The following is a 60,948-nucleotide window of genomic DNA, read 5'->3' as shown; positions in this document are numbered from 1 at the left end:
AGTTGCGTATTTTTTGGGCTGATTTTCTTTACTCCAAAATCTTATATCAATATCTCCAGTTTACTGAGTTCACCAAACTTTGGGACATATAATTTTCTCCTTCAGCCACAAGGCTTTCCTCATTTGCCTTATTATCAAATATTTGCTGATGACAACGGAGGAATTGGCAATACTGTGATAGATGAATGACTGTGAGGCTGTATCAGCAAATCCCTTGAGCACTGCATTGCGCAAGAGTGTGTTTTATTGCGTAAGAATTAGGATTTTCACATGTAAGAAGAAGAATGTGATATTTCTTCTTTCAAAAATTACATAGTCTTGCTTGAAGCCACTACAGACCAGGTAGGAGTGGGGGGTGGGGGTGGGGGGGATGCAGCAGACAGAGGGCTGCTGTTGGAGCTCCTGCTGTGCTGTACATACTGAATATCATACATGAGGTGTTACATGTTCCTGTCAGATAGATAGATAGAACAGTATTATTAGATACTAAATTTGGCTTCTACGTTATCCCTTGTAATATCAGAATGTTTCAGCAATTTGAATATGACTTCAAATATGACTTATGATTGTGTTTTTCTTTAGTTCACATGTATTAAGGAGGAATGGGGAACTTGTTTGTTTATTACCAGCGGCATGACAGTTACTGTATGATGAGCCAGTTTCATATCCGGGGCTGCTCACTGTACAGGCACGCTATTTACTCAGTAACCATAACTCCCTGTTAGACAAGACTACAGCATTTGTTAATATACAGTATAAACCTTCTTGTGAGCTGCAGACATTCTCAATATTGTAGTTTTAAAATCTTTCAATACTACTTCAAATTACAAGTAGAATTATGGTGATCATCGACTCATATTTATGGTTATTTAAAAAGTGATTTGGTCATATTCTTAAAGGAGTTGGCGGTGATCAGTCAGCTGAATGAATGACTGTTTTGAACAGTGGACAGTTTGGGGAACAGCTTGTCAAGCAGCTGCACCCTTCCTCAAAACGCGGGAGCACCGTCAAACCTGACGAACTTTACTCCGCTGGACATTTATTGCCCTACCTTTGAAACTTGAGTTGAGATAATATTTAACAGGGAAGCCAGCGTGTCGCATAACTTTAGTTTTTCTCCGCGCGTGCAGACGGCTGGATCGATGGAGTTGTGATTTGGACGCATATTGGTTGGAACACTCTCTCGTCAGCGCAGACACAATGGTTGGTAGTGGTTTGTTAATACTCACACATCGATGTTATTCTGAAGTAGGAGCGAGCTTTTTTTTGTTGTTTTTTTTTGAGCTGGTTTCATGACTTTTATCCGTTTACTTCATCCTCCTGAACAGGTTTCCATCGCCAAGGTGGTCCTCGGAGTCTTCGGGGTAGCAGTCGTCGTCATTTTGATAGCGGTGCCCACGGCCATATTTTTGAATGGTGAGTCTTTGCTATTAAATGATTCCCATGTTGATATTAATACATCATCTGTGGTCTGACGCACCGTTAAACGCATCCGAAAGGCATTACGCACGCGTCATTACGCACGACCCTTTTGGACAGTTCTGAAATGGCACGATGTGTGAAGCAACTCAACTCTGACTATCTCCAAGAGTAAAACTTCTTGTCATCATCATCATCACCATCATCATCGTCATCATTATCATCACATTTATAGAGTAAATCAGTGTGGTTTATGTCACAAAGTGCTGATTATAGTTTGTCTGATACAACACACGCATTTAAATAGCTTCCACACTCATTTAATATGTACAATGATAATTCCCATAAATACTCCAAGCACGCACTGACGTAAGCATTATTCCACTGGTCATTATCAGTGAGCTTTTGCAGCGTGTCTCCTTCTTTTATGGCGATGATATTGATGTATGTACATGATATCATATCTGTAACTTGTGACCTTCAGCTCCCTGCCAGGTACTGTACTAACAGTCTGACATGTGTTGCAGAGGATCAGGATGCAAACAACAATCAGAAAACCTTCACCCTGGAAGATGTCTTCAACAGTACTATGAAACCACAGTCCTACAACTTGAGGTGGATCTCAGGTGGGTTAGGGTTAGGGTAATTAAACTTGTAAAAATGAGTGATAGTGGGTGGAGATGGGACATGATGATATGGATTAAAGCACGGTGTGTACTGGCATCTAAACTGTAAAACTGACTTTAGGATGGTTTATTATCCATCAGCTATAATAACTTACTTTGTCACTTAGTCACTGATTCACTTAGATAAATGTGTGTTCATACACGTGTTGGGAACAGGGAGTCATTTATTACATGTGCAGTTATATACTTCACAATAAATGTTCAAGTCATGCTTAAGTTATGTATTATTAATCCAATACTTGTGATGATTAAATGCAAGAAATAATACAGGATGTATCATATGAAGCTGTTTGTTTTTTAAGTGCCAGTCAGATCTATAGTGTAATTGCACTAAAGAGTCACAATCAGATTCTTATGGAAGGTCAGGAAAACTTTTTTTTTCAAGTTATTATTTTATGTGCACAATGAATGTTTTAATACGGCGTTTGCACAAGATCCATAACTTCTGAGCACACATGTTTTTTTATGCACAAATATGATGCATTCATGAGCAGCCAAATGTTATTAAATCTTTCAGGACTTAAAGGGGCTCTACAGACTCATAACAACATGAATAATAGGGCTTTCTTCCTCACTTGACTTATGTTTGAGCACGTCAACTAACACCTGTTAAATGTTAACTTCACATCTTTCAACAACAGCAACAAAACTAAAACGCAATACATCTGTCTGCTAGTTTGATCGAAAGGGCGTCACATTTCTATGAGAACATGTACTGCTCTGATTTAAGAGAGACTGCCCCATGACCTTTTCCGTCGTGCTTGATTCCAGCTAATTTGGTGACATATAAAGATACATTTGGGGACAGGTGGAAGAAAGCAAAGCAGGGAAAAGCAAATAGGTGGAGTATGCCTTTAAGCATTAAGCAATGATCATGTCTTAATGGTGAGCACAGGAATTCATGCATTAAATCATCATGGCCGCTGCATTAATCTGTATTACTCAAGTATGTCTTTTCCACCTTTTGTTTTGAAATGTTTGGTTCTGTTTAGGTCATGTAGGGATTTGCATCATTTGTTTCCTTTCCCTCCACAGATAATGAGTATCTGCATAAGTCTCAGGGTGCGGTCTATCTTCACAATGTGGTCTCAGGGCAGCAATTGGAGTTCTTGAGCAGAGACCACTTTGTAAGTTGTACTCCTTGTGTGCATCTGCGCGCCAACATAAACCGCATGGTATCAGCCATCTAAAACAAATGCAGTGTTGTCTGTGATGTTGTGAGGAGTTGTCTGTGAAACTCTAGTGTTTGGTTTTTTTTGCAGGCGGAAAAAGATGCTTATGATTACCAGCTGTCTGCTGACCACAATTACGTTGCATTCATGAGCAACTATTCCAAGGTAATCTCATCTTTAATTCATATAGAATATCAAATCTGATTGATCTTAAAAGCTGAGCGATCACACAGCCTGTTTTGTTTTGGTCCCATTAGCTGTGGAGGCATTCATTTACTGCTACGTATTCACTCTATGACCGCACAAATAAGTAAGTACCTTAAGTATAGATGTCATGCATAATTATTTTCTTACTTCTTTTTACATCTACAAAAAGTTTTGGGATGCCAGTGGAAGGATAAATACATGCATTTACCATCATGTAAGCCACTCTAGATGTAAGCATCTACTAAATCTGGATCTAAGTTATGTATGCAAAGTAGATACAATTTTTAAAAGAATAAAATACTAGAGCAGCAGTTTAGAGAATATTTGAAAGAGTGCAGCTGCAGCTGGAAAAGTAAAGCTCACTACAGATCCATAAATCTCTCAAGCATTTTTTTTCCTCACTTCATTTCAGCGTATTTCTGACAAGCTCTGGCATTCCACATGGAGTCCAGTACTTTGCTTGGGCCCCTGAAGGAAACAAACTGGTAAGCTTGGACAGACAAATTGTTCATATGTACATAACTTTAAGTGACAGTCCTGCTTTGAAGAAGGTGATTGATTATCCAACGCCACCTTTCCTAAACACTTGTGTAAGTTAGAAAAGCAGGGAAAAGGGTTCGAAATAGGTTTCAGAAAACAAACTGTATGCTCTATGTTTTGATCTAATGTATTTGTGTTGTATTTATAGGCCTATGTTTGGGGAAATAATGTGTATGTAAAGACCAGTCCTGAGACACCGCCACAGCAAGTCACTACCAGTGGCGAGGAGAATAAGATTTTTAACGGGGTGCCGGATTGGGTGTATGAGGGTAAGTGGCACATGACATACAGAATCAAAATCAAACTATAAATCAACTATGAACACAAGCAGCAAATACAGTAATATATACAACTATCGACATAAAGACATGGAGAATGGGATAAAGACGTATACTAACATCACATTTACCTTCATACTGTACTTTAGTGCTATTTTAGCTACTTGTACTCTACTTGTGTATTTCCTTTATACTTTGATACAAGTGTGATGTGAAAAGTTGAAGCCTCCAGTGCACAAACATCTTGTGTCATCCATTCTGGAATTTTTAATAAGAACGAAGGATAAGGATTTTAAAGTTATAATTATCCTCTTTTATAAAAATGCTTGTATGTCTTAATACATGTCTGGAGGTGATCTTTAAGCATTCCCTCCACTACTGATGATTACAGCAGGAACAACAGGAATTTAGAACATCTGAAACCCGAGGGGCGACTCAAAAAAAAAGAGTGTAGTTTCATCAAAATATATTCTTTTAAGTTAGAGGGTTGAATAATTATCCAATAGAGGACTGATGAAATTCTTTTGCTGCAGTGAAAACATGACAATAAATCTTACTGCTGCAGTGTTGTCATACAAGCAACCAGTGAAGTACACTAACGCAGCTTCACTCTCTCACCCTCCCAGAGGAGATGTTCTCTTCCACTCAGGGTTTTTGGTGGTCACCTGGAGGGAAGTACGTGGCTTATGCTGAGTTCAACGACACAGAGGTGCCCCATATAGAGTACACCTGGTATGGAGATAAACAGTACCCCAGCACTGTTTCCATTCCATATCCAAAGGTGGGATAACCAACCAGAGCTCCCCCCCCCCCCTACATTTCCACTCACTAAGAATCACTATCTGATGTATCTTTCTTTTCTCGTGCAGTCAGGTGCTATCAACCCTGTTGTGAAGCTGTTTGTTGTGGACACTGACAACACGACCAACATTGCTGAAGTTCTTGTTCCGGCACCATTCAGAAACATGTATGGAACAGTTTCTACTATGTGGTTAAATACGTGGCATGTGTTCATACATCCTGATATCAGCCAAGACAATCAGATGATCATGTTTTGGGTTTTTTTTGCCCACAGTGAACACTACTTGGCCACTGTTACCTGGGTGACCGATACACGTCTGGCTGTCCAGTGGCTGAAGAGACTACAAAACCACCTCATCCTTCAGATCTACAACTTTGATGGAACCAATTGGGTTCCTGGTGAGGTAAAACAGGACAAATACGTTACCTGAAAAAATTAGGCCGGTTTAACGGAGAAACAACGAAGAAACAATGCATGACGGTTATTCAACTTTACCTTTCACACTAATCATTTCAACAGTAATAAAACTTTTTACAGCCTGGGAAAAAGACACAGGTTTTATAGACCTGTATCTTTATTCTGACTTAATTGCCCTCATGTCAGGTAACGTGACAGCTGCCCTTCAGTGCCAGGCTAAATTTAGCTACATGTAAACAATTTTAAAAAGAACAGGTTCACATTTTTCCAAGTCTGTAATCACATGTTTACATGCACATTGACAGAGTTATTATTCTCTGTGAGTGTTCCTCTTTTTCACACTGGCTAGAAGACTTCCCTTTTTTTCATACTAGTGTGTCAGCATGCCAACAGCAGCCTTGCCATTTTCCACATTTCTCAAGTTGGCAAAAAGGTTTTAAAACTTATTACAGCTTTAAACACCATTTCTCTATCTTGCTCTTTACAGCTACTGGAGGTTAAAAGCGCCACCGGTTGGATTGGACGGGTATGTCTCTTATGCTGTTAAGCAACTACAGTATGAGCTGATCGACTAACATGTGTATCAAAGTCTGATATCTTATGCCTCGCTGCTGTAGACTTACATTGTGAGAAAACACATCAGTGAGTCACACTACTGCACTGGGTGATATGTTGCTTCATAATCATGAACAATCAACACACACACACACACACACACACACACACACACACACACTGGTTTATTTTGGCGCAATCTCACCCATACCACCATGCTGCTAGAAATACGCCAAGATCAACCAATGTGTATTAATCCACCGCTGAAAATAGTCCTCAACAAATATACTATTTCCTTCTGTTTGTGTAAAATTAGCTAAAAACTATAATGCCCAGTTGTTTTAGGAGAAATGACTTTTATATAATTGTTTCAAAAGATTCATATCTTCAGCAGGAATCAATTGGTTTAGGGCTGGGAGCCACAGACACAATAGAGAAGTTTGAAATTGTTGAGAAACGGACTCACACATCAATGGTTTTGGCTTTTTTTGACAAGAAAAACATAGAATCAGCCTAATCACTTAAAGACATATTTAACACTATACTATTATACTTGTTCCTTACAGTTCTCTCCATCAGACCCAGTTTTTGACACAGACAATACAAGCTATTACCTGCTGATGAGTGACAGTAATAAGTTCAAGCACATCCATCATGTGGTTAAGGTACGTAGAACAATAAGCTCGGTATTAATTACACCTGGCTAGTTCAGCAGCCAAATCTGAGCCAACAGCAACATTTTGTAGGTTTTCTATAAGCTGTTTTCACCCACGTATACTCTGTTCTGACTCATTCATGCAGTCCATCGCTTCACCGATCACCAGTGGAAAATGGGAAGTCATTGACATTCTGAAAGTCACTCCTGATAGTGTGTAAGTCGGATTTGTCTGTTGCATTTACTGCAGTAGAGTTGCACATAAGTCCTCTCTTAAAGTTCTACATTGTATGACTGCACTCCATCCTATACACACACACACACACACACGCACACACACGCACACACACACACACACACACACGCACACACACACACATACATTTCTATCTGGAGGTTATGACAGTGTTTCAGAGACTGACGTATCTCTCACTACTAATTCATTCCATTTAATTCCACAGATATTATTCGAGTAACGAAGATGGCGGCAGGCCAGGAGGAAGGAATGTTTACAAGTAAGGACTTTACTTTACTGTTTAATACTATTTTTATGATAGCAAAGCATTTCTTCAGATTTACAGTACTTGCGTATCTTGTGTGTCAGGTGGACCAAAGCGACCAAAGCGATCAAGTGTCTAACCTGTGCACTGTATGGAGAGGAGTGTCAGTACAACTCTGCTTACTTCAGCCACGATGCATCCTTCTACCGTATGAGTTGCAGTGGTGAGTTACACTTTATACTTTGTCACTTTCCCTTTTTCTTTTGCTCTATGTATTTCAAATAATATTATTGTAATTTTACACAAAAGGTCCCGGCACTCCTCGCTACACTCTCATGAATAACAAGAACGACAATGGTAAGTTGCAAATTTTGTAACTGAAGTCGAAATAATTATAATGAGAAGGCAATATTTATACTCATGAGCTTTCTCTATTTTTTTCACATTTCTGTAGTGGTGAAGGTCTTTGAGGACAATCATGAGTTTAATAACCTGATAGCTGACATCCACATGCCAACCATGGAGCGTGGCACCATCAAAGTAGCTGGATACAGTAAGTCAATTCAGCAACAACTAATTCATTCAATATTTATTTATTTGTTCTTTTACTCATGTACTTCATTTCAAATTTGAGGTATTTATGACTTCTTTGAGTATTTCTACTTAATGGTATTTTTTATTGTATTGATTATTGAGTTTGGTATACTTTAAAAAGGCCAGACTTGGGCCTTGCATTGAACTATTTTAGGTTCTAAATGTTGTGATATGAGAGTACAGCTATATATTATACTTACCACTGACCACATAAAAAACAATTTAATATTAAATAAATGCTGTTTTTTTCTACTCCACTATAGTTCTGAGGAGAATGCTGAACTACATTTTTAACCATACTTACATACAATATTTCACATAACAAATGTAACATGATAAGCTTATAAAATACAATACTATATATTTTTTTTAAAACTGAGAATAATTAATAGATGCTGTGTTTTTTTACTGATGTTCATATTTTTAACAGATCTCTGGTACCAGATGTTTTTGCCTCCTGGCTTTGATAGATCCAAGAAGTACCCCTTACTAATAGATGTGTAAGTTTATCAAAAAAAAAAAAAAAAAAGCATTCAAACACGAAACATGAAAGCTTTTCAAAAGGAGAGTTCATAAACTGATTTTGGTCCGATCCTCCAGTTACGCCGGTCCCTGCAGTCAGAAAGCAGACTTCATCTACAGGGTGAGCTGGGCCTCCTATCTGGCCAGCACCGAGAAAATCATTGTTGCCAGCTTCGACGGGAGAGGAAGCGGTTTCCAAGGCGACGCAATAATGCATGAAATCTACAAACGTCTGGGAACCTATGAGGTGGAAGATCAGATAACGGCGGCCAGGTAAGGAGAGCGAGGAGCGGTTTAGACAAGTCAGTGCATCTCTCGCTCAAACAAACAGCCTCACTCTTTCCCAGGAAAGCTTGGTAGAACTGGATTTCACTTGTGTCTCTGGTTGAAATGTTCCCAGATGGAGATGTCACAAGCAATGATCTCAAGGTCCAGTTTAGATCCTGCCCTCGTCTAATAGATCCTTTTTTTCATATGTTAGGGAATTCATCAAAATGGGCTTCATTGACAAAGACAGAGTTGCTATTTGGGGTTGGGTAAGTAGTCTAAACACTTTATTAACACACATTTATCAAAGTAAGATAAAAAAGACAAGAAAATCTGCATTAATTAATGGTCTATATTTCACAGTCTTATGGTGGATATGTGACATCGATGGTCTTGGGATCTGGCAGTGGAGTTTTTAAATGTGGAATGGCAGTTGCTCCTGTCTCCAAGTGGGACTATTATGGTATTTTTTGTATTTTTTAAATTCATAACACTTTCCAGAGTTGGCACAGTCACTGTAATGACACGCACTATCTGCAATGATCTGTTTTTTCCAGATTCCATCTATACAGAGCGCTACATGACTCAGCCTAAAGAAAATCCTGTATTCTACGCTGTAAGTTTCACACACACACACACTCATGCTCAGACTAAACTAATTTCTTGTCTATGATGGTTATAAGTATCTCTATTATTGCCTGTGCTCACCAACAAACACTAATGTGATTGCGTACAGAACACAACAGTGACGGCCAGGGCAAAGAATTTCCATGCTGTGCAGTATCTTCTGGTTCATGGAACAGCTGATGGTGAGTTTTGTTTTTCTTATCACAATACCAATCAGGTGTTTTCTACCTAACTGTCCACAACATAAAACAAAAGTACATATTTTAGCCAGAAGTCCAAATTCCCTTCCATTATAGCAGTGATTCCCAAATTGGATGACTTAACAATAGACCACAGTTCTACAAGATTTGCTTATTTCACTTTTTACAGTAATTGCACATGCTCATGACAAATAAGAAGCAATAACATTAAAATAACATCATTTTTACGCAATTTGATTATGCACTTATATACAGCTAAGATGCTGGTTGTCATAGTAACATAACATTTCTGAGTTTTCCAGATGGACAATAGTGTGGAATAGTGGAAATATTTAAAAGAAGATATTCTGATTAGAGTGCCAATGCAATTTCATAAATAAGAACTTAATATAAGTGAAGTAAAAAATACAAAAATATAGAACTGGCAACCTGGGTCCAGTCACCTGGAAGAAAATGTATGAAGGGGTCCTCTACTTTTAAAAGTTATTTATGGTAAAGAAGACCAGTAATAGATAGTGTATGTAATGCAGTGTATGGGTTTTGTCATCACCATGAGGTTGTAAGGCAGCAAGTGGAGACTTCATTGGTCTCGGCCAAGAAAATAGTTCCCACATGGAACCATAAAACCAGAGATTGTCATTTTTATATTTTGGGGTTTTGTATGGAGAATATCTTAATGAGCTATAAAGTCTTAATGGGTGAGTTTTAGGCAGATTTTTTTTTACCTTTGGACAGAGCCAGTCCAGCCAGTTCCCCCTGCTTCTAGCTCTTATATGCTAAGCTAAGATAAACTAACCTGCTGACAAAGACAGCAAATAAAGAATTTACCCAAAATATCAATCTATTGCTTTATAATGTAACATAGATACTCATGGTGGCAAGAGAGTGATATGTAATCATTTGGTGACCTCTTGACCATCGGGTTAAACCTCTTCAGCAGTACAACAGTTTTGAAAAGCGATTGTTGGACTTGACGTGATGTTTCCTAATAGAACCACCCTCAGTCATAAATAACCACTTTCCACTCAATATATCTCATTTATTGTAATACACAGAAACCTTTACCTTCATTTTATTTGTTGTGTTTTTCTAGACAACGTTCATTTCCAGCAGGCGGCCGAGATCTCTGAAGCTCTGGTGGAGGAGCAGGTGGACTTTGAAGCCATGGTGAGTAATATGGGAAGTCCAAAAGTGGAATCACTGCATCATTGTGATTTCTGAAGAATCTGTCTGTCAAATAGTTATTAAAAAATGTGTATAAATAAATACTCATAATCATGTTTGTCATCTTGTTTCAGTGGTACACGGACAAGGATCATGGGCTTGGTGGTTCGGCCTATCAACACGTCTACACCCACATGACTCACTTCCTACAGAGGTGTTTTGCATGAAGTTAACTGGATCACCAAGATCTAATTTCATTGCCTCATGAATAAAGAATCATTTTTGTGATAAGGATTTATAATTGTAAATGCAAGCTTGATTATTAGTACTTTATTCATTTTCAAATGTACTCCTTTATGAACAGAAACTTGAAGTGGTCTATATTTAAATCTTTCTGTGTTGCTGTTGCTTTAATGGAAGTGAAATTTCTCTTTGGAAGAGCTTTATGTTTATATTTTCTTGCATATATTTAGTCAGATGAAACAGCTCCTCTGGCAGTTATAACCAAAGTTTGTTTCACTTATTTAACTTCTAAAGAGGCCATTGCTGGACTTGGGATACAGATTTATGTGAAGGTGGAACAGTGACGCTGTACTTGTACTGAGTTTAACGGTATTGTACGCACTGAAATAAAATGCACCACAGTAATTTTATACAGTTTACCTAATTCATGAGTGTTGACTGTTAAATGTAATTATTGTTTTTTAAAATAATAAAATTGTTGAGAACTTTGCATGTGCGTCATCTGCTTTTTAAAATGGAAATAAAGCTGCAGCAGCAATAATAAGAGACCCAAGTGAAAACATATAATTATAATAGAATAGAGCCTGATATTCAGCATGTGTAATAAAATAACCAAACATACGGAAACTGAAATTACAGGTAAGATATAAAACACTCACCTCAATACTACACAGTGATGATAAACCAAGAGTCTTCAGGCTTCAGCTGCTTGATAATGAGCTCATTATTAGAATCAGGTGTGTTAGAGTGGGACTTGATTGATTGACATGTGAGAAGATCACTTATCTGGACCTGAGATAAAAATGACAAGATTGGTCAGAAGTTATTGAATACAGTTGAATCTTGGTTTGGTTTGTAGCCAAAGTAGCAGCATGGCTGTAGAGAAAGACTGAATGTGTACAGACATTTCCCCGAAGATATATCCTAATGACCTGACTAATGAAGATCCCCTGATGTTTCATCTAACACCACTATGAGATTCACATTTATGGTTTTGAGTGAAATGATTCCTCAACTATTGGATTCATTGACTTGAAATTTGGTACAGACATTCATGTTACCCTCAGGCTGAGCTTTGGTGATCCCCTGACTTTTCAACAGTGTCAGTTGTACTTTGCATTAAGGCTAAAAAGCAAATGTAAAGTAGAGTGCCACTTACTTTGATCAAGCTCAAAGCATCGCTGTGCCTAAATGCAGTTTCACAGAGCTTAATAAGCTCTTTGTCTTGTTTTCAGGTTATCTTGATTTAAAGCTGTTAAACAGTCACAGGTTTATTTAATTAAAGGTTTAACGAGTCCACTCTTTAAGGAGGAGAAGATATAATCATTGACTAAGGAGGTGTTTATTCTGAATACTAGGCTCAAGTGTACTGAATTATTGCTCATGAAAGTCATGAGCAAGAGTTATATCAGACAAAGAAGAAAGTGATGGAAAATAATATATTTATATATTGTATATTTAAGTAACGTTTGAAGTACTTGAGTATTTCCATTTCAGGCTACTTTATATTTCTAATGTACTAAATTTCAGAGGGAAAAATAATACTTTTTAACCCACTACATTTATTTGACACCAACTTCTTCAAGATTAACTTTTTACATTCAAAATATACAATGAGTTATTAGAACTATAAGATATAAGATATTCCTTTATTAGTCCCACAATGGGGAAATTTGCCTTATTACAGCAGAAAGTGGAATAAAAATAAAATAGAAGAGCAGCTATAAAAAAAAAGAATAAAGAACAATAAATAATAAGTACAAAAAGCAGTAAGAACAATAATAGTAAAACATATATAATAAAATAAGAGTAATATTGGTATTGAGTGGTAATATACCAGATATGATATTGTTATTGCAAAGATTAAAGTGAAAACAATAATGTATATTGCACAGTTGAATTGAAATTGGTATTATACATGAAATACTAATATTGCACAGCATTGGATATAAAAAGGAGAAAAAAGATATGAGATAGTATGTAACCAATAGTATATAAAGCAGTAGAGACTAGCTCCACCACCAACAACTACAACTACAACTGTAAAATGCTGCATCCATATTCATCTAATAACATACCAAGTGTCTTAACTTTAATACTTTTAACACATTTTTGTTGCAATATTTAGTTATTTATAATACTTATAATACTTTTTCCACATTGTGGTATTGGCACTTTTACTTAATTATAAGTAATATTCCTCCACTAGTCATTCATTTAGCTAAAATGAAATGTAAGAAGTTATCTCAGGATGATTAAGTACTAAATAAAATTCATATCCGAATAAATAAAATATCTGAGAAATACTCTGGTGTTTTTCCCGACACGTACAATATATAGGACTAAATTGATTGATACTGAATGTCAGTGAATTATATATCACCTGCATTCATAGAACATCAATTTTTATTGAACAATGGCCCTTGTAAACCAGAGATAACTGCCACTGATGCAAAAAGCAGTCAATGTTTCCCATCTTCTAAATTTGATCAGAAAGGATCCACAAATACTGACTCATCTTCCCTTCATGAACACACACACATCACTTCCCATCATGATGACACAGTAGCACATTAAAGCATCTTCTCTACTTTCTGTTTGACAGGATGAGCTGCGATTGTTTGATCTTAACACCTAAGTACCAGCTGGCATCACGCATGAATAGCATCTTTCCTTTCTGGACAAATGCTCGGCTTGTTGATTCGGCCAATGCGAAGGGGCCCATGTCTAATGGGTTGAGAATAACAGGTGGTCCTGGCAGAGTGATGAAATTGGCCCACCTGAGCAGACCCATCCTCCTCCACCTTTAACAGTATATAAGACCATGAAGCAAGAGAGGGTGGTTAGATACAGACGCCAGGAACAAGCAGAGGAACTTACAGCACTGCTTCTGTGAAAGGAAGAAAGAAGAAAGGGTGAGTTGTGTTTTGTTGCAAAGGTGAAACCACTTCTCTTCAGCTTTCTGATCCAACACGTGAACTCTCTCTTTGTTTCTATGTGTGTGCTGATCTGTGGTATAGGTTATAACCATGAAAAGCATCTACTCCCTCGCTGGCATCCTTTTGGTCCTCGGCTTTGTCCAGAGCAGCTGGCAGGTTCCTCTGCAGGAGGCTGATGACAGCTCAAGGTACATTCAAAAGATAAACTACATGTAAACTTACTGAGGTTACTTTTTTGTTTAAATTCAGTTTAAGGAACAACAAGTTTTGCCACTTTTTAGTACTTTAGGACTTGGATTAAAATGCAATATTTGGCATACAGAAATTGCAAATTCTCTCACACAATATCTGCTAATTAACAAGACTGGGAGAGTGGAAACTTTATGATGAATCTGGTTATATTATAGTTCAAATGAATGTATAAATGGGTTGTTTTAAATGGAAGCAATCACAAAATGGCCTAAAGTGTCAGCGCAGTTTGATATTAGATCTTTCAAAGAAATATATGACAATTAACAGAATCTGTTTCTCCAAAAAAAAACAAATCATGTCAAACTGCAGGCAGAAGTAGCCAAATAATGGGATCATTATTCTAACTGAAATGTAATTACTTCAAAGACATTAGACATTGAATTTGGTGAAATCTAAGTACATTTATTTAAACTGTATTGTTGTTGGTGAAATTTGAAAAAACAAAACAAGCCCACAATTTACAAAAATGCTAAATTATGAACCCAATTTCGACACAATTAACTAAATAAATCAGTAACAATAAAGTATTTTTAAAAATCTAAGGGATATTTAAAAAGTATAAATGTGGTGCTGTGCTGTGGGAAGTCCTCATGTAACATACTTTACAACATTTGAAAATCAAAATCCATGTGATGTTCAGAAAGTGCTCTCCCTCCTGTAGTTTTGAGGCAGATGACACATTAGCGGACGAGCCGGGGGAGCTGCCAAACATGAAGAGACATTCAGAGGGAACGTTCTCAAACGACTACAGCAAATACCTGGAGGACAGGAAGGCGCAGGACTTTGTTAGGTGGCTGATGAACAACAAGAGGAGCGGGTCAGTGTGCAATTCATGCCAAAGTTACCATGACAATCATAGAAGATGTGTGTTGTTAAAAGACTTATTTGACAATTTTTCTTGAACAATGAAACACAAGCTACAGATGTTGGAATCATTGTTTAAAGGGCTAAACAGCAGTAGTAGAAGATTCTCCTGCTTTTTTAGCTAAATTTCCTTAAAAGTATTGAATGTTCAAGTATTCATTCTGCAGAAAAATGGCCTCTCTGAATGATATACTGTTATATTTGACATCTTTATACACATTTTTATTCCAGTGGTTCCCAACAATATTAATCTGAAGGGTTGTGAGATGATTAATAGTATAAGAAATTACTTCAGCTACATAAAATTGTATATATTTTAACTTTTCTCTAATCTTTAAGACATCATTTTGGTGGGACTGTTAACAACTCATAAAAACTCACATCTGTCACAAGCCAAATAACATCTGTCACAAGCCAAATAACTGGTTTAATCTTTAACAATGCGTTGTATTTTCTAACCTGGTTACATGTTTTTTTTATGTAATAGACTAAAAGTAGGTAGTAGCTATAGCTGTTGTAATTGTATTGGAGTTGAAGTACAATATTTCCTACTTAAATCTATGACTATACCTAAGTTAAGTAAAGTACCTTACACATTCTGCTTAAGTATGCTGCTGAACAGTGACGTGGCCCTTTTATCAATTTTTTATTTCAGACTCAAAAGTAATGGCTTTTTTTAAAGTTTCAAATGATTACATACTATTTACTGTATTGCAGCTATTCTGGCTGAGTATTGCTGTTTGTTTTTAGTGTTGCAGAAAAGCGCCACGCAGATGGGACCTTCACCAGCGACGTGAGCTCCTACCTCAAGGACCAGGCAATCAAAGACTTTGTCGCCAGGCTCAAGTCTGGACAAGTCAGAAGAGAGTAGGCTGCCCCTCCTCCTTCCTGCTTCTACTCCTACAGTACCAAAAAAAAAAAATCCACCATGACGAGAGAGACAGAGACATCTTGAGTCAGACAGAAAGAGCTAATCAACTTCTTGTTGTGCCACTTCACCATTTTCCTTTCTTTGCTTTTTTTTCTTCTTGTTGTTCTTTGTGGTTGTGCTAAAATAAATCACCTGAACTTTTTCACTGAGTTGATTGATATGTTCCTATATTGTGTGATGATTGTGTGAATGATTACTTCTTACACAAAACCAGACAATGACCCAATCATGAACTGATCACAGTATCACAATGTCTTCAAATATCAATCATTAAATGATTAAAAAAAAACTACTAATGATGATTTTCAGATGGAAATAATGTTTTTTTTTGATCACACATAAGAATGCAAATGGCAGGTTTCCACATCGGAGGGTTGCTGACCCTTAATGGGCAGTGTTTACATTGTGCGCCTGTGTACACACTCAGATCTGAAATGGACAGGCGGGGTGGGGCGTTCAGCAGGAGGCATGTAGATGGAAGCTTCACCAGTGATGTGAACAAGGTCCTGGACACCATGGCTGCCAAGGAATATTTACTTTGGGTCATGACTTCCAAACCATCAGGGGAGAGGTAAAACTGAGTCACGTGGTTGAGGTTTCACAATCTAAAAACACTAATCTGATTATTGCTAGAGGTCTGTTTTTACTTGTCAGAGGTGATCGTGATTTTCTCTCTTTTGCAGTAAGAAAAGGCAAGTGGACCAATGAGACGTACTCTTCAAGGAATCCCTGTGTGTGCTGCACAGAAAGCCATATACAAGAGGAACATAAAGCCATACTGCTTTGCATGTTGTAATGTCAACGCTATATTTAAATTTTTAAGTCTTTTTTACTTCACGATGTGATGCGATGATACAAAAAAAATTACTACTCTTCCATAGGTTTTATGGTGCACCAGAGAGAAGAGATGAAATTGAGGGCATATTTTTTCTACAAATTTAAATTATTTTCTATATTTTTAAGGTGAAAACACAAAGAACACAAAAAAAGTTCAATCTCAGGTAGGCCTACAGAAAACACATGTAATGTATATGGTTTTCATTGCATATTATTAATCCGCTCTGCAAAAATAAAGATTTTCATGGTGTGTTTGTGGCATCAGTCTCATGTGTAAATACAAGAGTTCAGACTTGATGTGTTGGTGTGAGATAGTGGTATTTAAAGACTCAACAGAGATTACTTTTTAATATCTGATTTTGCTTTGTGCAACATTTTTCACATATGCAGTACTACTATAAGTCACCTGGAAACAGTAAGATAGTTTTTTCCTTTAAATATCAAGAATGAGATTCTGACATCAAAGCAGCACCTAGAGAGGACAGGAATGGAGGCAGCACTCTTCAGAGTGTCATCTTGAGATGCTCCAATTAGTCTTAAATTTAGAATATCATTAAAACCTCTGACACATCTTACACATTTCCATCTAAAATTAAAAATTCAATATTAAATGTGCAACAATCACAGATAGAGTTCAGAAAAACAGTATTCTTGTCAAAAACAAGTGCAGATTTTGACTCAAATGTTGCCACATCTGGATTAGTGCACAGAGATTACATCACCTTTTCCCAACAGTCTTGCCCACCTCAGATCATTAATTACTGAGAAGAGCATAAACAAACAAAAAACCAGAAAATCTCTCATGTGAAATAACTGAGTCTGTTGATTGAGGACCCTGTTGCTCAGAGTAAGATTGAGGAAAACATGTTATAAACAGTTACAAACAAGCTGTCTAGTTTTAGAGAGATTTATGAGAGAAGAGTATATAATACAGTACTGCAAGCATAAGGGCCCCATTATCAGTGATTAGGAGATTTCAGCTGCATCTCACTGTCTTGATTCAGCATGGAGCAAGGATTACAAACACAAGGAGCAGCTTCAAAACTGAATTACTTCAGCACACTGTTGTGGAAACCATGATTTTTGGGAAAGAAATACAAATAATAAAAGTATTCTTCATTACATTGACAAAGACAAAAAATCCAGGGAATGAGCCTTTAGCTTTTTATGGAATATTTGGGTGCAGGAGTGAAATTATATATTAATATTAAACTAAAAAACATACAAGACAGTTTTTCATTTGTTCTAAGTTCCACAATCCAACTTATCACATGCCTGAAGGAATGCAACACACTTTACATATTCCTCCGACTATTCTTGACTTGTAATAATACTTCATACTGTGAACTCTGCAGTTGTTTTACACAAGGATGGTAGTCTCTCTGGGAGCATCAGAGCCCCGGCATCACAGGCCAGAGATACAGGCACCTCCTGTACCTCCTGCCATATGGAGGCAGGAGAAACTTCAGCCTGAGGGTGGAGGGTGCTCTCTGCTCTCTATCTCCCATGAGGCCAAAGGCTTAGAGCTCCTGAGGTCAAAGGTGGAGACAAGGAGGCATAACTGCACAGTACAGACACTCTATTTGGAGAGTACTCTAGGGAAATACAGGATAGTACAATACTAGAAAAAATATAGTGTGTATACAGTAGCACAGTTAGAATGACCTATGTCAGAAAACATCTAATAGGCCTATCTTGAGGTGCTGCTCACTAGCTGACCTCTGACCTCCCTGTGAACCCGTGCCAAGCATGGAGATCAATAAGAAAGCACATCATTTCATCAGAGTTGGTTTAATAACTTTATTTATGCTCTCACGCACTCGTTCTCTCATTCTCATGAAACAAATTTAACAACAGATTTGAACTGAACTTTTTATACAGGTGACTTAAATTATTCAACAGAAAGTGTACAGCTATCACTACCAAATTTAAGGCAGAATTCCACACAGAAGTGGTCAAAATATTTGATATTGATATAATTTTGACCCATTATTAGTTTCTCTATTTCAACTAAGAACCATCAATTAGACAATGGGAAAAGAACATCTACAACAAAACCCTGCCTTCAACACTGACGTCATGTTAGTAATATATTAGTAACATTTTACATGAATAAAATATACTATGTATTATACATTGTTAAGACTCTTTACCGCTTATTACATGTTGCCCTTCCCAGAAAAAAGGTATTATTGCATCTCTAGAAGTAACCATGGTCCTGCAGTGAGACAGTCAAGCATGTCTCATTATGGCGCAGGAGGTTTTTTTTAATTTTTTTTAAAAACAATTAGCTTCAGATGCTAACACATTGAGGGTCATTTGGAGAGGAGATCACATGTCCATGGATGACACTTACTGACAAAATGACAAAGAGTATGCATGTGGAAAACATAGAGTTGTCTGTACAGTCACCCTAAAGTTTAGCATTTGCAAATTTAATGAGATTTTAAAAAGCCAAGGCCAAGTAGCTAGAGATAATGAAAGTTCCCGAACTATGCTGCCATGCTAGCTTGAAAATTTCCAAAAGCTGTCCCCAAAATAATACTGGTCTCAAAGGCATAGTTAAATATTTTGGGAAATATGATTATTCACTTTGCTTTCTGTACGCTAAGCTAAGCTAAGAAGCTACAGACTCTAGCTTCATATTTAACATACTAACATTAAAGTGGTATCAATCTTCTCTACTAACTCTGGCACAAAAGGGAAACAGCATATTTCCCAAAATGTAAAATCATTCTTTGAACCTACTGAGGAATGCTTTACTGGAGGACTTATTTGTGAAAGAGCGATGGAGAAAAACAATTCAGTGATATGAGCTGTCACTGTCACAAAAACATTTAGATATACAGAATATAGAAAATGTTTAATACTTTCAAAAAATTTACTAGATTCGCTATATAGCCAACTCATTTAGATACCAGTGAAATAGATTATATTATTGGCAAATATCTACTTTGTCTTAAGTTTTCTATTGTGAGGTGCATCAAGTCAATAGCGGCATTAAATGCTGCGCACAAAATCCACATATTTGTGGTTTGCTGTGGCAGGTTTTTAAAAGGACAACTTGCAGTTGTTGTTATTGGAAAAATATAAAAACATACAAAATACAAATAAAGTAGATTTAAAAATTATTTAAAATTTTCACTTCAATTGGCCCATTAACAAGTGTCATATAATTCTGGCTTCCTTCTGCTGCTGGTATCACCAAACATTGACATACATAGAAAAAGAACACAAATGTGCATCGGTTCCTTGTGTTAATACTGTTTCTAACAAATGTTTCTTTGTTTTACACAACTTGCACACAGACTTACATGACAAAAACACAGTGTAGCACAGTACAAAGGTGGTTGAGTGTGGCACGGCATCATTTTTTTGTTTTGTTTTGTTGTTGTTTTTTTATCTACTGATCGACAGCACAGTGGCACCGTCCGCCAGTATGTGTCATCACAAACTTGTCTCCCTGTCCAAACTCTTCTCATGCCTCCGCCGCTTGTGACGCTTTTCGCTGCCACTGGAACAACTGCAATGAAAAAGTAGTATATTACAAAAGGAAACAGGATAATATATTGAATTTATCTCAATCATCTATACGGGAACTAGAACACACAAGTACAGGATGCAAACGCATTGCCAGCTGGCTCACTAGGATTTGTACTGGCTATCAATCAAACAATCCAAATCACATAGCATGCAAATATCTTATAAAGCTTTACAACAGTCTGCTCTGAGATTGAGATATAATGTAATGGCAACCAGTGAGTGATACAGTCTTAATCTTTTTACAACGTTGACAGCATGCAAAGGTTGCATTAAATCATATTAACTTGAAGTAACATGCACACTCAGGCCATGCTATTTACAATCCACCAGCATCCATTTATTACACATTTAATTGATTGATTCATCTCTTATTTGCATAACATGACTTGCAGCACACGCCAACACTGTTTTCGTCATGGCATGCAACAATTAACAGTTGGCAGCAGTAAACAGAAGAAATACATGCTGACAGGGAATGGGAACAACTTACCTTTGGGATATCAGCTTCTGAGAGGTTAGGAAGGGGAGCTTGGGGGTGGAATGGATGGAGAGAGGCAAGCAGGACATACTGTGTTAGTCTACTCTGTGGGAAATCTGAGAGGGCAGGGCTGCTCTTAGATAAACCCTTTCATCTAAACATACTAGCCGCTCAGTTTCCTGGAAAAATATAAAGTAAATGTTCCATAACATTTTAATAATAAACACCTACCACTGCTTGCCTTAACACCCAAACACACCATAATCCTTGAAGTAGATGTTTTTTAACCCAGCAGAAACACACTTAGGATTTGAAATCAGTCAATCTCTGTGTTGTTTTTGGTATTTAAGCACCGTGATGCATCAGTGATACTCGTCTGTATGTCTGAGAGTGATGTGGATAAGGAGGCTGACCTTTTAGCGCTTGGTTCCTTCTTAGTGCTTTCAGAAGGACTGACACTCTTCCACACATTCCCGAAAGATCCTTTGGACATCTCATCAGTGATGTTGACTGTGGCTGGGTCACTCCTTCAAACACATCACAAAGAGGAACAGAAATGTGTATTGTGAATCTACTGTAACAAATACACATGAAGTGTTCCTGCCGAGTAACTCAACTTGTCCCGGGAGTGGTAGTTGCCCCTAATAAGCCTTTTGTAAAATTATCAGTGGTGCAAAATCTTGAATCTTGCAATTTCTTAATTTTGAAATGTTAGAAAACAGTGGAACATACAAGGTCTCCTGTTGTTGAACTTGGAATATGAGTTAAATAGATTGATGTTGTCTCAACAAAAATGAATTAATGAGTCATAAAAAAATCAGTGCAGGAGATTTTTGGTACATTTTTAAACCCCTTTCTCCAGATCATTTCTGTACATGGATGAAATATGATTAAGTATGACTGGCTTTTTCAGTCATATGAGGACTAGGGCTGCTGTGAGCTGCTGAGAAAGAAGGAGGTCACAGAGGGAAATTCATTTTTTCACATTAGTTTCTCTCTCATCATCTTTTTCACTCACTGTTTCTCTTTGGTTGAGTCTCTCTTGCTGTGTGTGTCTGATAAAACAGTGCAGCAGATTTTACATGTTTTTCCTAAATGTTACACACTGGTCAGTTAGCAGATCAGGTGCTGCAGCTATTTGTATAATTTCCTGCTTCCATGTTGTACACCTCTAAACAGAAACATCTTAAAATCAATACTTTTCAGGGCTACTCCAGGTAAAATATCCCATCCAGAGTCTGACAAAAATGGCTTTTTGCAGGAAGTTGGGGAGAATATGATTAAAGATCAAATGAATTACTTGAAGTGTCCCTCCAATGGCACTTGTACAATGCCTTCTTCCTCTGCAATAATACTGTGTTCCTCCTGGAGAAAGAGACAAAAGAGAAAATATTAAAACACTGTGAAGTAGGAGCTTTACTGCTGCAGTGTCAAGAATTACAAGTGATCAAAAGTAACTTTTGGTCATCCAAGCTGAAGTTGCGGTCTATTACTGCACCTCTTCTTCTGCATCCTCCAGTTTCTTCTTCTTCCACTCTGGCATCAGGTCATCCAGCCAGCTCAGCTCTCTCTTGGAGAAGATGAGGTCCAGCAGTTTACGAATGAACACCAGGGCCAAGACCTGGAACAGCAGAGACAAACAGCTATGAACCAACAGTATGCAGAAGGCTAAACAGATTTAGAGGTCCACCTGTGCACACATTCATATTACCATCATAGGGAAGACAATGGCAGCTTTGGAGGTCTTGATGACCCACAGCAGAATCAAGCAGCTGAGCTGGACGATAGTGAAGAGGTGCACCTTCCTCAGTGGGACGTGGCGAAGATAGATGAAGTCGGGCTGATGTTTGGCCGGCATGCAGAACAGCCTCAGACGGTCAAAGAACTGCAAACATACAAGCATACTTTTGGTTCTGCATCTTTTCTGACTTTGTAATAAAGTAACTGCCATCAGTGTCCAAGCTCACCTGAATGCCTCTGAGTGAGGAAGCCCCCATGTACAGAAACACTCCGTACAGCACAGGCATGGGGATAAACTGGAGATAGACAGATAAATAATCAGGATCAAGGCAGAAACTACTTGTGAATTATTCTTACACGGTTGTTCTAAGATGTTTATCCCCTGACCTTTAGCACAGAAGTCATGAAGACCGAGCAGCCCATCAGGGTGAAGATCATGAAGCCAGTGAAGCGCTGCTCTCTGATGCCCAGGAACTTGGGTTGCTCTCCGGGGGCTGAGCACTCCGACTCCAGCTTCAGGCTGTTCACATGGGAGATGGAGAGCACGGTGGCGGCCACGAACCATGGCAGACCCATCACAGAGCACACGCCCAGCATCACCCCCACCACAAACAGGTCCAGATGGTAGCCACAGCCTTTCTGCATGAGTCAGGCAAAGTACATTGGAGTTTAGATACAGTAAGACAATGATTTTACACATTGTTATTAGAAAGATATGTCAGTTACAGTTAATTTGGTTGTTTTTGTGACTGGGCTCTTAAAATACCTTCAGTTTGTGCTCCTTCCTGTTAATAATAACGGCTGTGATCTGCTGGTCCATAAAGATGAGGATGGTGCACAGCAGAGCAGGGAGGACTGTGATGATAGTGGTCCACCAGGGATTAGGCCCCACAGGGTTTATAAGCCAGCCACGATCATCTCTGGTTGGCTGGGAAGAGCAGAGAGAAATGTGGAAATTAGGTTTGAAAAAAAAAAAAAACAGGGACAGAAAAAATGTCAAATACATATTTAATCAATATCAAATGTGAATGACTAATTTCTCATTGCATATTTATTGTATGTGTCTTTCCATTTTAATATGTTGGTAATACTGTTTATTAACATTATCCACATCTTCAATCCGAAAAGCAAAAGTCGTTTTTTAGTTACTTAAAGCTGCTTTCTAATTTGTGGTTCCATCAAATTAAAAGATTCAACTTAACTTCAGAATTAGTCTTTCATTAGTTTTAACTGATTGTGTCTACCATTTCTTTTGACCTGTTCCTCAGAGGTGAAGTACAAAATGCAGGCAAATACAATATAAAGTGACTGATATGCTTAATTTATTTGTGTATAATTTATTCTCAAAGAACTGTAAGAGAAGCAAAATGAGTGTCACTGTCCCACCAACGTGTCTAACTTGCTGGACACTACAAAGTGAATATGTGTAATGAAATAAATGCATCTTAACTTTTCAACTACAATTGTTCCTTCACTGAAAATTCTTCCTATTTGGTGTTTAATCATTTACACTTTTTTAGAGCCGCAGGTGTTCTTATGAACTTACTTTGAACTTGCTGGGGACTTGTAATTTAGGTGAAGGGATCCCCAGGGCGTAATCTACCAAAACCATGGTGAGGATGGTGATGAAGACGGCAAAGTCACTGATGATGGCTCGCACCTGGAGGGAACAAAGACATATACAATCTTAACACATGACCCACATACAGTATATTAATATAATATTGCACCACAGCCAGACTATAGAGTAGTACAGTGCAGTAATCACCACCACAAGGAGGCGCCAGTCTACTATAGATTTGTGTGTCAGCATCACGCCACACATTATGCTCATGAGTGTCATCTCAATGATAAATCATAGAAATTTCACACATAGAGCGACCACACAGACTGCACATTTTCACTGTAACATTTTAAACAACCAATAGATGGCAGCATGATCTAAAATGACACAAACAGGAAAAGCTGTGGCAAGCAGTGTCATTTCAGTCCCACAGCAATATGAGAAGTAAATGGACTGTAAAATGAATGAAGCCGATTCAGTTTTGCAGCGACTATACATCTGAACACAGTTTCAAAAGGAACACTCAGAGAGCTGCAATTCAAGAGGAACAATAGATAGAAAGATTTTAGGTACCTTGGTAGGGAAGTAACGGCTAGTTTTGAACTCCTTGAGGAAGGCCGACATGAAGACGGTGGAGAAGAAAAGGACCACGCACCAGAAGAGGACGTCTGGGATGTAAGGGCCGTGGGGACCACAGGCACTGCCCTCAAACTCCCCATGCAACATCTCGCACTCCTACTGGCACCAGAGGACACAGTGATGATGTTGATGATGATGGTGATGATGATGGGGATGATAATCAAGATGATGAGCACAAAGGGGATGAGGATAATGATGCCGATAAAAGTGATTATAGTGACAGTGAAGATGATGGCGATGATGTATGTGGGTGTCATTGATAAATTAGTGAAGTCTGAACACGAACAATGTGGTACTATTTTTAAATCACATAATTTCTTCAGCACATTCTGCTTTAAATACATCTACAGTTAAAGAAATTAGTGTCTGCACACACTTCCTGTGTTCTCATGTGACTCTGCCTTCCCAAATGTTTGCTGCTTTACGTCTAACAAGCCTGTGTAGGAGTTTTCGAGCATGCCGCCACCGCCATGACTGATTTAAGTCTGACAGCGAGAGAATCCACTCTTCACCCTGCATCTCCATGCTTATTCTGCATGGCTAAATCCTGTGAAATCCTGCCCACATGTTCTTAATCCCCGCCTAGACTTATTATGCGTCTTGATCGAGCAAAGTGTGGGCTAAGTGAGACACAACACAGCGCCAGAGAGTGGAAAAATAGCCCTAACTTTCTAGGTATTTCAGTTTTTGTGTTAAGTTTGATTTCTGGGGAGGTAACTGTGATTACATGTGCTATTTCTGTCTTCTGCTTCGTGTTTTAGCCTTCCTCCTCTCTTCTCGATTCATGATGACAGTTTATTTCTTAACAGCTTACAGATCCAGATCTTCTTTGGATTATTTATCCATTGTTAAAAATCTATTTGAACCCAAGAAAGTATGTTTCATCTACAAATCTCTAAGTCACAGCTTATTTTCTTACATACACTACATACAGTATGTATGGCTGTTTTTCTGTATGTATCTGCAAATGTCAAGGGTTCCTTACCTTGACCTCTAGCATGGTCCAGTTGACCTGGGATGCCGTGATGTTTCTCTCCTCCCAGAGCTGCAGGGTCTCATTGCTGGGGTGACTGGGCTCCACACATGCACAACTATGGAAGGGAGCACACATAAACACATACATTTTATGTTTATATGTTATGTTTGTGTTCAAATCCCATGAAAAGACCCAAACCACTTTTAAAGTGATCTTCTAACAAGTATTGTGTGTGTAGTGAAGTTATTCGTGTCAGACTAGTTCCATTGTTGTCCAAAAACTATTAAAAACACATCAATGAGTCACACTGTTGTTCTGGGTGATAAGTTCCTTCATTACCATGAACACACACACTGCAGTGTATTTAGACTGTATCCTACACACACACTGTACTGCTGCCAGAAATACTCACTAGAGCAACAAATGTGTATTAATGGTTTAGATTTATGTCTTCAGTAGGAATCAGTGGACTTGGGGGTGAGCCATGGTCCGAAAGCACAGAATGATTTTGGGATTTCATGGGATTTATGGACAATAATAAAAAATCAAAAATGTATCAACTAACAACATTATTATATTCTTCTGCCATCAACATGAAACGACTTTGTCTGCTGGCATTTTACAAAACTAAATGTCAGCATCCCCTGCTGTCCACTATACCAGAATAGAAATCCACAGAAGGAGCTCTTGGCTTGACAGCTTATGCATGACGCTCCTGACATACACTTACATGGGATTATTCACCATAAAGCAAAACCCATTTATTTAAAAAAAACTGGACAGTGTGTCCACTATACCACTCCACCATCTGCCATTTAGTGACGCAGCATACTCTTAAGCACATGCGTGCAAATGTGCTATGTTGAGTACCCTAGACATGCAACACAAGCTGCAATGCAATGACATCAGCCCTACTAATAAAATAAAAACACTCTGCTTGGAATAGTACTTTGTGTCTGATATGGTTTTTCTACAAGAAAAGTTGAATTACTGTGCACTAGAGTGTGTATGGCAAATCTCTGAAAAGTTCATTCTGTACAGAGAAGCTCAAACATCCAGGTGAAGTCCAGGTTAGAGTGGTAGGAGACAAAACATCTTTTAGAGGGCCCCAAACAAACGTGATACTCACCTTCAATTCCATACTGTCAATAAGTCTGTTTGATTTTACTTTAAGTCAATGTAGGGCTAGAAAAGTACTGTTTTCAATGTTGAATAATTTAGTTATTCTTCTAATGAACTGATTAAATATTAAGTCTATAAAATGTGAGAAAACTGAGAAAAATGCCCCACGGTCCAAGCTGATGCCTTAATTAGAGGCCAAAAATACTGACTTTTTGTCCCTGATATGGGTCAAGCTCCAAAAACAATGAGTCCTACATTTCCCACAATGCAACTCGATAGCAAATTTTGTTCAAGCCTCCCTGCCAGACTCCATGCCCCCAGATTGTAATGCAATCTCAACCGCGAACTGAGATAATCCTGATGACATCGTAAGAGTTATCCACACTAAGCGGGTTACATTTGTAAACACATCTTTTCCTGTCTGTTTCAGCTTTATGTCCAGACTAAAAAGGAGTTTCTCTCCCCCCAAAAAACTGAGCTTTTCCAAAACAGCCTCCAGCGTATAAATCTTAAAAAGCTGGATTGGTGATTTAATTGTGTATGAGGGAAAAGTGACAGTAAAGAAAAGCTTTTTGTCACTCTAACTTTCTCTGTGATCGATTGTTTGAAATGTCAGCGTAGCCAAACTCAATGCAGCTGTAGTCATTAAGCTGGATTGATGCTGATATTGTCGCAAATATGATTGAATGATTTATTATCAAAAGCCACAGCTCAGCTGCCTGGGAATCATTATAACATACTCGTTTATTTGTCTGACAACAGAAACAGATAAATATATAAATGACAAAAACTGAACTTGATGTGTAAAATTGATGAAGTGCTCCTTTACAATTCACTCATTTCTTCAGCCAACAAGCCTAAAATCCCAAAATATTTCACTTGAAATAATATTAAGCCGCAACTGGGTTTCTAATAAAGCACTTACGAATACTGTGTGAGCTTCTGAAGGTCGTTGTTTTTATTGATGGGGTAGTGCACCCCTAGGTGCATCAGCTTCTCCAGGGCCTCATAAATGAAGATGATGCAAATAAGGGATGCGAAGGCTTCTTCAGTGAAGCGCGTGATGTAACAGACGAGCGAGCTGGCATCCGTGGCCACCAGCAGTAGACATAAGAAGGCTGTCCACAGGCCAATACAGGCCCTCAAGGAGAGGTAGGAGAGGCCGTAGTCCCTGAGAGAACGAGAACACACACACACACATACAGGAGGATGTGGTGCGTGATTAGATATGGCATCGCTACAGCACAAAGCACGCACATCCAACATCAACAAAGAAATATTCTAGCAGAAGGAAAGCAAAAATGTGTGCATTAAAAAACAACAAAATAAGAAAAAACCTACTTGCAGAACTTGAAGAGGATCTTCTCAAAGACAAGAACAGGCCCTGTGCTGCCCAAGATTGTCAGAGGTTGACCAGCAAAAAGAGAGTAGGCTATTCCAGTCATGGACGCTCCAAACAAGGACTCAATAGCACTCTGAAAACAGGAAATAACACTCTGATTCCATTGCTTAAAAGCTAAACAGTCACACATGCTACTTCTAGAGCATTTAAATTGATTTGATCTGATTTGCTCTAAACATAAATCCCTCATTTCAGACAAGAACAACAAGAATAAATGTTTTAGCAAATGTAGTCATGCTGCACTTAGTCACACAGCTGCTTTGAGCTAAATGCTAGAATGGCAACATGATCACAATGACAATGCTAACACACAGGTATGGATTTTACCATGTCCACCATTTTATAGGCAACAGACACAAAGTACAGCTGAGGTAGGTATTGGTGGGTAAGTCACAAACCAAACAAATATTTGACCTGATGATGGCGCTAGATGAAAAGTTAAGAGATCACTAAAGTCATTACAACACATCCTGGGGGCTACATTAGTATCTGTTCCAGATTTCATGGAAATCTATACAATAGTTGATGAGATATTTCAGTCTGGACTAAAGTGATGTACTGAAAGACAAATCAATAATGCCATCCCTAAAGCCACACTGTCAACATGACTACGTACACAGCACAAGCTTATTGTACTGTGTTTTTCCTCTATGTGAGATCTAGGAAAATAAGTGGAGCAACAGCAGAAAAGTAGACTGTGTTTCAAGGTGCCTTTGAGTACAATGTGGCAACTGTTTGAATTTGATTCATGATGCTGAGTCTTCCCTGGACATATGCAAATTTAACATCTGATCTTGGTTGTTTTTTTTAACTATTTCAAAAACCCATTCCATTGAAAATAATGTCCTTGGCCGTACAATAACTTAAGACCAAACTTTTAGGAGTGAGTATTTAATTTCCTTCTATTATATAATGTTGCTTCTTACCACACGTCCCTCTGTGGCCTCACCCAGGAGTCCTCCGAAGGTGATGACGGGTGACATACAGGCGCAGTAGAGGAAAAGGAAGGAGGCCAGACACTGCAGACTGAGGGCATCTGCGTAGTCGGACAGGTAGTGAGGAGCCTTTCGCTTAATGTCCATGACGAAACCGCCAAAAAACCTGTGGCAAAAAAAAGGATTTCATGAGAGGAAAGCATGCAAGCAAACATGTACGGAACCACATATCAATCAGCAATCAATCAATCCACTTTGTCTTTTTTTTTGTCTATTTTTTTCTTTTTCTCTTTCATTGTTGTGGTTACTGTTTGTTTTTGTGTGTCGATACATTTAAATTAAAAAAAAGAAAGAAAGAAAGAAATGTGAGATTTGACTTTTTACCAGACTTGTGAATATGCCTAATTAGCATCTCACGGAAGATATTAAACATGAACATTTTTCATGGACATCTTGGGATTACTGAGATTTGGGCAATTATTTAAAAATAATGTAGATGTATTTTGGGAAGGGATTTTTGCAGCATTTTTTATGTATGTTTGAATTGTAATGTCATATATTACAGTATAACCTACATTATGTTGTGTTACTGCATTGATTCATGACCTGCAGTATGGTGGTAGTTCTCTCCACTGCTGCAAATGTTTGAGCACTTAACTACAGTGAGTACTAGCTCCTCTAATTCTAGTGTATTTACAGTATTACTCATATGAACCACAGGACTAAAATATTGAAAAAGGGCAAACTGTCCCTACGCTGAGGTTACATCTTTGCTGTGTATGTTTATATCAGTGTAAGTGTGTGTGTGTGTGTGTGTGTGTGTGTATGTAAGACTCAGCCACAGCGAGCACTCTCTCCCGCTGCAGCAAACCGGGACCGTGGTGAACTAGCTGGAAGTGGTTGCTAGGGCAACGGTAGGCGGGACATTATGCTTATTTTCAGTCTGAGCGGTAGGCAGCGATGCCATGTCCCAGGAGGTGGAGGTGGTGGTGGAGGGGAGATGGAGTCAGTGTGATAGCTGAAACTGGGCTTCCGGCCAATTTTTTAGCTGGGGTAAGAGACTGTACCGCAGCATACCAAAGCTAAGCAGCAGCACATTATTCATTCCTCTGCTATTAAACCACCAAACACTCATTTCATTGTCTCAAGCTGACCATCAGGTGATTTAAAGGTGATGACAACATTTTTTAAAAATCTTTAACCCTTCTCTATATATCAACATGTGCCTCGAAGTCTCTATTAAGTCTCTATATGCTAGATATAATGAAGGGAAAAATGTGCTTGATGTTATTTGTGCCATCATCATGAGAATTCAACAGCATTTTTTCAGCAACAGTCATTCAATGTATTTCTGCAATTATCTCTCTATATTCATATTTATATTTATATATCTCTCTCTCTATTTTCAGTGGTGGAGTCTGCCTTTTCTATGCTGTATTCACAGGCAATGACACAGTATGTAATCTAGCCTTATTCTTTGCAATGTTATCTCATTCAGTGGTGATTTTAGACCCTTTTTAGGGGTCCTCTCTTTAGAAATCTGTGATTGTTTATTCTGAACTATTATTATTATACATTATAGTAGACCACTCTACTATGTATTATTTTTTCTTGTTGTAATTTACATTATCCAGTGAAATGTGTAATTTAGCAGGGGGTTTGAACACTTTCACGGGGCATTGAATGTCATATTCTCATTAGGATCTGAGCCCTAAAGGTCTGATCCTACCCTATCACCCCTGATCTCATTGATGTTCATGTGGCTTTTATATTGACGTACATGAGTTTTTGTCACTGAGGTTCATGCTGGCAGCAATTGTTCATCTAAAATGCATCTACAAAACAATTCATGGTCAGTTTAAAACATGTTTTAACAGTGTATCAGTTTTAAATATTGCAGAGAGCAATGCAACAAGATGAGCTGCTTTAGTGAGCTGTTGAACCAACAGCTTGGTGAACCTCTCAGCAAGGTCACCGACTTTACTATGTGTCCTGCTGTTGTGTGGAAAACTACTCCGGCCCACATGAAATCAGACTGCTGTTACACTTATTACCAACAAATGCTTGTTTGGCTGCACTGTAAACTTCTTGTCTTTCTTATAAAGTAGCTGCTCAAGGAGTGTGTACGCTCACTGTTACCAAGGTAACCATGGGTGTCACTAAATCAACCAGAGGTGAAATCTTATATATTCCAACTTTTTTTTTTACACTTTTGCCTTTTCAATGCCACAACACATTGCTCTAAGACTTCATTTATATCTTTGTACATGGCCTATTTTTTGATACTAAACATATTGCTCACACACTACATAGCTGCTCAATGATTGACACTTACCAGACACAAATGAGTCAGCAATAATCACAGTCACTGTCTTGTAATAAATGCCTCTTGACTTTATGCATCTGTATGCAACAGTTCACTGTTTTGCTGTCAAGCTCTAGGACTTTTTAATTATCTGATTATTTAGTTGGCACAAAATATTATCCTCATCATCAGTTGGTTCAGACACATCGTCCTTTTCTTCATTTTTTTCTGTTGTCATCAACTGCCCTCGATATCAAAGGACGTCTTTGCTCTGAAGTGAACTCACACATTTGAGCGGACATTTTGTCAGCATTAATTTATACTCAGCAACAATGAGGCCAATCAGGAAAACACATTATTACCTACACCAGTGGTCTCCAACCTTGCTCCTGGAGAGCTACTGCCCTGCATGTTTTAGGTATCTCCTCTAACACACCTGATTCTACTCATTAACTTGTTATCAAGCCCTGAACAAGCTGTGACTGCCTGATAACGAGTTCATTATTTGTATCAGGTGTGTTAGAATGGGGAGATACTTAACACATGCAGGGCAGTAGCTCTCCAGGAGCAGGATTGGAGACCATTTACTTACAAGCTGCACACCTATTACAATTCTGACACCAGGAAAACAGTTCTAGCTTCTACAGTAGCAGTGAGGTTTCAGATTGCAACCAACTGATCCAACATAGGTTTTCCTACACACTTGGAAGGAGAGTTGGAGAGGGAGGGGAATTTAGTTGGGTGCAATCTGTAACCTCACTGCTAGATGCCACTAAATCCTACACTCTTGCCCTTTAAGTAAACTTAAAAAAGCCGACAGCCACGACTGCAGCCTCATTAAGCCTCTCTCGTTGTGAATCAAAGTAATTAGGCAAACACACTGTTTATTTACCAATGAGAAATGTTAGAAATTCAGTTTCCGGGGCTCAATAATTACCCTGTTATTAGAAGTGGAGACACGATCATGATAATGAGGAAACTAGGAGTGAAGTGCTGGCAAATGAGTGCTGGCACAGTGATAACGTGTCATGATTAACCAAATTCCACATTCATTTTGCAAGTGAATACAATATGCAATGTGAGGAGCAGTGCGCTGTGCATTATACAGTATGCGAGTGAGAATACTGCACTCACATGGCACTGTATTTTTAAATAATATAACAATGTTGCAATATTAAAGATGTGACTTGACATGGAATAGAGTGCTTGGATGGATTTAAAGTTAAACTAATGATATTCAAGGAGTTGAAGTGTGAGGAATGATGCATGGGTCTTCTTAAGAGAACTAAATTTATAGTTTGGGGACAGAGAGGCAGCTACAAGGCGACAGGAAGACGGGGACAAAGCTCAAGAAGGCAGCATGTCACAAATCATGCTGTTTCTCTCGAACACCTACCTTCCAGTACGCTGGAGCTCAGGACCGCCATGCCCTCCGTGTTCCTCCAACTCTCCGAGATCCGTCACTCCATTGGGAACAGGGGGAATCTTACGCTTTTCCTGTGTGGTTAAGCTCACTGTCAGTCAACCTGCCTGTTGCTGGTCATCATCACGTGGACAATAACAAGCGTCAGTTGCACTTACATCTCCACTGAGTCAATCAAGTTTTAACCAAGCTTAAATTCCAACAGAGTTTTTCTGAATGTAGCATATTCTGATATAAAGTTCATCAGCATAATGAGCTAATTGCACAGTGGCGTGTCATTAATTCACTGCAGGAGCCTAATGACAAAAGGAAGAGGACCTAAAACAACCTCCGTTGTTTTAATCATCTGGGGCAGTTTTATGTTAGGTAACAGAATTTTCTCTTCCCAAAAACAAGATGGCAGATCGCTTTCCACAGTCGTCACAGACCGAAATAACTAATGGAGGGAAAATAGCTAATGTTTTGGAAAGGATTGAGAGCACAACCCCGGGGAGAGGCATCAAAGCACAGAGTACAACCCAGTTGAGATTAGAGGAGATCACAGATGTTTAAATATTTCTCAGCAGACTAGCGATGTTACAAGGAACTGTGAGAGCATAGATGGGGATTTTACCTGAGAGGGCACGTTTTTGGGAGGTTCTATTCTGATGGAGGGGTCCCACTCTCCAGGAGGCAACACTGTCACCTGGTCCAGAAACTCATCGATGCCCGCCACCAGGTCGTTTCTGTCTTTGGCCTTGTAAGCGACATCATGAAAAATCTGCACAGGAGCAAGGAGAGATGTTAAATCACTTGTCTGTATGAATAAATAGGATCTGGAATAGAAATTCCATAGATTTACAGATGGAAACACTATCTCCATACAGAAGGTGAACAAAATATTCAGAACGTTATCATACAAAGTCAATCTACAGAAGAATAAGGTGCATTAATGCGTCAGTTTCCCCACAAATGTCTATGAGAAAAAGGATTCCTTCACACAACATGTCTGAAAGGCGAATCAGTTTTGATTTAAGCACAGCGATGGGTGCAATTCATTCCCATATGCGATGAAGTAGGTTGACATCAATACGCTTCTATTTTCATACATCCCAGAGGACTGCTTCCAAAATGAAAAAAAAAAGGCATGGTCAGTAACATTAGCTCATACAGTAGCTGCACTGTGGGAAATCCTGTTACGCGTTTTATGTCATACTCTGTTGATCCCCAGAGGCTTTTCTCTTGCTCTTTAACAGAGGTCAGGTTCAGCCAAAAGTCATATGTTGTTGTTGTTTTTTGGACTTTTGACTTATAGGATAGTTTTCATATACTCCCTAAGCAACCACAATGCCATCAAAAACATATATGACAAATATCCAATATTTATTATTCCAGTTTTGGGATACTAGTATTAATATTTGAACATAAATACATGATTGTAAATAAGAAAATAAGATGCTTTGGGGGGATTTTTATTATGGAAATGACATCCAGTGGTGAAAAACAACTCATAGTACATTTACTCAAGTACTGTACTAAAGTACAAGTTTGAGTTACCACATGCCTCAAATAGCTTGGGGGCCTTTTCATACCATCAGCCATCAGACTGTACAACAGCACAGCTCCCAGTACCTCCCACTCCCACTAATAAGACTGAGGCTGTCCTACTGTTTAATCACAGAAACACTGCAGATTATTTTAGAAATTGTTCATTGTTTATTGTATTTAGTATTTAAAGATTTTTTATTATATATAGTATTGAGAGATTATTTATTGTATGTCATTTTTTTTATGTAATTACATTTTTTGTCAGTTATTACAAGAATACTGGGGGATCAATAAAGTTTACCCTTCCCCTAATCTTACTTTACTTAAACACTTGTGCTACACAGCATTTTAAAAATACTTCACTTCCACTTCTTTGTTTGATTTTTACAGATTCGTTTTCATACAAAACATATAATAAGTTTCTAAAACAGGAAGTGTTTTTCAGTGTAAAAAGAAATATCCCCTACAGTCCAGATAACATATACAACTTGTTTAAAGAATTTGCTAAAATTAGAGAGGCTAATTTATAGAATATGTCTTAAACAAGGTTATCTATATTAAAACATGTTGCCATATTCTCATTGTATTGCAAAAAAAGGTTATATTTTGAGGTTTTTGCAGCCTCATATTTCAATAAGTACCTAAAATCAGCTCCACCTCCAGCAACAACAACAGAAATGCTGCTCACACATTCATGCATAAGTGATAACAGTCCTATAATATACAGCATGTGATATTCATGTGCAGCACTGTAATATGTCTGGACTAAGGCCTTACCTCATCAGTCATCAGAGTGGCAATAGACCGGCCAATTTCATGATACTGTGGACCTTTTCCCAGAGGGCCGAGCAAGATGAAAAGAAACCTGTGCAACAAAAGAGGACAACAGTTTTTGGGGTAAAACCTTCCAAATCTATTAAAAAAAAAAAAAAAAGGTCAGAATATCATCTCATCAATTTTGTGTATAACCTGGTGGTGATGGGAACCTCAGCCAGGCCGTTGAGCAGCACAGCTGGAGACAGGCGGATGAAGGCCACCACGGGGCGGTCTAGGAATTCCAGCTCCCCCACCAGGACGTTGGATGCCTCGGCACCAGGAGGGATCTTCTTCATGAAGTGGAGGTCAATCTGTGAGGCAGAGGGAAGCAAAACCAAAACATGAAAATGGACTTTAGAATAATACGGCAATAAGATGAGAGATAATGAGTTAGGCTGTATGTGAATAAGACAGTCTACCACATGTTGGGCAAGAGGAATACAGTGACCATTTCACACGTAACCCAATCTTAAGTTAAATATACAGCAGTAGTTATGTGTCCAGCTATCACTACCAGTAGATAAACAACAGGATCAGCAGTGGGTCTGCTTGCTCACCTTGCTGAAGTCGACAGCACTGTTTTCTCGGCTGACATCTTGTTTGCCCTCATTGTTAGCCGGCTGGGACTGAGGTGAGACCGTTTGGCCTGTCAGGCAGAGCAGGGAACCAACATTATGTCAGACTCTCACAATATTTCTTTCCCACACAAAGACAAAAGGTCTCCAGTGAGTGACTGCAGGGTACAGTTACATTCTCTGAAAAATATGATACAGCAGTGGTACCTTTTGTTGTAGGTGCTGCACCTTTATGGGAATAAAAGTGCAGCCCTAGTGACAATAGATACAATATTGTACCTTTTTTTTCAGGGTGTATCTGGTGAGTAAGTGTAACATTAAGAACACGTGATGAATGATCAGTGATGCAGTGGACATAGTGACTTTAGTAAAAATTTAGTAAACCAAACGAGACACAATCTTTAACTTTCATTTCATATTAACTGTATCAACTAAAGCTATTTATTTAGATAGCTTTTTCTGGATATTATATTTTTGCTGAAACAAAGTCAAAGATTGCTCCTTCTAAATTTCAATTTCAAGCAATTTGTGATGTGAAGCTATTTGAGCAGACCAGCACAGCACGCAAAGGGAATACTGAAATGCGCCTTGCTCAAAATGCCAGCTGTTTCGGTGAGGATGGGATGATACTACCATTAAAGGAGACTAGGAAATACTTACTTGCTTTCTTGGCAAGAGTCAGATAAGAAGATCAATACCACTCTCTAAACATGAGAGAGAGATCGATCTTCTCGTCTAACTCTCAGCAAGAAAGTAAACAATTTCCTAAGATAATCCTAAACTATACCCTAACAAAAAGGAAAGAAAATGTAGATTATGTTTCATGTTATGAAGTTATACCATGAATTTGAAGTAAGTAAAGCTACCTCTGTTAATTAGTGACTATTATGAATGAGTCAGCTCCTACTGTTTATAGCCATTAAACATATTGTTGACAATGACAAGTGGAGAGTATTATCATAAATATTGGTATACAACACACCATTTACCTCAAGTTTATTGTAACGTGTTTAAAGAATGAAATGTTTAGTAGGGAAAACATCTGCATACTTGAAACCAGCTTCTTTCTTTTTATGGCCTCACTTGTATATCACAAAAATAGCTCAGCTACAAGAACATCGTCACTGTGAGCTTTAAGACATTTAAGAATGCGGAAGTTTTATTTTTTTCTTGGTTCTTGGCCGATTTCTAACCTTTGATGATACTCTCCCCTTTTAATAAGTTCCTTTAATACTATTAGGACTACCACTATCACTAGACTTTTAGTGTTTAGCATCAGCTTAGGCGCCCTGGTTGCCTGTGCAGATTTCCTGCTCTGTGTCTTCTTGTGAGATGGGAGAGTAGCCTTGTGCAAATGCCTGAAGGACACTAAGACGTTTGGTCTTGGTTTCGCCAAACGTCGTGTCTGACGTCTGGAGGCTCCTAGAGGAGCTTAAAGGTGACGAAGCAGTGGACAGACATGATACACAACACACACACCGCGGCCATGCCGCACAAGAAAAGGCCTTTCTGGGTGAATCATTCTCGGGGAGTGCTTTCTCAGACAAAGACCTGGGAGATTTGACAGGTTGATAATAGAGGCCATTTACTGGTTAAGTGAATGGCACACAAACACATGCACACACACATGCAAAATACAGCGGACAAGACAAACACACACACAAACATGGAGAAACACAAAAAAGAGGAGAAAATGAGATATCAAACAGCAAGTCACAGATGGAAAAAACATGCAAAGGATTACAACATTATAGATAAAAACATACAGTTTATATTTACATACAACACAATATACTGTATGGTCACCATGGACAAAGCAGAGAATAATACAGCATGTGGAACAGATTGCACTCTTGGTAATTAACAGGTTGGTGTTTAAGTGTGTCCAGACCATTTACTCACCATTCTTGTCCATGGAATGTGGCTCGGACTGCTTCTTGCCAATATCGGCAAAGGAACGAACAATAGGGATGCGGTTGGCCAGTTTCTTGTGGTTTTGGTGGTGGTGTTGTTTGAGCAGGGCCTCTCGGATCCTCTTCCTGGCATCCTGACCTACAGCGCCCGACACCTCGTGCTGATCCAGAACCATGTCTGGGAAGCGAAAACATTTCACATTTCATTTTTTTTATATTCACAAAACCTTCATAGCATCTGTCCCTGTGTAGCAGCAAGAGATGCTAAGCTGATTATTCAACTGAAAACTGACCTACTGCTGCTGATTTAATCACACTATACCAGGTTAAGTTTATCAGTTTTCAAAACACTCACATAAATATTATATTTGCTGCGCTCTAAAACTGAAAACACAGATGCCTTACTCCTACCTAAAACAGGTCAAATGAGTCTGTACATGTAGAAGCATTTTTGATTGTTTTTGTTTAGTCCACTGTATTTCTGGGTGAATCATCATGATGTCGATACTGTGGCCTGTTACAAAGCTTTGACATAGTCATTTTAGGATTGAGTATTTGTTAATGGTTTATTTGTGTAGCATGTTTCAACAACAAGCTTGTGCTTTACATAAGGCATAAAAAGATAATCAAAATATAACAAATAAAAGCAATTAAACAGGACAATAAAACTACAGTGCAGTGCATTTTATGTGACCAGCCCCAAAGTTTTAAGAGATGATAGTACTGAGAGTGGTAGCTGATCTCTAGTTTTCTGGGAATTTGGGGGTGAGTATGAGTTTCATAAAAAAATAATGCTGTGTCTCCATGTTTAGTTTTGGCCCTGGGGACACAAAGCAAACCTGTGCCAGACAAACTGAGAGGTCTGGATGGTTCAAAACAAACAGTAGCTCAGAAATGGATTTTGGCCCTAAACCATTCAGTACACTAACAGTAGCAGTTTCAATGTCAGTTCTTTAACACACAGGAAGCCAGTGCAGAGCTCTCTCTTAGAAACATCTAGTGTCTTGGTCTTAGTGAATATGTTTCTCCATGTCTTGCAGAGTCATTGAATTTAATATATACTTATTGTGGATATTAAAATTCAGTCTTAAGTGATAGTGTAAACCTGTCTGCCATCCAAACAACTATAGTATGATATTTTATTGTTTTCCACAATGTGAGCATAAGCTGGGAGCATGTAGATGTCAATCAGAAGGTGGCCCAGACTGGAGCCTTGCAGAACTCCATCTGCATGTCATTTCAGGTGGCTCAAATGAGATATATTTTAGTTTTAACCAATGAGTAACACAAGATCACGGAACGCTTTTCAGCCTCCAGTGTCTACCTGCGATCTCTTCCAGCGAGTTGGCCCTCATGTCCAGCATCACGGTGCCGTTCATGATGCAGCTGCGAAGCTCGAAAAGACTGTGTAGAGACAGAGTGGCTACGTAGGGTTTACTCCACCGCTCACCACCATCCTCAACATCCTCCTCAAACTTAAGCCACCTGCATATGGAAAAAAAACAACTCAGTAAATACATACTTTCACTTGAAAATTATGAAAATGAAAACAGAGCATTGTGGTGGTTGTTTAAAATTGTGTAGGTAATTAAGGCCAGATGTTGATGTTGTATGATATGTATAATTTCTGCATTCAGTGCTGTGAGAGGTGATAAATGCAATAAAGTACAGTGTGGTATGAATTAAAACGTGAACACCCCGAGGGGTATGGCGCCATAACAATAACCCCTTGATAATAGCTTGCAGTCAGATGCTAACAGGATCAAAGTCTCAGGTGCAACAGAGGAAAAACGCAGCAGCTGGCCAGACCCAGCCCATGTGGCCGACTGCAGCGGCGTACCTGGCTGTCTCTTTCCACTCTGCGTCCTCACCCTCCCTGAGGCAGATTTCGTCCAGCTCAGTGAACAGGGCGTGGGGGATGTGTTCCTCATCGCCATCCTCTGTCCCCAACAGAAACTGCACCCTCTGGGCTGGTGTGTCTGCTACAGTAAATGGGACAGACGAGGCGGAGAGGGAAAGTAAATTAGCAGCAGGCAAAAAGATTTTAAGTCACATCCTCCTTTTATTTAAAAAGTCAATCAACCATGTTCAGCTTAATTTTAGAGTCCTTCTTTGACACTTACTGTGTGAAGGGGATTCTCGTCCATCATCAGCTGAAGAGTCCCTCTCCTTGGACCTCTTCCTGTGTCTGTGTCCGTGGTGACGGTGTCGGCGGTGCGACCTCCTGCCCAGGGGAACATGAACCCCGATGTAGAGAGTACGGTGACCTGACGAGAACATGGAAAAAAAACAACTTCAAGTCTCTCTATCTGAACTAATGGAACTTAATTTTTCCCACTTTTCACAATTGATTCCATCTCATGTTTTTATTTGATATGATCTAAATGTTTATATTTAAATATGATTGAATATTCTTTCTATTTTCACTCAGGTTCTCCTTCTGACAAGTGCTGACTCATGATTTGGGATATTTTTGTTTAAATATATACAGAACATTGAGAATCTACATATTTATCAAGTGACTTAGTTCTAGTTCAAGTTCAATTTATTTGTGTTATATAATTAATTAACACATGAAATACAGAATAATCACATATTTTTGATGCATAAATATATAAATTGGAATGATATAATAGGAAATTGGCTGTAATAGAAAATACAGTGGAGCAGGAAAGAAGTTCTGCTGCTGGTAGACAAAGTACAGTATATCTGAGAAAATATATCATAAAGGAAAATAAATACACATGGAAGGTGACTGCAAACAAAACCACCCCCAACTGTATTGCTGTTGCTTGAGTCTACCATGAAAACAAAATAAAAAAGAAAGTGGAGGAACATCCAATTAAAAAACTAGAGGTGAGTGCACACAAGAAAGAAGCAGCTGCAAATGGTTGGCCAAAATTACTCTACTATGAATTATATATATGTGATCAATTACATGTTACTCATCATGACCAATGCTACATTGTATAATCATTCCTAAAGCTACATAGTCATGCTCATACTCTGTACTGCAGCTATCAAAGACGCAAAAGGGCAGTCTTAACCAACACAAACCTCTGGAGCTCTCTTACATTTGGGAATATTTTAAAGTAAAAAGAAAAGTGATAAATTGCTGTTACTCTGAAGGATTTTTGTTTTTTATTTTTCACAGAAGTCCAAAATGTCACTTTTAGCAGTTTGATAAATAAGTGCCCTGATAATTCTGATGGATGCAACATGATCAATGGATATTAGTTTGACATAAATCATATTGCGCTAGGCCTATTTCTTTTTTTAAATAACACTGCTTCAGCTAAGGAATTAATCATCATGGCCAATGATGAATAACAATAGCTTCTGTTTCTAGACTGCAGTCATCAAGGATAAGAACCATCGTCAGAGATGTCTGGCACTCCCTTAAAAGGAACTCTGTGGACTTTCTGACCTCTAGTAAAGAAGTTTTTGCAATAAGTGGGTCCCTGCTTTGTTTGTCACATACACACAGGTGAGGTGATGACCATTCCTGCCAGTGGTTTCACATTATTTCACTCAGGTAAAGACAATGCACAAAGAAATGTGTTAACAAAGCCAGGGAGGAAGAAAACTGAAAGCATGTGAACAATACACGATAGAAAGTTTTCAGAAAAATCTATTTTGCAAACTTTTTATGAAAGAAGAATAGATTTGACATATTCAAGGATACACACAGTTTGGGTGAATAACTCAGAATGTAACCACTGAGTGTGAAAGTAATCTTTTGTCTCTTTACAAGAAAGCTTCACAGTGAACAATTAAATTGAAGAGCATTTTTATGTCTGTTTGATATAACTTTTATTCGCAAGTTTGTGAGTAGAAGTAAAAGTGAAGGAGGTAACTTTTATCTTTTGTTGTGCTGAATAGGAGGACTGACTGGGTTCACCTTGAGTTCAGAAGGATTGATAAAAGAAGGTATCACATCATTCATTTTGAGACATAAGTGAGGCAGGCTTAGATCTGAGTCGAGACACTGGCGTCGTGCTGCCTATCATAAGCACAGCAATGGTAGAATAACGATAAAATGAGTGGATAATTGGACCAAGAGAGTTGAAGAGAGAGCTGAGAAAATAAGGGGGTAAGCACCCATCCTTGCAGTACCCCAATAGAAAGCACACTGAAACACTGTCCTTGGATTTGGAGTGCACAGAATTATATCTCCAGGCCTTTGTGTGACTGTGTTGAATAAAAACGTATTGTCCTCTTTGAAGAGACAGAAATTGGTTTTGAAATTGGCTGATGTCTATAATTAGAGTCATTTTCACTTTAAATCAATGCAGAGCAAATAATGAGATAGGGCGCAGGCCTTTATTAGATGTGTATGTCTGTATCAGTACACGTGTACGCGTCCACGGGGTCAGTGTGAAGATAATCAGAGCTGACTCTCTCCTCTTTTATTGCGGTGGAGCTTGCCCGGCCACTGCTTCCTTCCCGCTGGCCCTCGCCTCATTGGCCAGATGCAGACAAGACTATTGGACACCCTGTTCTCTTTTTCTGCCTCTGCACCATATGAGGCGCCACAGCGTCCAGCATAATGTGACACCAAATGGATTTATACCCCAGGCAATTTGATGCCCGGGAGCTACAAAGTGGGGTCCATCAGAGGAAAATAACTGAGGTCACTATTTCATCTATATCTCTTTTTTTCTGCTCTCTTGGTCTAGTTCAGTCACATTTTACCAAGGTATGCTATGTCTACATGAAATACAAAATATCTTGCTCATAAAGTTATACTCAGGCTGAAGTTAAGCCATCTGTTCAGAATGAGACACAAATCAATTTATTCTGTTTATTATAGTTACAAACCTCACTATATTTTCTGCTGCATTTAATCTAATAGGAAAATATCCAAAGTGAATGCCTTAAATTGTTTTTGCTTGCTTGGAGATGTGAATGATCACATCATAGCACACTAACAAGATTAAACCAATGCACAGACATAACATGAATTACCTCAGAGTGCATTGACTGCACAGCATTTAAGAAGGCTGACTCACTCAATATCCTCCTCCAATAGGAATCCAGAATCGAGGATAAGCAAATTCTCAGAAAATGAAAAAACGACACTAACTATATGTCAAAATGTATTTGCAGTTTGAGTGTATATCACACCCTGTCAAAGCCTGCACTGCTGAAGACGCATTCATCCACAACAAATTGCTGTTACCTTCAAGTAAATTATGAATATGATGAGCAAAGGAGAGCAGAGAGACTGATTTTTGCACATGGAGCATATTGCACAATAAAAAGCAAGTGCACAGGAACAATACGGTAGCCGGAGAAAACATAAGGACAGAGCGGGAGGGCTTTATGGTTCATGAATTTAGACTCGTGAGCAGAGGACTTCACAAAAATAGCTCGTCTCCTCCAGGCCTGAGCCACTGCTGATGTCATAGAATGTCTTTTCCTCTCTCTCCCCTCCATCTAGCTACATCTCAGCGGCTCTCAGTCAGACAAGGCTGGATTTCACGCAGCGGTGTGTGACGTTTTGGTGTTCCATACCCTTAAGTCTTTGCGTGTGTATTCATGTATGTACTGCTTTGCATGACCACTGATAATAGGCGGTTCTAATTGGCTGGGTGTTGTGCAGTCACTACACACTACACACACACTAGCTCAGGCTGTGCAGCTCTGACAAAGCAGTGCAATTTATGAAAGCTGTCTATTTGAGTTACTGGGCTATGATGACTATCTCATTTTTGTGGTTGTAAAAGACATATTTATTCCATGCTACTCATGCAAAATGTTGTATTCAAAGATCATATAATATATATATTTTGATGTCTGGAAACTAGCTAAAAACTACTCTCAACAATGTTTTCTTTTCATAACTGAACATATTATTGATGATAATTTATATTTAACTTAAAAGGATGATGCTGACAATAGACTATATATATAATATATTTTTGTCAATGTCAGTCTCTTCCCTGCAGCACTCAGATACTTTACCTTACTGGTCCTAATCTCTATAAACAGATATCTGCATATGAATGTAGAATCTGTAGGCAAAGGCACAAGATTTTGGTATTGGAAGCTCTCTAGTTTCTGTCTCCAATCCAGTGATTTCCAAAGGAACATATTTTGTATACAGGCAGTTAAATAGTCCATATGGGGAGCGAAAGAAGCAGAACGTGAAATGTTGTCTAAAGCCTAAAACACCTACTAAAAGTACTGGTGTTTGTTTGGTTTTAAACCCTCAACCCTCCTCTTGTCCTCTGGTCAATGACCTAGGGTTATAAGAGACCTTAATTAAAAAATTAGGTGTAATTTCATTTTAATGAGGCACATCATTTCCAAAATTATGTGTAAAACCTTTGGTAACGAGTTGGCATGAAGTTGGCTACAGAGGTCTAGCACAGAATTGGGTGATAAATTATACCTCATGCTTTATAAACACTCAAACCAGACCAGGTACATTTTGACCCTGGAGGACAAAAGTTGCACGTCAACAGGAAGACAACAGGAGGGTTAACTTAGGCTAAACTGTTTATGGACAAGGAATGCTTGGTCATGACATCTGTTATACATATATATATATATATATATATATATATATATATGTCCACTAGCTACCCAAGAGACTACAATCATCATCACCGATGGGTTCCAAGATTCAACTGGTTCCTACTGAAGACATTCATGTAATGGCTAATAAATACAGTTTCCTTTTCAATTAGGTCTCAGTAATTTCATAAAACAGCTCTGCATTGTAGTTTTTAGCACACGTTGCTCAAACTGAAGCAAACACTGCATTTGTTAGGGACTATTTTGAGCGGTGGATTAAACCACATTTGGATCTCTATTGAGTATTTCAGGCAGCAGACAGCAGGATGGTGTGTGTGCGAGTACAATAAACTAGTTCTGTCAAACAGAACTATTTGGCTACATTAAGACAGGCAATGAGACGATATTTGTTGGTGTAATACATTAACTGGGACTTAAGATCTCAGTGGAATCACAGTGAAAGCAAATCATGTCACTGTGACCTTTTCCTTACGTGTCGAACGTGAGTGTGTGTGTGTGTGTGTGTGTGTGTGTGTGTGTGTGTGTGTGAGACTGAGCATTCAGGTGTGTGTTGGTGCTGAAAGAAGCAGTACGGTATGGAGAGAGATATAGCTTCAGAGGATTTCCTTTTCCTGCGTGGTGCTGACGCAGTGACAGCGTTACCACAGTGCCAGACAGAGAGCTACTCATTACCCCAACCATCATCCCAGGATGAGAATCCTCCAGATGAAAGCACCATCTTACCGGTAAAGTGTCAGAATCAAAGAGTGACATCTTTTCCTACTGCCTTGGCGGACGTTGCCTGGCAACAAAAATACAGCGGATGCTGACGGAAGAACTGCTTCAGTTCCAATTATGAACCAATTTTTTATATTATTTTTGTATTATCTAGGAAATGTTATGTTTTCCGCATATTGAGTTGTTATTTTTTCCATTTTACCCATCAATTCTGATTTTTATATTATCTCTAGACTGTTCTGTCTTATCGGTCTTCCTTCCCCCCCCAACTATACTTTTTTACTTTTTGATGGAAAAAAGGAAATGTAAATGCTTAACAAATACATCATATTTACTCATTATTTTCATTACTCATTACCCTCAACTTGTCTTTGCCTACTTCTGCTTGTGATTACTACGTGTCCCTAAATCAACACCTTTCAGGAACACCTCGAGAATGTTCCTCCACTTCCATTCAGCTGTATTATATGTGCAGAAGGGAAAATAACAGCGGCAATGGTATAAGCAAGAAAATGAGAGTTTCTCCAGTGAAGAAAATTAGAGCACCTACTGTTGTTTCCTTGAAATAAAAACCTGTCTTGTGGATGACTTGCATTCTGGATCTGATCCAAGAAGCAAGTTCACTGAATTATCTGGATAATCTTTTTCAGCACAGATCTGATTATCAGATCTTTTTATATCAGTTTATATTGTGGATTTGAGGGGCATCCTGGTTTTACTCAGTGACCACACACATCTTGGAACAGACTTCTTGTCTATTCAGGATATTGTAGGTGGAGATATTGGCATCTGTCCCCTTTAGGGTGGGTGAAATGCTGATGTGAACGCATGTGCAGCAGAGAATAAAGCACTCACTCTTTGATGCTGCAGGACTCGCATCAAAACCTAATATCTATTTGGAATGATTCTGACCGGTGGACAGACAGGTGGGCAGCTATGTTAGACAAGTCTTCTCCTATCAAACTCTGCTATTGCTTGACAGGGACAAAGATACCAACAACAGCTGTTTTTATAAATGGTATTTATATATTTTGGTGTATATTTTTTACTTTAATTCTCTGGAAATGACTGCAGCTGCTGTCACACTTTCATTTTTTGTCTAACACTGATGTATGAGGTATGGTGAATATCACTTATGAGTGTTACCTTCTAGTTCTTCCTTCTCAAAGTTGGTGTTGAGCATGGAGCGTGTGCCCCCGCGGTCCACCACTGCTTCCTCATCAGTTCTCTGTAAGACACACACACACACACACACACACACACACAAACACACACGCAGTTGTAAGTCATTTGCAATCATGAACAATAGGCTTCTTTAATTTGATCCCCCTTTTGTTGACAATGCCATCATTCAGAGCAGATAATCAGACTTTCCCAATATTGTGGATTGTAAATGCTTTTCATCCACATTTCAAGTTCATGTGGGATCCATTTGCAAATAATTATAGCAATTCATGACCTACCTCTCTCCTTCCGTTATAATAAGGAAATATTCCATATTCTGAAAAATGACCCACACAAGACAATACATTCCTTTCTCCAGTTTATACCTTAGAAACAAATTAGAAGTATTGAGGTCTCGAGCCACATAACTTCATACTTCTGATCCTTCACACCAAATACTTTAATGACTTTATACATGTAGCTTAAAATGGATTACAAAAAACATTACAGAAAGTAACATGATCAAGTAGTGATCAATGTCTTATTTCTAGCTTGTATCCTATATTCAATACATGTGATTAGATATTTATAGATCATATTTATTGAGCAAATGAAGCACACTATTTGTATTAACCCAGGTGCTCATCAATTAATTTCAAGTCCTCTCAATGGATGATTGAGGCAGCTCTTGTATGTATATTAAAGTGTGGTAATGCTGCATGTGATATCCCTGATGAAGGTATGACAAACAGAAATGTTGTTACCTATTAAAACAAACAGCAGTGTGCGAGACAGTGTGCAAGAGCATTTTTAGAAAGGATCATAATAAAATTGTATTTCAGCAGCACCAGGACAAAATATATCCTAAAATATGGCTTCATCTACCATTTACTGGGAAACTTTGAACCAAATCAATCAAATTCATGAAAATATGGGACTGTGAGTCAACTTCAAGTTCTGTTCTGTATCACTTCCTAGCTATGATGGTGATTACAGGCAAAACTATGTGAACACTTAAATGAACATTGTAATGAAGTGGCGGAAGAAGTATTAAGATCTTTATCCGAGTAGAGCCAGTCTGATTGTATTGCTGATGAGAGTGATAAGACTGAATTGAAGCAGTGAAACAAAAAAAAAGAGCTGAAAGAAGCTTAACCCCTCCATAAAATTGAGGAGGGTCTGGGTGATACTTCTCTGTGGGTTCATCATTAGAGGTATAACATCCACATTCGCAATGCTGATTTCTGTCCATGCTGAACCAAAATTACATCTATATGAAACAAGTTCTTACATAAGAGTACATTGCCCCTCCAGCTAGTGGGAAGATGGGTCCCGAAATACACACAAACACACACAGACGGATATTCAGCATTTATAAGGCTAACTTCCACTGACTGTCACCATGGCAACAAAAGGCAACCAATCACAATTTGCAAAAGCTCACACTCATCTGCTGAGTGCCAGATTACTCCGTTTTTTTGAGTCATGGTTTTTACAGGAGTGCTTCATTGTGCGTAAGTCTTACATCATGGAAACGTTGCCACCTCTGGCGACATGAGTTTTCTCAGGAACTGGAGCAACAACCACACGCTCGACACGAAGAGCCGAGAGAACAAGGACCGGTGCTAATGGATGCAACATACTGCTTTTCTGCTCATTTTCCTACTATAAATAGCACTGACCTTGAAAAATAAAAGAGGGATGAGTCTTTGAACGCTTACTCTGCTTCTGAATATTTTATAAAAACACTGACTAGTTAGTTACTCGTGATGTTATCAATTGTTTTTCACCAGAATGGAAAATCAATAATCATCTGACCCTGGGACAGATCCTAGAAAATGATAAAGATCACCAATCAAAGTGTAGTTTTAACAGATGCCGTCCAGACAGAAGCAACAACTCCAATCATCATGTATATTTAGTAATAACATGAAGCACAATCATATAAACCAGTCACAGAGGTAATGACAGTTTTATGGTTTCATGGCTTCCTCTTATTAGTTCTGGTCAAGTTCAAAACCATGCTGCTGATTGACATTATCCATGTAGGGAGCTGCACGCCAGCAACTCCAGGCCATCAACACCAGAACAAAAAGAAGTTGTCATGGTGACACCTCCTCCATCTCTTTTCTCACTCCTCTCCTGCCTCTGACTGTGTCTCTCTCTGGTCGGTGTGTGTTTTGTTGTGAGAAAAAATGGTGTGTTCTTTGCCCTCTAGACGTCCTCGCGAGCGGTGCTGCAGGTCTCTTGACTGTGTACTTGTCCTGGGTCAGGTCATTAGTATTGGAGCTGCAGTTATTTTCAGATCTCATGTGGCTTGTTGTTCTTAGCACACCTCGCAGGAATTTAAGTATCTCTTACCTGCTAATGTACATGACTTGACTCCCTGCCAACTGAAAGCCTACTAATTCATATCTATCTTTACCTTTCCTGCCCTCTGAGTGTGCTTGCGGCTTCAAATAAAGTCTACAAAAGTTATAAAGGTAATAAAATACTGACAAAAAGTATGAATGAGGTTTCGTAATGTTTTTCATATTCATAATTTGCATGTTGTTTTTTCTAGTTTTCTGATTCTAGTCGTTATTGTTATAGCACATATCATTTTATATGTCATAAGTGATCAGTCTGTGGTACGCAGTGCTTCCCTGGAGTTATTTTCCAATTAGAGAAGAGACGCTTTCAGGGATGTCTGTGGATGAGATCCAGACTTGGATATCACTCCTCAGTAAGATTAAAAGAGATACAGTATCTATCCCAGCCAAGCCACAGTGTCCCGTTAATACTGCTGGAATGTGGCACTAGTCACCACAACCCACATACACATATGCATACTTACAATATGAAGCAATTATCAATAGAAAATGATTAACAGATATTTAATAAACCCATAAACCTAATTGTATAAATAAGACCTAATGAGATCATGCAGGAGGATGTGTGAAGTCCAGCACTGACTGACTGCAGTATTAAGAGTAATCCCTGAAGACTGCAGACATTTATATAAGCAGAATATTGGCTTTGTGAGGATGTAACTTCCACAGAAGAATAAATGCAGGTAAAAAGGAATGAGCTTGAAATTGCAGACACACACATTTAAATTTTTGGCCTTTGTTCTCAACTCTAAGCTTTTATGAGTCATTTCTCTTTATTACTTACTTCTGTCTCTAATTTTGCATTTTAATTAATTTTTTTACTTTTCCATTGTCTTTTTTTTATCTTGTCTTTTATTCCCACAAATTATGTGTTATTGCTCTATTATACTCTGTCTTTATTTCCTCTGTGGGTGAATTAATGCTATTTGCTCTCATTACAAATTTTCTTCTTCTTATCTTAAGCTGTCCCCACACACCCAATCCTCATGTCGTCATATCTGACCAATCATCTTTCAGCCCATGTTCCTCGAACCAACCAGTTACAGGATGCTGTTATCTAAATATCATATTCTGTTGGTCTGTCTTTGAGACCCAGTATGGCACAACCCACCACCTCCCTATCACCACTATGACCACCATAAAAGCCCAGTGACATTCAACAGAAAGTTACCATCAGCTACCTGCTGGTTTTACTCCACTATCAGCATCCTATTCTATCTCCTATCACTATATTTGAAACCTGTCCTTTAACTACCAATCAGTCAGTTAGATTCAGGACATTTAGACCTCATTGCTTTTTCCATATTGCACAATATATATAATCTGACTAGGACATCCTTTACTGCACTTCATGTGATTAAAAAAACAAGTGAAGTTATGTAGTACAGTGGGCCCAAAATAAGTGTTCTTTTCTCAGCCAGTCAACAGCAACCTTTCAGTCAAAGAGATGCTTCTCAACCTCTTTGCTTTAAACAAATATTTAAAAAACAAATTCACCAACAGATCTGTAAAATGTTCCTAACCCTAACCCTAACCCAAAAATCTGCTGCAAAAACTGCCTACAACAAATATCATTTCACGTTATACTCTTGTGTGTGTGTGTAAATGTCAGAGTTATGTGATATATTGTGACAAGCTAAAGGTGGCTGTTGCTGGCCATCAGTGTCCTGGGAGATTAAGCACTGGTTGTACTACATTCCCTCACACACACACACACACACACACACACACACACACAGATACATGCACACACACACACGGACAACCATGTGAGGGAGAAGCCGAAACATCGACAGAGTCTGGTAGACAGATGCTGAGAGCTGACATGGTGGGCTTACAGTATATAGGAACATTATCACATCAAGTATATGCTCTCATAGACATGCAAGCACACACACAGATTTACACACACAAATGCCCAGATGAGGATTCATTATCAAGTCCCTGCGGACAGACTTTTGACTTCCCTAGATTTCCCCTGGCAGATGGTTAATGGTAATCTGAAAGACTCTGACGTCTTCTCAATGTGTTAATTTTATCATTGTCCATGCCTCTGCATACAAATTCACTCTGATTCAACTCTCCACAGACTTACACTGACCACTGCATGCTATCTACTGCGAGGAATCACAGACATAATCACCACTCAAGACAGAGGTAATATCTCAATTCTACAGAGGGCAAAAATAAATAGAAAATTGACACACTAGCTCATTAACCAATCCATCTTGTTCACCCCCATAGCAGTGACAGCAGCAAAGATGTGACTCTTCGTGACAAGCCTGGGAGAGTAGCAGGGGGTTGACTCGGGGGTGGCACAGCTGGTTGGCCCTGCAGATCCCCGGGGAAACTCCATCAGTCTCAGCAACACACTGTGTCTCCCTGTGACCGACCCATGAGATCTGTACACATCTAAATATATGTGTAATACGCAATTCAAAACCCCCACCAGAATACCACCTGATGGCAACAGGATGAGGATTTAAAAACCACTGTTGCATTTCACTGAATCAGACAAACTGTGCGGAAACTCGTCTGTCTACAACACACGTCTAACAAGCACTGTTTCTATCCTGCATCTCCCCTGCATTAGCACTGCAGTGGCCACTGCAGAACTGTAAATGACTGGTAGGATATTTTTCTCATTTTCCCCCAATGAGGAAGAGAAATAGTGCAACCCTGCCAATAATGGAAAACGATATGTAGTATATATACCTGTATATCTACCTATTAACAAGACAAGAGGTTGTAAAGTACAGCTGAGGCTGATGGGATACCATTAGTTTTGCAGGTCATAAACCAAAGTACTGCACAAATGAAATGTTTGAGTGGATGACTGTGCTGGGAAAAGGGTTTACCAATCATGAATCAGTGATTACAATTCATCCTGAGGGGGACATGAATATCATTCAATAGCTGCTCTGAGATTTTACTCAAAACCAAAAAGGTAGACCTCATGATGGCATCAGAAGACAAGTCAGGAGATCAACACAGTCAGTAAGATTCATCCTGTAGGGACCATGAACATCTGTACAATATTTGATTAGAAATTTTAGTCTGGATCAAAGTGTTGAGCTGACCAACAACCCATTTTAGTTATCTTCATCTTGCAAAAACCAAACAACCCTATCACACAAAAATTGAGGAGAACATCTTTTTGACACTGAATGTTATCTGATGAAATGGCAGGCTGTGATTACTTCTCATAAAATGACTCTTTCCAACCTGAAGGGCAATTTGACGCATTTGACATCCGTCACTCAGATTCGTCTCAGACAGCAGACACACTTCCATTTTATCAAATGTAAATATTCACAGTGATTCTCAGATAGACATGCATGTGTGGCGCATGTCATCACAGAACCAGCTCAGAGTCTGATTTTATGCTTTGAGTCTATCTTGTTTTCCTCTGGCATGCTTAGTAAAGAGTTACCTCCACATCTCTCTGCTGTTTATATGCTGTCAACTCATTCATGGTATTTGTAATGATTGTACACGACCCCCACTTTCACTATGAGCTTTCAGGTGTTGTGTAAACTATAACCTAACTTAAGCATTAACCCCAACAATGGAGGGTGTCACCGCTGTAAACACAACTACAATGGAAGAGAAACACTCTTCGAAGGGCGATGACACTTCAAAATCAATGAATCAATAAATAAACAATGCTGTATTGCTGTAGGAGTATACAGGAATACTCCTCATGGCGCCTACTTGCAAACCACTGCTGTCAGTCACCCAAGTGAAGACAGTTTATCCGGCTGCTGTCCTTTCACTATTTTCCTCGGGAGCTGCTGCTGCCAGACAGCTGCTTCTGATGACAGCAAACAGAGGTCAAAGTCGGTGTGTGATTGAATGGACTGCTTATGTGTCGCAGAACAAATCACACCATTTATTTGGAACAATGTATTTGTATTAAAATTATATTTAAGTCCAGTGCACTATGCCCCTCTCTGTTTTGTCCCAAACAAAGCTTTATCCTGCTCAGTATGAGAGATGAGCCAGAATCTCCTGCCTGCAGGTCTCTGTTTCTAATTATAGACACTGGTTTCTCTACCTCATGTTACTGACCCCAGACCAGCCCAGAGAGTAGCATCCCCGCTCACCAATCTGGGTTGAGATTAATCTGCCAGCCTTTACAGCGGGATAAAACCTTGTTTCTGGATCAGTGATGGAGGGCCCTGCGTGGTGGAGAGAATTAAATCAGCCGTTTCTCAGTTGGTCCGCTGGTCTATGATGGAGGCTTCAGGGGGGAACGGGAGCAGAGGAGAGCACGTGACCAAGACTCCAGGGGAGTCAGGATGGGAGAGGTGGAGGAGGGGTAGACCAAGCACAGTGAATACACACTCAAACATAACATGAACGTATATGTCTGCTTCTCTGCAGTTTGATCCATTTCTGAATCATATGCATAGCTCTACACAAACACCAATACAGTATGTATAGCAAATAGCCTACAATGCATAAAATGCAGGCTGCAAATGCACTGTAGACAGGGACTTACATCATGTATAGACCCACTAATGCACACAGTTCATACAGTTCCTCTGCAGGCAGTGGTGTGATGGGGAGGAGCAGTGTGGATGAATGAGCAACACACAGGGGGAAAAGGGCCAAAAGGCTTCAGGCTTAGACAAGAACCACGGACCAGAGGATGTTCTAATGTCATACAGATTTAAGCATGCATGCGTGTCCATGTACTGTAGGTGTGTACAGTACAAGCAAGTGTGGGACAATAGGAAGTAGAACGTTGTTACCTTCATGAGACCGGTTTGACATTGGGATTCATCTCATTTTGATTCGATGCACATTCCTTAGCTGTACGCTGTAGACTGAGCTTCTAAATCCATATCCTGAGCTAGAATATATATATTATATATTATTATTAATATATATTAATATTTATCATTATTAATACACAAATTAGTAGCTCTTTCAACTCACCAAATAGCAGCATGTTGCTTTGAATTTAATTAAAGCCCCCGAAAATGTGGCCTAAAATCTTAAGTAATCATAACAATAGCAACATTTATTTAAGTGTATTTATGTGTTTATGTATTTAAGTATAATTTATAGTGACCATTCTGATTCAAACGTTGCTAAATCCTGATTGGTGCAAGGAGGTATGTCATCACCTTTTTCCTCTAAGCCCAGCCCACTTTAATCCAGTGAGAACAACAAAGAGAAAAATAGAAATACAGAAAGGTTTTCTGTGAAACAACCAAAACTGTTTTAACTTTGGCTGAAAAAAGCATGTTGCTATAAAGGTCCTTTCACTGAAATAAGAAGCTGATTGAGATTTTTCATTTTCAGGACCTTTAAACTTACTTTTAATTTATTTTATTGACTTATAATCAGGCACACAGAAATGTTCTGTTGATGTGTGCACAACAAAAAATGAAACCAGCACTTTCAGTAAGCATCAGTAAGTGACACTGATGTACTAAAAAACCTGTTATTGAATAGGCAAATGTCACTTTCCTGAAAGCTGGAGCTACATTTATTCCTTGGCAGCCACAAAATACTATACAGCAACCTGACAAAAAAGTCTATACAATACCTCGAGCACCAAAATCTCTCACAGGATTACCACCTGTGATCCTCTCTGAAAAACAGGATCTCGAGTTACAGTTCTCCACACAGGTGGTCGACCACCGGGCTAACTCTAACCAATTGCACACTAAAGAACCAATTCTGGCAGACTTGAGTCAACCTGCACTTTGAAATGTATTTTTTTAGACACACCCGCACAAATTCTACACACAGGAAACACTGGAGCCACTTCATCTGCAACCTTTAAACACCTGATTGTACATCTCAGGCTGCTACACGTGCGTTTTCTGTCCCAACCACTCTTCCTAATGAGTTTCATGCCAGACATTGTTAAATAGTGCCTGCAGAGGATTGAGTTGTTGACCCAAAAGGGCCAACAAAGCCATTGCATCCTCGGGAACACCAGGCAGCCACTGCCACCAGCTTTTATAAAGACATCAGGTGACAACTGGTGAGCAGAAAAAGGGACAATATATTGTGAGAAAGAAAAGGGTAAAAAAATATCCAAATGATAAAATCTGTCCTCCTACGCTTCTAAACAACTGTAAGTGGAGCTACTGAATATTCATTGTTGTTCTTTTTTGCCCTGACACGGGACAAACGATGACAAAAACTTGTAAATCCTGTACACAACAGCTTGTGTTGTGCGTCTTTGTTGCAGGTATATTTTCAACAGAGAGAAAGTCCAAAAATAAACCCAGCCGACAGTGAAGGTGACCTGGATGTGGTTTTGCTTTCTGAACATCCCGCTTCAAAAACACCAATTACACCACATCTTACAGCCACGTTTCTAAATCTCCTCTACAGCTCATTCCTGTTTCCTCACCATTGTGGAGTTAAAGATGAACAGCAGAGAGCAGCAGCCCAGTCAGCGTCGACTCACATATAGACCGCTCTGCCACAGCTGTAAAACAGAGCGCCAACACAAGAATCTAATTCAGCTTGTCATACCAGCGTACAGCCCCGAGCTACTGATGTGACAATCAGTGGGAGACCGACTTTGTTGACGTATGTTGGAGTTGATGAATGTTCATGTTATGAATGCAGGAATTGTTGGAGGGTACATTTAAAGAGCAAGTATGAAATTTTAGTTTAAAAGGAGCACTCAAATTTTACACATGAAGTTCAGTGTACACGTTATGAGCCTGTGAAAACTGTTGTTTATTGTCTTCTTTGGCTCTAGAGGAAGCTTTTCAAAGCATTCAGGTTGCACTATGGGAAATGTAGGATACACCGTTTTTTAGCTTGACCCATACTAGAGAGTCTCTTCATTTTGACGCAGCCAGATTTCTCCCGGCACATGGGAACGAAAACACAAGACGTAATGGAAGGAGAAATACACGTCAGCGCATGCAACACTAGCATATTAACTATCCACTGATGTTATCTTTTAGGTGTAACTCATTATAAAACAACACAGAGGACGTCTTCGAGTGTCAGCACAACTAGATTTGTCTGACAGGTTATATTCCATTTCCTGAGCCAGAATAAATCACACATATATTGATTCTCACCAGCTCCTTTCCAGGAATCTGTGTACATTATCAGATAGCTCTGTGGGAAGCAGATATGTGACCTCATTTCTGTGTTCTTCAGGGATCTCTCCTGAGGCTCTCGTCACGGCAGGGATAATGAATGTTTACATGACTATACCTTACTCATTACTATACCTGGAGGTGTACTCAAAACACTGCCTTAGATTTGCACAGTTTCATTCATTCATAGTAAACCCATAAAAATATCCAAGCACGTGGTGTTTCATATAAAACCCACGTGACTGGCTCTTAATGTAAATCTCTTTACGTTCAATCTCTTTTAGTGGAGTTTCTACATGTGCTAAGAGCTAGAGTGATTCTATAGCTTGTAGCTAGCTCAAAGGGGAGATGGATTATGTGCCGCTGTTCAAGCCCTGTGATTGGCTGACAGCCTCTGTTGTCATGGTTTTCATCCCTACAGATGGCCATGGTTACCGTGGCAATGGCAGCCGGGATCAGCATTGGCAGCATCACAGGGAAGAATATGCTAAGCACACTGAGGGTATCTCTACATCATCACTCCTCTTTAACCTTGTCTGACATAGTGCATTAACAGCTGCTTCAGAGCAGGCGTTGGTTCATTTCTCCAAAACTAAAAAAGCTGATAGGAGAACTTTCTGCCTGCCCTAAAAAGACTGAAAAAACTGGAACAATCTCAATTTAATATACCTGACAAAATGTTCAAACTCAAACCAAATCTAATGTTCCTGGCTTTTGTTAACCCATTTCTCCCCCAGAGATGAGCAGGGTCAGAGCAGCGGGTATAAGCTCTTCTCTCGCCCCAGTATGACAGTCCCATCTGTCAGCCAACCACCTCGGGACCTTTCGCATGCACATCAGCACAACCTGCCTTCTCTGCAGCATAGGAGGCAAGCCGCCCGCAGCCTATTAACTATACATGCATTAACCTTATGCAGAAAGTACAACAGTACAATTGTATGCAAGCTTATTCTCGTTAATGCCGTTCATCCACTGCAGCTACTCTTTAACTTCGATGCCATTACAATAGTGCATCCAAATCACTCTGAAACTCCAGCAGGATCCAAAAAATCAGCAGTGACTAACTATTTCCTTTACATTATAACATAGTAACACTTTCACCCTGTTACAGCTTGAATACTTTGGAGTGAAAGATCAGAGTACATACCTGATAAGTAAATCCTTTACTGTGGTCCACTGTGAGCATGGTGTGCCTCCTATAAGGATGGGGCAGGATGCCCGCTAACTCCCCTTGTGCTTGCAGCAAAGGTAAGATGAGAGGCTAAGGCTCAGGGCCTGAGCCCCACTCTGGACTCGAGGTGTGCGTTTGGGATTGTGTAGGAGAGTCAGAGAGAAAGGCAGAGAACGATAGTGTCTGTGGGGCTCTTTAGTCAAACCCTCTCCTCTCCTCTCCTCAGCCGCTCTCTCCTCAGCTGCTCTCCTCAGTCGCTCTTCCCATGCTGGAATATGGCAGCAACCTCACTCCAAAAGCTCCATGCAGACAACACAAAAACAAAACCAGGGAGCTCAGCTCAGCTCCGACTCTGCCTCTGTCTCTCCCTCTGCCTCCAACGGCTTTCATCCAGGGTTAGCATCAAATGTTTCTGACAAGCGTCCATCCGCCAATCCCCCCAGAGAGATTAACGCTCTGACATCATCGATGCTGTGCCGTGCACAGCTCTGCTCTGCTGAGCCTCCGAGCCCTGTAGCTCTGTTACCTAAGAGAAACCTTAGGTCAGGACGAGTCAAATAACACCATTGTGTATGAGGGACTTCCCACAGCTACAGTACACCTCGCAGCTACATGTGCCATGGTCACCAAACACCTCCTGTGGGAGAGGTGGGGAGCAGAGTTGGCGTTGCAGTCCCAATGTATACAGTATGTACATCTTAGAGTGCGTGTATGTGTGTGTGCGTGTATGTGTGTGTGCGAGCATGCCGGTGTCTGCACAACCTACCTGAGGCAAAGAAGCTGCTCTCTGGCTGTAGTGCATTGTCAGCGAAAGTGTGATCGAGACATGGTGTACTAGAAACAGATCCTGAGGAACAAGCAACTATTTCTGCTGCACTGCCTGAGCGAGCTGTCAAATTACAATAATGCTGTCTTTGTGCTTCATGTCATCTGATGTAACTTGAAGCTTTCATCAGCAAAGATGACACTTTAATATTCATAAAGATTAGAAAGCCTAATCAAACTTAACAATAACAAGAAATGTCCTATATGCCTCTCTCTTCTCATCCTACCATCTGTCTCTCATGTCCTCCATGGAGCTCTGTAGCCTCTCACACTACAGTACCTTCCTCAGTGCCCTCTTCACCCTCCTCTCCACTGCCTCAGCTATAATTAAACATGGAAAAGGAGCACAGCCCATCTAGGCTCCTAGCGGCAGTGGGGTGGCTTCCTGTCTGCCTGCCAGTTTTGCACAGTTGGATCATCAAGTCGAACAGAGATTTCACACCGATCCAAGAACACCACGCTCAAAAGAACAAGCCCCGGCAACTCCAGCCGACTTCCTCCGTCTGTTCTCACTGATCTTCTCCATCGCGGGCCAATCAACCAACCCTGACTGGACAGCGCTGGCAGAGAGCCCACTGTTATGTCAGGGTCGCAATTAGGGCCACATTAGCCAAGTCCAAGACAAATTCAAGACCACATGTGGTTCATAAGGGTGTAAGTCCAACAAAGAACTGTACTTTAATCTTCTATAAACTAATTATACAACATCCACACCTCACCTTGGTTGTGTTACTGATGCTTTATTTCCCTTTTCTTTCCCTTGGTGGGTGGCTGTGACAGATACACAGCAAAAATAATGTAACATAAAGCACTTGCCTCTTATATGATGACACACTGCTGTACATTATGGCTTAAAACTAAACATGGAGAAGCAGCGTTCAGTTTGTATGCTCCACACATCAGGAGCAAACTCCCAGAAGACTGCAGATCTGTTGCAACTCTCGGTTCTTTTAAGGCATGGCTGTAGACTTTTCTGTTTGTGACTGCTTTTTATTAAAGCACAATTTTAGGGTTAATATCTCACACTGCACTGTAGCTTTTTAGTCTCCTGTTTTTATTTGTTGTACTCTATTTCACCTTCATTTTATTTCCAATTTAACACTTTTAATCATGTTTGAATGTCTTTTTATGCTGCTATGTGTTGCTTTTATATTCTGTCCTGGTGTATTTTATGTTTTATTATACATAAATGTGCTATACAAATATATTTGCCTTGCCTTGCCCAGTGGTTACATAAAATACTGACTAATCAATTAGTGCAGTACAGTATTACATACACAAGTTAGTCCCCTAAAGGTTTTTATAGTTCAGAGACCAAATTAAACACAAAATTAAAAATTGTTTTAGGGGAAATAGTTGCAGGAATCCAAAGAGGCATGACGCATAAGAGTCAAAACCGATGAGTCAGGGATGTCAAAAAAATGTCAAAATTTCTTGCTGAGAGTTACATGAGAGGATCAATACCACTCTCATGTCTGTAAATTAACTATGTAGCCAGATCCAATAGCAGTTTGCCTAGCTTAGCCACCGTTACACACTTTGTGCTCAGTCTCGTCTTCAGTCTGGCTCACAGCCCACAGTTGCATAAGCAATAGTTTGTGTCAGGATGGATGACATGCATGCTTCAAAACTCTTCTCTACAGCTTCTCTCTCGATTGTCTTTGTACACTTATACCCTGCAAGCTCTTCAAAGCCATTTCACTTGTTGAAAGCCTGGATTCCACTTAACTCCCATTATCTGTTATTATTTATTTATCCAGGGAGCCCTCTCTCAGCCTTTGGGTGGCTGCCAGATGCATAGTAACATGTGTGACCATTGTGATCTAAAAATACACAACATCTGCTAAACAAGCTAGCCAATTAAAGTTATAAACCAAATCCAGCTGTATAATATTACTGTAGATTATAGATTATAGAAATATGGATAATAACAAAATATGACGTGGCATTTATCGTCTGAGCCATCAGGAACATAGAAAAGCCTGCCTGAAATCTGCCTTTTACTTTTATTTACATTTTAGCACTTCAGTTATAGACAGGTTTTTTACTTTAAATTATCAATACAACAATATCAGAATACTCTGTTACAAGTGATTTCTGCAAGTAAAGGTAGCAGACAAACAACTGCCAACTAAATATGATGCTGATGAGAAGTTGTGGGGTAATGCTTAGTCAGGTGATATTTCTCTTTGGGGTTGTCACTATAAGCAACCGCAACCCCTTTCACACACAAGTTGTCATGTGATGAAAAATCACCATTTTGATTGTAGCCACTTTAATGGCATTGTATTGCATTGTATTTTATATGCTGAGCACATTTTACTATATTTTTTACTTCATTTATTCATTTTATTGATGCTCTTTCTATTTTTGCTATCCACTTGCTGCTGTAATACTGTAAATTTCCCCATTGTGGGACTAATGAAGGATTATCTTATCTATATGCAGTAGTGCAGCAGAAGTATAAAGCTACAGAAAATGGAAATCCTCATTTAAAGTACCTCAGATTGTACTTAACTGCAGAATTTGAGCAAGTAAACTTAGCTCAAAAGTCTTTACACTGTCTATTCCTCATGACCTCCCTCTTATTATTTTCGCCATGCCTTTATATGTCTTACTTATTTCAGTATTGATTTTAATATTGATTTCATCCTCATGAGCGAATCAATATTTTGCAGGCCAAAATGAAGAGAAGAAGAGAAATGTACTCACCACGTCTTTATTTTCTTGGGAACTTTGTTGTTCCTGCAAGTCAAAGAACATTAAGAAATCAGTCAGCGAGACAAAATTGAGACATATGGACACATCACAGACATGCCAGATGCTCTGTCTGTCTGTCTGTCTGTCTGTCTGTGAGTGTGTAAAGAAATTCCTCAGCATGTAGTGAATTCAAGTTGTCCTTACTCAATAGCAACTGAGAGATATAGCATCAACAATGCATTCAGATACAGTCCTTCCTGCTGTAAATTAAAGCTCTCATGCTTGACCTAGGGAACCTGGTAACCTGGTAGAGTGGGGGTACAATAGGACAGTTTTTTTCCTAGCTTATGTTGTGTTGTCACATTCTGAGGAGTCCCCGAGATTCTCACCATACTAACACCTCACATACCCATACACATCTTGGTGAAACCCTGACAACGCATTTGCTTGCTGCGTAGATGGAGGGAACGGGAGAAGCGGCAGTGAGTTACAATGACAAGGAGCCAACCACACTGCATTGAGACTGCAGGGGGAGGGGGGAACAAGAACAGCCATCCCATGCCACATCGGCCCCCTGTCAGGATTCACTGTACACTGTGAGCTCCGGAAAACTAAGTCCTCATGTAACACGTCCACAAATAGCACAAACAGAGGAGAATATTGATCGGCTTCCGGAGCAATCAGTGTTTTTGAACTGAGCAAATATATTGCACCTCTTTCCCCCCGCTGGCATTGACAC

At 39.2% G+C, this 60,948-nt stretch overlaps 3 protein-coding genes across 4 annotated transcripts; 2 read left to right on the top strand and 1 right to left on the bottom strand.

Moving 5' to 3' along the window:
* Positions 1 to 233: 233 nt before the first annotated feature.
* LOC128354388 (dipeptidyl peptidase 4-like) lies at positions 234 to 11,312 on the top strand. Of its 2 annotated transcripts, XM_053314625.1 has the most exons (27): positions 234 to 342; positions 1,131 to 1,203; positions 1,329 to 1,416; positions 1,947 to 2,045; positions 3,141 to 3,232; positions 3,368 to 3,442; positions 3,535 to 3,587; positions 3,897 to 3,969; positions 4,173 to 4,293; positions 4,929 to 5,083; positions 5,172 to 5,269; positions 5,378 to 5,507; positions 6,009 to 6,047; positions 6,643 to 6,741; positions 6,878 to 6,948; positions 7,193 to 7,246; positions 7,336 to 7,454; positions 7,541 to 7,588; positions 7,686 to 7,784; positions 8,256 to 8,325; positions 8,426 to 8,620; positions 8,829 to 8,883; positions 8,978 to 9,077; positions 9,172 to 9,230; positions 9,351 to 9,423; positions 10,535 to 10,608; positions 10,740 to 11,312. In XM_053314625.1, exons 2-27 carry the CDS (start codon positions 1,201 to 1,203, stop codon positions 10,830 to 10,832), a joined length of 2,235 nt encoding a protein of 744 aa, XP_053170600.1. In that variant the 5' UTR covers positions 234 to 342; positions 1,131 to 1,200; the 3' UTR covers positions 10,833 to 11,312. The 2 variants fall into 2 exon arrangements, with proteins under 2 accessions (XP_053170600.1, XP_053170599.1); XM_053314624.1 differs by lacking the exon at positions 234 to 342 and having other exon boundaries at positions 947 to 1,203.
* A 2,342-nt stretch (positions 11,313 to 13,654) lies between these two features.
* Positions 13,655 to 16,542, top strand: LOC128354564 (glucagon-1-like). Its single transcript, XM_053314784.1, has 6 exons — positions 13,655 to 13,777; positions 13,869 to 13,975; positions 14,701 to 14,856; positions 15,654 to 15,770; positions 16,262 to 16,405; positions 16,518 to 16,542. Exons 2-6 carry the CDS (start codon positions 13,878 to 13,880, stop codon positions 16,540 to 16,542), a joined length of 540 nt encoding a protein of 179 aa, XP_053170759.1. The 5' UTR covers positions 13,655 to 13,777; positions 13,869 to 13,877.
* A 3,525-nt stretch (positions 16,543 to 20,067) lies between these two features.
* Positions 20,068 to 37,807, bottom strand: LOC128354563 (sodium-driven chloride bicarbonate exchanger-like). The gene is made up of 21 exons (XM_053314783.1): positions 37,619 to 37,807; positions 35,699 to 35,787; positions 35,295 to 35,452; positions 35,103 to 35,190; positions 33,412 to 33,558; positions 32,772 to 32,872; positions 29,062 to 29,236; positions 28,075 to 28,208; positions 27,659 to 27,904; positions 25,621 to 25,726; positions 24,570 to 24,731; positions 23,979 to 24,092; positions 23,199 to 23,360; positions 22,820 to 23,071; positions 22,660 to 22,728; positions 22,404 to 22,577; positions 22,191 to 22,313; positions 21,993 to 22,057; positions 21,106 to 21,219; positions 20,705 to 20,742; positions 20,068 to 20,194 (listed from the first exon to the last, which is right to left on the bottom strand). Exons 1-20 carry the CDS (start codon positions 37,803 to 37,805, stop codon positions 20,730 to 20,732), a joined length of 2,679 nt encoding a protein of 892 aa, XP_053170758.1. The 5' UTR covers positions 37,806 to 37,807; the 3' UTR covers positions 20,068 to 20,194; positions 20,705 to 20,729.
* Positions 37,808 to 60,948: the final 23,141 nt, after the last annotated feature.

Source organism: Scomber japonicus, chromosome 24, assembly GCF_027409825.1.
Source record: "Scomber japonicus isolate fScoJap1 chromosome 24, fScoJap1.pri, whole genome shotgun sequence".
Lineage (NCBI taxonomy): Eukaryota > Metazoa > Chordata > Actinopteri > Scombriformes > Scombridae > Scomber > Scomber japonicus.
The sequence above is the reverse complement of the archived record's forward strand: the minus strand, read 5'-3'. Positions and strand labels throughout refer to the sequence as shown.

Coding starts and splice junctions, on each gene's coding strand:
- LOC128354563 (XM_053314783.1), bottom strand. CDS start 37,805: ATGGTTCTGGATCAGCACGAGGTGTCGGGCGCTGTAGGTCAGGATGCC. Junction 28,209..29,061: donor AGGCCACAGAGGGACGTGTG/GTAAGAAGCAAC, acceptor TCCTGTTTTCAG/AGTGCTATTGAGTCCTTGTT. Junction 22,314..22,403: donor CCATTGTCTTCCCTATGATG/GTAATATGAATG, acceptor CTGCTGTTCCAG/GTCTTGGCCCTGGTGTTCAT.
- LOC128354388 (XM_053314625.1), top strand. Junction 6,949..7,192: donor AAAGTCACTCCTGATAGTGT/GTAAGTCGGATT, acceptor TTAATTCCACAG/ATATTATTCGAGTAACGAAG. Junction 8,884..8,977: donor GAGTTGCTATTTGGGGTTGG/GTAAGTAGTCTA, acceptor TATATTTCACAG/TCTTATGGTGGATATGTGAC.
- LOC128354564 (XM_053314784.1), top strand. CDS start 13,878: ATGAAAAGCATCTACTCCCTCGCTGGCATCCTTTTGGTCCTCGGCTTT. Junction 13,976..14,700: donor GAGGCTGATGACAGCTCAAG/GTACATTCAAAA, acceptor TCCCTCCTGTAG/TTTTGAGGCAGATGACACAT. Junction 15,771..16,261: donor TCTGGACAAGTCAGAAGAGA/GTAGGCTGCCCC, acceptor GTACACACTCAG/ATCTGAAATGGACAGGCGGG.